Below are 71828 nucleotides of genomic sequence, written 5' to 3'. Positions count from 1 at the left end.
GCCCACACAACAAATCTGGCATTGATCGCTTGCGGTAGACAAATATTTTTGGCTTAGGCTATGAAAGAGGCAAGAGGAAGGGTGTAGAGAAAAGGAGACTTAATAACCAGAAAGCGCATCACTGTAAATCAGAATTCCCATGGAGAAAGCAAACCTAACAGAAAGAAGAAAAAGGAAAGGAAAAAAAAGTATTATTAGTATGTAGAAGTGAATGTGTGTTTGTGAATATAAATCTACGTAAGTGATGAGCATCCCTCAGCTTCTGCCAGTGCAAATTCAGATCGTCAAATTCAAACCCATACAAAGGGAGGCTTCAGTTTTAGCTACTGTTCTTCGTGTGCCAGAGATACCTCTGCCTGCTGCCCAAGACTATCCCTTCCTACCAAACCATGGACATAGATCAACAAGGGAGGCAAGACTGATACATCATTTCACAGGCACTTTATATCCTCACAACAATTTCTGGCTCTGAACAGCTGTCAGACAAGGGACTGATCCTATCTGAGATCTCACCTCTGCGTTAACTGCTTTCCTGCCTTGCTGAAATGAAAATAGGTACTAGGGGTACTAATGTGACCCAGATACAGCATACTCAAGAAAATACTTCTCTGAGTGACTGTCCTGCTACTTGAATGGGAGAAAGGGAGAAGTCAAAAGGAAACATCCTCCTTGTCTACATTAATGCACCTATAAAGATGCTGACACCTGGAGTGATTTGAAGTGAAAGGCTTTAAGGCACAGTCCAGCTCTGTGTGTTACGTGCAAGCTCTGTCACCCTAAATGGGTGACACCTGGCACCACATGGCTCCAGCTGCAGCCACCCAAAGTCTTTCAGAAACTGTTATGCATAGTCTTAGCCTCTAATTCCAGGTCTTGTTCCTCACCCAGCTCATCTGACCACACCTGCTTTCCTCACAGAAGGTCTGAAGGTGAATCCAGAGCTGGACTTGATGCAAATGGTGAAGCAGCATAAATTGCTCGACACCACAGTGCCTCGGCTCCATCATCGGAATTTAATCTCATAACTCATCTCGTAACCTAGATCTTTGTTGAGACTGACTGAGCTGGGCAAAGCAAAACAAAGCAGCATGACCAGCCCCCTTTGACCTGCATGCTCTACAACGCTAAAGGGCAAAAGATATTGAAAATGATAAAACTAACTGGAAACTTGGTCTAAAGTCCTATGTTTCTGAGCTTCAGCCTGTGTCTCTGATGAGCTGTTAAGAGTTTAAGAGCCTTCGAGCACCTTGAGCTTACTGCCTTCCTTAAGCCCCAACCTGTGAGAGGCAAGGGACCTCTCAAAATTATGTATGCCAAAGAAAGCCTGAAACTTGATGACAGCAGTTTATTGGACTCAGGACAACAAGGAGAAGACACGGCTCTGGCTGAAAAGGTCATTAATGCTATTGATCCTGTTATAGGCTGAGGAACCCATAGCAGAATGGGAGGCAAAGACAGAGGCCCAAGGAAAGGCGGAAGGGACAAAACAGGAGTGCAAGCTATTCCTAAACTGCTAATCACTGTGTACATGCACGCCTACGACTTTCATCCCTCAGTCATGATTTTGGTCCACGCTAGCCCTGGATGTGATCTCCAGTCACAGTGTGTGCGTGAAAGGAAAATAATCCTCATTTGATCTGGAAACCTCATATTCCTGATTCTGACTGCTGCTCTGGGACTGCTGAAAGACACAACTCCTTCCAGCCAGGCCAGGTGTTTAAATAGCTCTAACCGGAATTCACTGCCCTGAGTCACAGTTGCTAAACTTGGACATCAGCCAGCGCCCCAGACTATTAACCATTCCAATAACTCCATCAGCATTTTTGTCATCTTCTGGAAAACAGAGGAACTTGAACCGTACAGATAAACAATAGAAACAAAATATGAGAGATGCCTATGATCAGTCCAAATACACAAGCTGTCTGTAGCTATGAGTGCGTCCATCCTTCCCAATAAAAAAGGAGCGAGGGAAGGTAAACCCTGTGGCAAGACATTTATCTTAGCGATAGGCTCCAAAGGAGTTTTCAGGAAAGCAGCACAGTTTGGGAGGCAAATTAACAACCCAGCACAGCTTCCAGGGCTGCTGTCAGTAGCTAGGAGGAGCAGGAACAGAAGGTTATTAGTCTCCACCTAGAAGTCTGCCCCAGAGCCCCGGGCCAAACGCTTCTGCCTACCATCCACTCCCTTAGGTGCGGCCAAACCCACCGGTATCGTCGTGCCCTCGCCAGCTCTGTGCAAGGTTCATGGGCACCGGTGGAGCCCTCTCCCATCATCCTGCTCTCTGCATCGTCAAATAAAGAAAAAACCCCAAGATAAGATAATACTGGCACATTTTTCTTCTGGATTCTCATGTTCCCAAGTAATATCAATTCAGCAGGGCTTTTTTTTGTCATTGTTCACTTTAAGCAAAGAAAAACTGACCCCTTAGGGATTCTGCAAACAAGAGCTGAAGCTAATGGAAAGTAAGAGAGGAAAACTGTTTTGAGGAGCCCAAAGTGTCCCGTATAGAGGACAAGCCAGCCTTCACAGTACAGAGGGAAGATACTGTTTGAGGGAGGTTGCTCAGAGGCCTTGAATGGATTTTTCAGTTACGGTCTCCCTACGTCATCTTAGGTATGTCATCAGCTCCTCTTCGGTCCTGTTTTTCCCCATCTGTTAAACAGGGGTAGCAAAATATCTCATTTCTCCACATCCGTTTTGTCCGGCCAGATCGTTTGCCTGCAGTTCAGGTCTGCTTGCAGTCTTAGTTAAGACTCGAACAGGCCATGGCTTCACAGGAGAGCTGAGTTTAACCCAAGCTGCTTAAGACACCAAGGGAGGCAAACAGAGGTCCCTTCCCATGTTCAGATTCACATTTCTCTTGTTCCCAAGGAGCAGCACCTATGCTAAGCTCCAGCTGTGGTACCATCCAATCCCACTGTGCGATCATTCCCAGGAGAGTGAGGATAGCTTTCTGGAAGCGCTCTCCCTCCACCTCATCGGGGCAGAGGTTTTGGTCTTTGCTTCCTCCACAGGCACCACACCTAAAATATAAATGATATTCCAGAAGGTGGGGGATTTTAGGGTTTTTTTCCCCCCCCATTTTAAACTTTTGCTAGGGTGTGGAAAGTGAATAATCCCAACTGAGCATTCCTTACCCAACAAACTTACAGTTGGCTGCTTAATTAGGTATTTAATAAATAAGACTTAATTATCTCTTAACGAGATTGCTTTATTAATGCCCACGGCCATAGCCCTTTAGGGCTCTTGATCTTGTCAGATCTCAAAAGCTAGGCTGAGTCAACACTTGAATAAACAGCTGCCAATAAAATACCTTGTGCTGCCAGAGGTGGCATTTGAATTTTACTAGATGGTTGCCTTCCCAGGTTAAGCTCTGTACCTTCGCGCAGTGCCAGCTTTGCTCTCACGGGTTTCTTTTCTGCGTGAGATGCAAAGTGGAGAACCGACCACTTTTGACACAGCTCACAGGAGGCAAAGTTTTAGAAGTCTTACTGGCCAGGCCATACTCCAGCTGGAGTAATTATAGTTCCCTTTACTTCAGTTTTCTCCAAGAACCAGTTTTCTCCACTTCTGAAGAGCTGTTGTGCAATGCTGCCATATACTGTTAAGACCTGTCAACATGACAGACTTTTGGCATCTTCTCAGGTACCTGAAGTACCTATAAAACACTCCTTGGCCATCTAGCACTCTTCTTACTATTAATATTAGAAAAGAAGCACGTATGGACAGCTCTCATTTCTATTCTCAAATGTCTGTTTTCAGTTGTAAGCAACTTCATTAAACTTTAACCTTTTCTGGTGGAATTTTGCCCTTCTGGTTTCTGCCTAATATTTTTGGAAAGTTCGGTTCAGCTGTTTTTTTTAGTTTTAAGGCAGTGAGTAGGCAGGGAAAAATACAAGTGTTGCCATGATTTAAAAGTTTAAATATTCTGTCACTTTGTCTTGAGCAATCCCGCACTCCACCAAGAGAAGAGAACTTTTAAAGTTGGCTCAGACACGCACTTCTTAGTTTTCCAGTGAAAACACATCTCAAACTAGCTGCATCACATTAATGCCTACTGAGCTAACCTACCCAGAATCTGCTACTTAAAATCCAGGAACAAATCCAGAGATGAGTCTCTTAGGCAATAACCACTCAATAGGAGCAACGGTGATAGAGGTCATGGCCCTTGAATGCCAGAAAAGACATTTTGCAGAGCCTGTTCTTCAGGTCAAAGGAAGGTGGTTTAAAGGAAACGTTGCATCCAACATCCGAAGAGACTAAGATGGTGCCAGAGAGCAGCCTGTTCCTGATTTTTTTTTTTTGTTGAAAAAGTAAAAAAGCAAGCGACACCCTCCTACCCCCAACAAGTCATGCTGTGAATTATGTACAGAGCACAGAAGTGGAAATAGCTGAATCGGTACCACAGAAGATGCAGCAGCCCCTGGGGAACAAATGCCTGATGAAGTGACACCTCAAACCGGGTCTGTAGCTGACAGAACAGCAACGGGAATCCACAGGTTCATCACAAGACTCTTATCTGGCTAGCAGAAGGAGAGTAGATATTAGAACAAAAAAAGTCTTTTTTTTTTTTTTTTTTTTTTTGCTATGGCTACCCACATCCCAGACAAGGCTAGAAATAGATTTTTACGAAAATCCATGTATTTTAGGACCTTGTACTCAGCAGACCACCTCTGGCCCTTTCCAGGCATGCTGAGCCTTGGTATCATGTTCTCTCTCCTGCGACTTGAAATACCCAGTGATTCTGACATGCAAAACAACTGCAGCCCTGTACACATTTTCTCCTGGTCTGCCACAAAATGAAGGCGTGTTTCCTGGCATGCAGTTTGCTGCCCTTCCAAACCGCCCCAAGCGGTCTGCTCAGCGTTACAGCCAATGCAGGCTGCTGCGGCGCAGCACGCTGAGGAAATGTCCTGGAACAGTTTTATTTGGAGCTGACATCTCTGACGGGGAGCCGATGCCTCATGGAAAGCTTCAAAGCAGAACTGACACTACCTCTAGAAACGGGCAGCTTCTGTTTCTTCCCCCCCGCCTTACCACGGATCCTTCTTCTTGTATAAAAACAGCAGAAGCTGTATTGTCAGAGATGGGGCAAGAAGCAGTAAACTGTAAACCAGAGGCCCAGCCACTTCTCTTGACTTCACCACTCTTCTCCCCTGCCTCCCTAAGTTAGTCGCCACTTCTCTGCATTCACTCTCTTTTCTACCCCAAAGATGTCGAGTCACAGCTCACAAGCTCTTCAAACCATGGGCAGCATCTCCATATATGTATGCTACCAGCCTAATGCAATGGGGAGCACGACTACAATATTTTAAACAATTAAATATCAACTAATAAAAGCCATACTGTGTAGGAGGGGCTGGTCAGCTTCTCTTCTTTTTATGCACTTGAAGGGTAAGTGCTTTGTCGCGCATTCCTGTGTCAGCTACTCCTGAGAGTGCAACATTAAGGAAGCATCTCTTGCTCTTCTGTCCCGAGATCTAAAAGTACCTACAGCCTTTGGGTCACAGCCACAGATGGATGGAGAATGGACCTCACCAGAAAAATGTTCCAGAGTATGAGCAGCAAGGCTGGCTCTTGTAACTTGAATTCACTTGTTGCCCATTCCCAAGCACCCACTCCAGGAAACTATCAGTGCCACTAACACAACGTGTTAGAAGAGTAGAGATCCTAAGTGGCCCTCTGGCCCTGGCTCCAAACCCACCAAGCCAATGGGGTCATCTCCTCTGTCTCCAAGTGGCCTGCGTTCTCTACAGCAGTCATGTCATGATACACGGCACAGCTTACTAGTGACATTTTCAGGCACACCTAAATCTCCTGGGCTGGCAACAATGTCAAGCACCACACATAAGGCAGACGTGCCATCAGGAAATGAGGTTCACCAGTGTGTTTGATTACACTGCGCTGTATCTGGGATGAACAAGGTGCAGCCATTCTCCCCTCAATGCTCTCACCCACCCCACAGCCACTGCTTTGCCAGCTGTCCGGGCCCATATCTCCAGCCAGTCTTACAAGAGGAGAAACTGGTGCTCTTCATCAGCCTGCCCATGCAAGGCTTCCTGAGTGAGTAAACCAAAGTTCAACAGACAGGGTGCTCGATAAGAAACTTCAAGGACTTGTCTCCCCTCCCTCCTGCTCTCTGCTTTTACTGTAGCTTGATCAGCCTGGTCTAGTGGGAGGTGTCCCTGGCCATGGCAGGGGGGTTGGAGCTAGATGATCTTTAAGGTCCCTTCCAACCCGAACCATTCTATGATTCTATGATTTTCTGCCCTTCCCTGACTGGTGAATGCAGCTGTGATAGCCACAGAGCAAGACCAGCTGGCCCAAAAGCAAGCAGCAGCAGCCCCCTCAGCTCACTTTCAGTTCTGCTATCCTGGTCTCTTCTGAACCAAAGGAGAAGCCCTGCCCTGACGCCAGAGCTAGAAAATCGGCATTTCGCCCTCCCTTACACTGCCTGCACACACAGATCACCTGGAGAGCAGCACCAAGGGCGAGCAGCAGCGATGGCCCCACAAGCACTACGCCACCAGCACACACACAGGGAAGAGGAAGTTGTTATCGGGCCCCAGTAACACAAAACAGCTGCTGCCGGGCTAAGGCAGCCACGGCTCACCCCTCCTCGGGGCTGAGCCCGCAGCTGTGCTCGGGAAACCTTCTGCTATGGCTTGTGTGAAAAAGGAGGCACGTCAGGAGGTCCCAGTGAAATCAGCACTCGAAGCCTTCGTTTGCCCAAGCTGTTTCAGCAAATCAGCCCAGAGACCTCATTAGCACGGCTCTTCTCTTAAGACACTCCTTTTTCCCTAGGCTCTGCCGGCTCAAATAGGGGATGCTGCAGCACATCCCCAACACGTGACAGCTGTAGCTAAAACGTATTGGCCAGGTGCTTTGGGAACCTTGGAGATTAAAAAAAAAAAAGAAAAGAAAAAAACAAAGGAAAAAACCACGCAGTCAGCCTTCCAGTGACCTGCCTTGGCAGCTCAGCCCCAACACAACTTGCAGCACAGGTTGCTCCATCTGTGCCACACCTTTGCCCAGCTCCACCAGTGCAATTCAAAGCCAGCTGTTACAGGCAAGGGTCTCTTGTGAAGCCTACACAAGCACAAAATAAGATGGATCTGTACTGGAAAAAGCCTTCGGGAAGGAATAATCCCATACACCAGTACAGGTTAGAGGCTGACCTGCTGGAAAGCAGCTCTGTAGAGAGAGACCTTGGAGTCCGGGTGGACAACAAGTTGACCATGAGCCAGCAATGTGCCCTTGTGGCCAAGAAGGCCAATGGTCTCCTAGGGTGCCTTAAAAAGAGTATGGCCAGCAGGTCAAGGGAGGTCATCCTGCCCCTCTGCCCTGGTGAGGACACATCTGGAGTACTGTGTCCCGTTCTGGGCCCCCCAGTTCAAGAAGGACAGGGAACTACTGGATAAAGTCCAGCGGAGGGCTACAAAGACGATCAAGGGAATAGAACACCTCTCCATTATGAGGAAAGGATGAGAGACCTGCGTCTGTTTAACCTGGAGAAGAGAAGACTGAGAGGGGCTCTCATCAATGCTTATCAATAGCTAAAGGGTGGGTGGCAAGAGGATGGGGTCAGGCTCTTCTCAGTAGTGACAGGACAAGGGACAACAGACACAAGCTGGAACACAGGAAGTTCCATCTCAACATGAGGAAAAATTTCTTTACTTTAAGGGTGCCAGAACACTGGAACAGGCTGCCCAGAGAGGTGGTGGAGTCTCCTTCTCTGGAGATATTCAAAACCCACCTGGATGCGTTCCTCTCCAGCCTGCTCTAGGTGAACCTGCTTTGGCAGGGGGTTGGACTTGATGATCTCTGAAAGTCCCTTCCAACCCCTAAAATTCTGTGATTCAGCAAAGCTGCTTTAAGTAGAGGATGAACAAAAGATAAGGTGAGGTGATTCAAAATCCACCTTCCCTGGTGGTAGTCCTGTCTCCGTGGCCCTGTGACTGTTTACCTGCCAGGAGCTCGAGAACCTCGTGGAAGGACCGATGCCAGCCCTCCTGCAACCTCCTCTCTCCCATGGCACGTTGGTGGCCCAAGCCAAAAGGTTGGACAGAAACTAATTTTCCTGCTGTCAGAGGCTAAAAGCCTCTGTCTAAATACTATAGCAGCAGGTTAACAATGCAGACCGTATCCCCACCCGACCCACGCAGGATCACCAGGCAGGCAGGTCAGCTCCAGCCCAGGTTTCAAGTAAAGAGCACATTGTGGTTAGAACTGTCCCGTCCGCTTTTCTTTTGGGTTTAAAGCTCCTCCACAACGCAGCTGCTTTTAGTGCAGGTTTGTTATTAGTCTCATCTACATTACAACCTCCTCAACTCACTGGAATGACCAAGAAACCCACGGAAAGAGAACAAACAGCACATGGCAGCCCTGCAAAAGGTACATGGTCATTTGGTAAGTGGAGTTTACTTTTAATTAGCTGTGGTAAAGGGGGATTTGTGGCGTAATAAATCTCAGAATAAGGATTAACCACCCTGTGCCACCTTGCTGGTCATTTTTGGCAGGAAAATGGCAAGACATGAACGAATATTAAACCTCACGCTTCAGGGCCAGAGCCAAACAGATCCAGGGATGTGGAGGAGACATCTCACATATGCCTTTTTTCACAGGAGAGGTCCTGCATTTTCCTTTGAAAAGAGCAGTGACATCTATGTTAGCAATAGGTGAAGTACATATACTTCAAAGCTGTTGCGGGAACTGTTGTCCCGCACAGACCAACACACGCACACACAAACGCACACAGTCTGCGGGGTGGGAAGGAGCAGCCACAGCGGGCACCAGGGGATGAGGCAGTCTCACGTTGCCGCTGCAGTGCTCTCTCCCCTAGCAAGAGGCAATTGGAAAGAGCTTTAAAGCTGAGCTAGGAAAAGGACAAGGTAACGAAGCAAACCTTTACACAGTCCCGCGGCCAGAAACTGGCTCCATGACCCTGCTACGTGGATCAGCAGAACCCAGTATTTTCAGCTAGTAACTCAAGTCAACGGGGTAACAACATCTCTGCAGCACTAACATCAGGCATCTGTTCTGGCTTTTAATTCCCTCTGCAGACAGTTCTGTACAAATGCATGTAGAGGTGTACTTCTCTTTCATCTGGCCAGCAATCACGTATACCCAGAAGCATGAAGACTAATAGCTCAGTCCAGTTAAGAAAGGACTATTCTTCATTGGAATGCCTGGTCTTTCTTTTCCTTTGGGATGCACACAGTTTTCTCCAGCTGTGTGATTCCTTCCATTGTTCATCACCTCTTCACAGAAGAGTTCTCAGGTCATCCCATTCAGCCTCAGGATTTTTCCTGTGCTACATTAGCCTGCGATGTTTTGAACTCCTGTAGGGCTGCTACTCCTTCCCTTGGGAGATCATCGCACAGTCTGACAGCTCTCACTAACATTTTCCAGAATTCCCCGCTGGCTAATGAAACTGCAAACATTCAAAGAAAAGGACAGTCTACCAAGTGTGCCGTGCACTCTGATGGCAGAACCAAGAACCAAGGTTCGCAGATGGAAAAAACCACATGGTTTGTCCCAGTGCAAGCCACGTGCATCTGCTGCCCATGTGGAGCCCTCCATCCCTTTCAGCCACTGCTCCCCTTCCTGCTTTGGTTCACATGCATGTGGTTTTCAACTGGTGAGATCATCTTTTGAAAAAGATTTATGTTTGGCTACAAACAGACCCCAGGGCTGCATGCGATCCAGGAGAGGCACGGAGACCATGTTAATGAGGCTCACCATTTCCTTCAAAATGGGATACTCGCTGCATGTCACAAACTGCTGGAGGACCAGATTGCTCTCTCCTGCAGAAGAGTCTCTCCACTTCTCCTTGCAGACTGAAGTAGAAAGGGAAGTGCAAAACTTTCCATAGAAATTCCCAAGGCAGTTCTGGACCACAGGAACCTGCCTGACCCTCTGTGAGATGCTGGGGACTTCAACGCCAGCTGGGGGCCGGGCCTCGGGGAAAACTCCAGTGAAAACTGATCCACGCCAGGGTGACATTTCCAGAGAAGCTAATTTTTTCCAGAAGGTCTTTAGCCCAATACTAAGCACAGTCTAAATACTGAAGACAAGTAGGAGTACGTAAAAAACAATAAATCATCAAAAAGAAAAAAAAAAATTGTCTTCAGCTCTTACAACATCCTTGCAATACACTTCGACCCAGCAAACTGGAGAATGAAATAGAAGAGCTGGCTTTTATCCTACAGGTCAGACGGCCTTTCTGCCTGGAACCTGTAGACATTGGCTTGTAGTGCACGGTGCTGCTGCTGATCTCCCACTGTTGGGAATATTCACTGGGATATGTGCCAGAGGAATCAAGTTAGGTCCATCTTCTACCAGCAACAAGTCCCCATAACTGAGCTGGTCACAAGCAGACAGCACGTGCAGACAGAGCACACATCTCTTCCATTTACCCCATGCACCTCGAATAGCTGTATTAGCACATACCTACTGTCATGGTTTCAGCTGGGATGGGGTTGAATTTCTTGCTGGCAGCTGGTGTAGTGCTGTGTTTTGGATTTGGGATGAGAATAGTGTTGATAGTGCATTGGTGTTTTTAGTCGTTGCTTAGCTCTCAAGGCCTCTTCTGCTCCTCACACCACCCTGCCAGCGAGTAGGCTGGGACTGCACAAGAATTTGGGAGGAGACACAGCCGAGATAGCTGACGCCAACTCACCAAAGGAATATTCCAAACCATATGATGTTATGCTCAACATATAAAGCTGGGGGAAGAAGGAGGAAGGGGGAGGATGTTTGGAGTTATGGCGTTTGCCTTCCCAAGTAACCATTACATGTGATGGAGCTCTGCTTTCCTGGAGATGGCTGAACACCTACCTGCCAGGGAAGTAGTGAATAAATTCCTTGGGGTTTTTTTGTGTGTGTGTGTTGCTTGTGTGTGCGGCTTTTTCTTTTTAGTGATTGCAGATCCCTGCCCGCCTGGCCAAATCCCCTTTATATACTGAGCATGACATCTGTGATACGGACTGTTCCATTGGCCAGCTTGTTCTGTCTACGCTCCCTCTCAGCTTCTATGGGAAGCTAAAAGAAGTCCTTGACTAATATAAACGTCACCTGGCAACAACTAAAACAATATGCATTATCAATGTTCCTTTCACACCAAATCTGAAACACAGCAGCCACTAGAAAGAAAATTAACTCTATCCCAGCTGAAACCAGGACACCTACATAATAGGCTTTACCTAGTTCTGATTAAAGTCATCAGCAAGGATTTCAGCTGCTCTCCAACAATACTGCCCTGTGCACTGACATCAGCAAAGCTTCCTCCCTGAGCAAACTCCTTTCTGGCACTTTACAGGCTTATCTGCTTGCTGGCAACACCTGGATCACACAAGGTACCATACCAAGGATATTCTTGTTATTGCCTGATGCCATGGGGGTGCAGGACCAGCTGGCAGGTAAAAGGTTATTTCAGTTTCCAAAGAGCATGGGGAACTTCTGCCCCATGGTACAGCTTACATGAATCATCGTTCAGCTGCTAACTTCAGCTTAGCTACATTGGCCAAGGATGAGCAAAGTTGCTCAGAAACACGCCTACAGCACGGGGCTGGGTGGGGGGGTGGGGTGGGCCACATGTGAGAAATCACACAGAATGGTTCAGATTAGAAGTGACCTTAAAGATCATCTAGTTCCAACCCCCCTGCCATGGACAGGGACACCTCCCACTAGACCATGTTGCTCAAAGCCCCATCCAGCCTGGCCTTGAACACTTCCAGGGATGGGGCAGCCACAACTTCCCTGGGCAACCTGTTCCAGTGCCTCACCACACTCACAGTAAAGAATTTCTTCCTGATATCTCATCTAAATCTACCCTCTTGCAGTTTGAGGCCGTTACCCTGCGTCCTATCATTACACTTCCTGATAAAGAGTCCCTCCCCATCTTTCCTGTAGGCCCCCTTCAGGTACTGGAAGGCTGCTATAAGGTCTCCCCGGAGCCTTCTCTTCTCCAGGCTGAACAACCCCAACACTCTCAGCCTGTCCTCATAGCAGAGGTGCTCCAGCCCTCCGATCATCTTTGTGGTTCTCACATAACTCTGCGATTTTATGTCCCTGCGTAGAGACTTTGAAAATTCTCACCTTCTAATCTGCAGCAGTGGCTGAAATTTCAGGACCTTAGAGCAGAGTTTATGATTAATTTAACTCTAGAATTTGGTTAAATCTTGACTTTGCTTTTTACCTTTTTTTTTTTTTAAACTAGCCATGAATAGTCACTTCTAAATGTGAGCATTTTCAAGCTGAATAAATCCCTCCTCCTCTCTTCTCCATTCTTTACTGTTATAAGAGTTATGCGGGAAGATTTAACAGCTCACAAGGTTGTGCTCTACAATTTCATCTGCACACAGTAAAGAACAGGAACCACTTGGATAAGTCTACGACCCTCAAACCAGTGTAATTGGTTTCACCTGTCCCAGCTTGAAGGGGTTAAAATATATAGGCACTTTTCATGAAGACAAGTTATTTGTTTGCTTTTTCAAACAGATTGTACAATCCCGTCCAAACAGCTTTAGGCTTTTTAATTGGGACTGGCAGGATGTTGGGCAAGTTCTGCATGCTAGGAAAGGACCTCTCCTTCAAACATACTTCGTAATTCAAACATAACTCCAGCCAAGGCACAAGTTGAATATCACCCAGGGCTAACCAGGAAGCCCCAGATCAGGCAGAGACTTTTTTTTCTCAGACCCTTTGGGGTTTCCCTGCCAGAGGGAGGATGAACAGACAAGCTCCAGAAGAGCTGCCCCGCAGCACAACCTGCTGGCATCTCTCAGCCAAGGCAGGACTGCTCTAAATACGTTACCCAGCCTAGCAGCAGCAGCACAGAAAGAGAAGGTCCAAGGACATGAAATTACAAGGAAGACGACCCAAAATGCTGTAGAGCAAAGACCAGCTTCGCCCACAATAACTAGCTACCCAGCAAGACCAAAAAGTCAAAGCAGACTCCTAACCCTGAACTACGTAGGCCTTCTAGCAGATAGGAATCATTACAGCTCTAAGGCTTCGCTGTTGTTTATCCTGGTTTGTTTGAGAAAAGCACAACCTTACGAGCCCATACTTTGTGCAAGATGAAAGCATTTGCTTTTGAACCCATGGGCCAACTTCAGCCAAGCGCAACAAAGGTAATTAAGTTTTATGAGACTTAGAGGCCGTGGAAAGGAGACAACTAGAGTTGCCCTGGTCAGGGAGATGCTGCAATATGAACTTGCCTTTACTACATACCAGAGAACCCACAGTGGAAAATGCCCTTAGAAATGCTTCAGCAGGGCAGGGCTCAGGTTTCCTTTTTTGATGCCAGAAATGAGCAGCCACTGGACAAATCTAGAGAAACCATCTCCACGATACCTCTGCTTTCAGAGCTCCCTGGGTGTTTTCCGACTACATGCATTTGCTGTTTTAAAGGTCACGCTTAAGACTTCTGTATATGCTCCACAATTCTCCGGACACCACATGGCATATTGCAAACAAATTGGCAGTAAAAAAGTTCTCCATTCCTATTATTCCTTTAAATATTCTAACATTCCATTATTCCCTTTCTTCTCTGCTGTCTAGAACAACATACTTCTAAGACAGGCAATTAAATAAGAGGGAGGTGGCATTTAGAATTAATCTAATCTAAGTTTAATTCCAGGATGTTCCTGTGTTTTATTGAGAAAGAGGCCATGCAACAGGTTGAAACCCAATGTGCGTCAGATATGCTATGCTTCACAGCAGCGGAATGTTGTTTTTGGCAGCCCCTTGGCAGATGTCTTCTAGATAACTTGGTAGGACCCCGTCTATTGTTACATTGTGAGTGCTGCAAGCAAACTTTCAAAGGTGTTGCATTTCCCCACCTAAGGTACTCACTATTAACTATTGCAGCACTACACCATGAAATGGAATGGATTTGCCTCCATTTGAGGCCTCAAAAGCAAAAAAAAAAAAAAAAAAAAAAAGCAAAGCCATTGATTGCAGGAGGCTGGCTGTAGCCCAAACAGGAACAATGGGTCGGAGGTAGAAACAGCCAAGTGTGTTTGCTGCTGGTGACCTTCAACACAAAAAGAGCCAGAAGGGAAGAAATCCTAATTGCTTCAGATTTGCACATCAAGCCACCACTACAGAGGAGCCCTTTAGAGGACTGCATGCGCAATCCATTTTCCACAGTCCCACTGCCCTCCTTCAATGCTCACAAGTAGCTAGATGCAAAACAGAACCAGCAAAGCTGCCAAATCTTTACAATTAGGTTTCAATGTGCAAGCCAGAAAACACACCTTGACTTTCAGAGGCCAGGCTCCAGCTCAGTATATTTATTTTTTAATGCCCAAACTGAGCTAGTATGAGACAAAACCATTGGGGTGCAAAGAAAAACCTACTTGACGTTTCTGCAGCTGGCACTGCACTTTGAGTGCCATTGCAACAGAAGAGGTAATGGTTTTGAACTAAAAGAGGGTAGATCCAGACTAGACAAGGAAGAATTTTTTTTTAATGCTGAGGATGCTGAACCACTGGAAGAGGTTGCCCAGAGAGGTGGTAGATGCCCCATCCCTGGAAACATTCAAGGTCAGGTTGGATGGGGCTCTGAGCAACCTGATGTAGTTGAAGATGTCCCTGCTCTTTGCAGGGGGGTTGGACTAGACAACCTTTAAAGGTCCCTTCAGACCCAAACCATTCTGTGATTCTATGGTAAGCATGAAGGTCTCTGCCTCGTGTGCAGAAATGCACTGAGGCAAGACTCGCTCTGGTGCTCAACCTTACACTAAAAAGCTCAGTTTCTGCTGAGAAAGTAATTCACAGCTGGAAGTGCAGTAACTCAAGAAGAAAAAAGACAGGCTGTGCCAGTACCTGAAGAGGAGACCTGGATGTAAACACACCAGGGCTGTGGGAACTGCAACAAGCTTCTGATGAATACTCGCCTTCCTGTAAGAACCTGTTAAGAAGCCACAAAGATTTTTATGGTGGTAGTTTCTCTTAGCCATGATGTAGTTGTAATATTCTCACTGTATCCATGAGAAACTCCCTAAGACTCTTGTAAATAGAGTTGTAACCCAATTCCAACTCCTGTAATTATATCATAGCCATTTAAATTATCCCCGAAGGGTTGTATTTGTTTTTAATAAACCAATCTTAGAAAGTATCTGTTTTTAGAAAAGAAAACTCTTTTAGAGTTTTGTTTAAGTAATGCCCCCTTTCTCTTACTTCCCTTCCTACTCCCTCCAAGAAATCGGTAGAGGAGTCTAATATATCTTCACAGAAGAGAGTAAAAACCAATGCAACTTCAGAAGCTTCCACTCCACAGAACCTGCTGTCCAGCTTTGGGTCTATGAAGAGATCCATGGAGACCAAAAGGAAAAAGGCCACAGTTAGTGCAAAGTTCATCCAAAGAATTCCCTGTTTCCAGGATAAGCAATTACAAGTCTGACGATCATAGTTTGCCTTTGTGGAAATGGCTCAAGCAACGTAAAAAGCCAACCAAACAAAAAACAACATACAAACAAAAAACCTGCAGAGCACTACCGGAACAGCTGCAACACTGACCCTTTATGCAGGAAGACACGTCCTACGGGCAGGAGTTCACTTATGCAGACATGGATAAGTTACAAAGAAGAGCACTGTTGCCTGGATTCACCTTATCGAAATGTAAGCATTTACCTGAGATGCCTAAATGAGGAGAAAAAGTAGTGAGCTGAATCTGAGGTAACACCCATCTCCTTACTTGGGAGACAGCAGTGAGTCCAGGAGACAGCTCTTATCTCAGTATCTGGAGTAGAGCTGAAAGACCACACGCTTAGGGCTGTGGTTAGTGACTCACCTGCTTAAGTCATGCAATTAAGGTGAAACCTGAGATTCCTATGTAAAGATAAGTCTCTGGACTTAGTGGTTGTAGAGCAGCATCTGCCAACAGCTCAGAACAGTTGTCCCTGAGAGGCGAACGGTACCAAGCACCTCAACGGGGTGCAACTCCACAGCTACGCCGAGGGATGCTCGCAGCACCTTGTTGCATAGATAACTCCATGTGGGCAGCTTCTGGAAGATGGCAGGAATCAGGGTTCAGTTCCCTTCTGACGAGGGGAAACCAGTGAAAAAATAACCTTAAAATACAATAAAATTCAGCTCCTCGAACTTTTTTTTCCCCTCCAGGAAATGTCATGTGAATTTTGTGGCTTAAACTTCAAGCCATCTGAAGAGGGAGAATCCCAAAACTACGCTATCCTTCTACCCTGAGAGATGCTCTTCACTGGCATGCAGATGTGGTCCATGTGCAAGCACTGCAGAATGCAATCTGACACTGACAACCAAGTCACCTCGCTTCCAAAGCAATCTCTCAACGTGCTTGCTGAAATTTTGCTCTCAAAATTTGTATTGTGTAAGATTCAGGAAACTACCTCCCATCCATTTCTTTCAAATGACCCCTTGCCTCTGCTGCTGCCTCTGCTATTTGCGGCTGTTTTCATAGCGCTTTCAGCTTGATGATGAACAAGAAGTCTACAAAGTAGCCTCTTCCAGGGTAAAGACGCCCTCCAAATTCTAAACAGTTGAAGAATTTGGATAAAAAAAAAAACCCAAAGCAAAGCCCAGCAACTCGGATTCTGAAGTTTGACTATTATCAGCCTCAAGATTACATGTAAGCAGGATTAAAGAAGAGCCAGCTAATTCAAAGTGAGAGACAAGCTATTGATCTGCTTAGGAAAAAAAAATACAATGCACCTTGATCCAGCATTTTGCTATTGGTATGTAGGTGTCATTCAAATAAGATGCATTAATCACTGAAGAATACTTGCTGAAAACCAAGTGTTTTCTACTCACTCTCCCAGCTGCAGATCTTAGGAGGTGAGCTACAACTGCATGTGCAACGAGGTTTCCAAATTAACGGCAACTCTGAGCTGGTCCTAAATGCAAAACAAAAACCAAAACAGAGCCTGAGGCTCTACGCGTGAAAGAAAATAAGTAGTAAATGGGTCTGCATACCTGGGAGATTGGCAGCGTACCGCTCCGAAATTACAGAAGCAGTAACCTGGAAGATGATCAGCATCTTCTGAGATATGTCCATACTTCCAGTGAGGTCTTCAAAGCCCCCACACTTGGAATATTGAAATAGAGCTAATTTGCTTAAGCCCCAGAAGCCCACTTGCCTGCTTCTGAACCGGCAGGGACAGGAATGAAGAGAAATGCAACAAGATATGCCCTTCCAGGGCCCTTTTATTAAGTGAATACAAAAATAAGATCATTTAAGTGCAGAGGCTCTTAAACCATCTGCTCCACGGTGAAAAGATATCTTGGGTTAGCAGTAAACAGAGCTTACAATGCCTTGTAAACAGACCTCCTTACAAGCAAGAAGCATACTGAAACATGACACACATTGGATCAGAAGTTCCCTGTTGCAGCAATTCCCCGCGCTTCTCATCCGGCGAATTCAGAGCACTTTGCAAAAGGTGAGAGCATCCTTTGCTCTCTTTTCAGAGGAGCACATGTGAAACAAATGAAACACAAGGAACTTGCGCTGTAAACAGTTGAAAAAGCGCCACAGCATTTTCCGAGCATGATGGCTTACTTCTTGTTAGGTTTTTTTGCAATGAAAAATAATGGCAAAAGCTATCGTGCATTATGGAAGTTTAAAAATTATACTTTCTTTTTTTTTTTTACAGCAACCTGCTGCACAGCTGAATAAAAAATATATATATTTTTTCATAATACAGTACATGGCATTTCTCCTCAATTGCACCAGAAGTAAATTTGGAAGCACTTTCAATTTGTGTTATAGGCAAATAGGAAAAAAAACCAAACCCAAAAACAAGTCAGGCAGGCTGTCAGTCTCCTTTCCATCTCTCTGCCCACTTTTTTTTCCCCACCCTTTCATATCTCCGAGTCCACATACATTCCATTGATAAGGTAATCCACTTGTGTATAGTCCTTCTTCTTGTAGCTCTCGTAGGCCTGCATAAGGAAAAGAACTATAACAGTTATGAAAAAAAACGTACCAACCAGAAGAACTGCAAGAAGCGAACTCTTATCCACCAAGTACTGAGTCAGGGGCTCGGCAGCAATGAGAAGATACTCATTATCCCTGTCCCGAGTTTCTGCAAGGCCCGAAGCTGTTGTTTTGGGTGCATCTGCTGGAGCTGTGGTTGTTGAAAAAGCGTGAGGCGTTGACTTTATCCGATGCGCAGCCGTAGTTACTGCTGTAGAAGCAGTAGTTAAAACCATGGCACGAGTGGAAGCAGTGGAAGACGTTCCTGCATCCTGTGGGATGAGGGTGGTCAATGATGTGTTCAGTGTCTTCTGGCCAGCTCCAATAGTGGTGGGGCTACTAGAGCGAGGAGGGCTGCTGGTGGTGGTGTCTGGGTTAAACCGCTCTGTTTGACGCATTTGAGTATTTGCTTCAGAAATGAGAGTGAGGGGAGCAGAAGAAGAGAGGGACAACACTGAGACAGCGCTATTATTTCCTGATTTTTCAGTGGTGGTCACAAGCTTGGTGACAGGGCTAGACGCGGAAACAGAGATGTTACCATAAGTAGGAGCAGAGGCATTGGATGACATGGCTTCATCAAGGAGACGAGAACGTCCAGGGGCATTTGAGCCATTGGCAGTTGTTTTGTAAGCTGTAGTGAGGACAGTTGCATTTGTAACGTTTGTTGTTACAGCTGTGGCAGTGGTGACCATCCCAGTGGCAGTCGTTGCAGTGGTGGTCGTCGCAGTGATGGTCGTCTCAGTGGCAGTCATTGCAGTGGTGGTCGTCTCAGTGGTTGCATTTGTTGTTACATCTTCACTCTTGTACTCAAGCAAGTGCCTGAAGTGAATCTTGTGAGTCCGAGCAGTTGAGGAAAACAGGTTTTCCATGTTGTGTCGGTCAACCCGTGCATTCACCATCCTCTCCTTTTTCTGTGGATAGCCTTGGTGGTGAAACAGGACTGTTTCCCTTTTCCTTCTGACAATTTCTTCAAAAAGACAAAACCAATGAATTTCATATGAATAAAACTGTCGAGCTCAAATCTGATCTCATACTCACAACATGCAAACCAGAACACGTATTCCGTACACATATCACAAGCGGAATAAATCAGTCCTGAAGTCAATAAGAACATGAAAATTCAGACCCCTGCCTTTATTGCACATAATCCCTTTGGGGTTTGGGTGGGGGTTTTTTTGTTGTTGTTTGGTTTTTTTGCCACAGACCTCTGGCACTTTCTCAACCAGGGAATTAATTCCACAAAAGGGGGGGTAACGAAGTACAGAGCTACAGGGCAGAAGCACATTATCAACAGGAGCAGCGTTGTGAATGCCAGCTCCTGAGAAGACAACTCATGCTTTACGCAGCAGTGACAAAGCCTTCATGCTTAGATTCATAATTTTAATTTCTCAAAACTGAGTGGAAATTTCCACTTTAACCTTCATACTTCAGAAGAATTTCCTTCACAACTAGCGATCTAGATTTACAGTGACATAAATCCCATCTGCTTATCAAAAGTCTGGTTGCTACGTTGCAGAGAAACGTATGCCAACTCAAAAGAACCATGAACAAACTTTCCTTTTTTTAAACTTGGGTACAGTGAACTCTTGAAACATAATTTATAAGATTGATTCCCCCATTACCAACAAGCTCCATTTTGTTATTGTGTGACTTAATTGAAATTGAAGACCCTGGCACTGGGAAGTCACCATGAGCAATTACTGCTAAGGCTGCTCTGATTATAGAAGCAGCCTGCTGCCTCTGGCACAAAATCCTGGCAATCTCAGAAAAAAACAATGCCAAGACATTTTCTTTTCTCTTAAAAAAATATAAATACAACTGTTATGTCTTTATTTTCTGAAGGATAGCGTGTGGAGTGCAAATGGCTTGAATGAATGATGCCTTCAACATGGAGACAAACTGTTACTCAAAGACCCATCATGCACATGTAAATGCCAGAGCCCTTCAGAAGCTAGTAAAACAGTTTTTCCAGTGAACTGACTACCTACAGAATCATCCCACAGGCATTTCACAACCCACCTCCTTCAACTAAAAGCCAGTCAAGGTCTACAAGTAGGCATTTAAGGCAAAAGGACCACGATCCTGTATTTAGCAAGAGTCTCACGTATGGCGTTACCTCCAAGCAGATCTTTGATATCTTCCTCTCCAACATTCTGGCACACGCTCAGCTGGTGACACCACAAAAGGATGCAGTGATTCTGATAGGGCACAGACCAATTACAGCGATGGTTACCTGAAAACAGCAGAGAAAATGGGTCGCTACACACAGTATACTGAACACACTGCTTCATGGCTATAAATAAAGAATTAAAAAAAAAAAAAAAAAGACAGCAAGATAGCTGGAAGGTCTGGCCTTAAAGGATCCTGACTCAGCCCTAGTGGTAGCCCAATGGAGAGCTGTGAATGGAGGCAAGTCTGTGCTAGGGGCAGCAAGCGAACCCCCTTCCTTGCCCACCTCACCTACCCACATGCCTCCATACAACAGGTAAGAGGCTCTGGATGAGGCAGGCCAGCCAATGGATGATGTGGATGATGGTCCAGCTACACCAGAGGAGTTACCAGGACCAGAAAGACCTAACCCTCTGTATAAAAACCACCTCCACAAGGAAGAAGAGACAGGTTATAGATATAGGCAACACCCTTCTGAGGGGAACAGAGGGTCCAATATGGCAGGCAGACTCTCTTCTTAGGGAAGCCTGCTGCCTCCCTGGGGCTCGGGCTCGTGACATCACTAGGAAACTTCCCAGCCTGGTACGGCCCTCAGACTATTATGCACTGCTGCTCTTCCACGTGGGTGGCGACGAAGTAGCAACACATAGCCCAAGGGTCATAAAAGAGACTTCAGGGCCTTGGGACAGTTAGTAAGGGAATCTGGGGCGCGGGTTATCTTTTCTTCTCTCCTTCCAATTGCAGGCAGTGACACTGCAAGAAACAGATGCAGTCAGTCTGTTAACACCTGTCTCTGTGGCTGGTGTCACCACCACACTTTTACGTTTTTTGACAATGGGATGGCCTACACAGCACCAAGCTACCCTCCCATTGGATGAGGTTCATCTTTCTCAAAGGGGAAGAGGGTCTTTGCTCATGAGCTAGCAGGGCGCATTGACTGAGCTTTAAATTAGACTTGATGAGGGAGGGTGGTATTATCAGGCTTGCCTGTGACAAGCCAAGGGACAACACACCAAAGTTAGAGGGATGGGGTGTTAGCAAGGGCCCTCAACCTGTTGCTCCAATATGTGCTGGGTACCCTGCAGCACACTCCAAGTCTTATGGAGACGAGCCAGGGGCTCCTGAGGCAATAGGAGCCAATGGGGAAAACACCTCAAAAGGAAGGCCATCTGGAGAGTACCACAAAGGAATTGTGGCTACTCCAGCCCACAAGTCAGCTTCAACTCAGACCCAGTTTAAATGCCTCTATGAAAACGCATATAGCACGGGGAACAAGAGGAGTTAGAGACGTGCACACGCTTGCAGGGCTATGATCTCATTGGCATCACAAAGACATGGTGGGATGCCTCCTGTGACTGGAGTGTTGGAATGGAAGGATACAGGCTCTTTAGGAAGGACAGGCAGGAGAGATGAGGAGGGGGGGGTTGTTGCTCTCTGTATCAATGACCAGTTGGAGTACATGGAGCTCCACCTGGGGATGGATGAAGAGCTGACCAAGAGCTTATGGGTCAGGATTCAAGGGAATGCAGGGGAGGGTGATGTTACAGTGGGGGTCTGCTACAGGCCATCTGACCAGGATGATGGATGATGCCCTCTAAAACAGACATCAGGTGTGCAGGCCCTGGTCCTCATGGGGGACTTCAACCACCCCAATATCTATTAGAGGGATAACACAGCAGGGCACAAGCAATCCAGGAAGTTCTTGGAATGTGTCAATGACAACTTCCATCTCCTTGTGGTAGAGGAGCCATGCTGGATCTTGTCCTTACCAACAAGGAGGTGCTAGTGGGGAATGTAAAGCTCAAGGCTGCAGTAATCATGAAATGGTAGAGTTCAAGATCCTTAGAGCAGCGAGGACGGTGCACAGCAAGCCCACTACCCTGGACTTCAGGAGAGCAGACTTGGGCCTCTTGAGGGATCTGCTTCGTAGAGTTCCATGGGATAAGGCACTGGAGTGGAAAGGGACCCAAGAAAGCTCGTTAGTATTCAAGGATCACCTCCTCCAAGTCAGGCAAAAAAGCCAGGGGGCCTGCATGGATGAACAAGGAGCTCCTGGACACACTCAAAAGCAAGAGGGAGACCTACAGAGGGTGGAAGCAAGGACTGGTAGCCTGGGAGGAATACAGAGAAGCTGTCTAAACAGCCAGGGACCAGGTTAGGCAAGCTAAAGCCCTGATGGAATTAAATCTGGCCAGGGACATCAAAGGCAATAAGAACAACTTCTGGAAATGTGTCAGCAATAAAAGGAAGACTAGAGAAGATGTAGGCCCTCTCTGGAAGAAAACGGGGGATCCGGTCACCCAGGATATGAAGAAGGCTGAGGTATTCAATGACATTTTTGCCCTCAGTCTTCACCAGCAAAGGCTCTAACCACACCACCCAAGTCACAGAAGATAAAAGGCAGGGGCTGTGAAAATGAAGAACTGCCCGCTGTAGAAGATCAAGTGTGAGACCATCTAAGGAACCTGAAGGTGCACAAGTCCATGGGACCTGATAAAAACCCATCCTCAGGTCCTGAGGGAACTGGCAGATGAAGTTGCTAAGCCACTTTCTGCCATATTTAATAAGTTGTGGCTGTCTGGTGAAGTTCCCACCGACTGGAAAAGGGGAAACATAACCCCCATTTTCAAAAAGGAAAAAAAGGAAGACATGAGGAACTACAGGCCAGCCAGTCTCACCTCTGTGCCTGGCAAAATCATGGAGCAGGTCCTCCTGGAAACTCTGTTAAGGTACCTGGAAAATAAGGAGGTGACTGGTGACAGCCAACATGGCTTCACCAAGGGCAAGTCACACCTGAAAAATTTGTTTCCCTTCTATGGCAGGGTTACAGCACGGTGGATAAGGGGAGAGCAACAGACACCATCTACCTGGATTTGTGCAAAGCATTTGACGTTCTGCACAACATCCTTGTCTCTAAATTGGCAAGACATGGACTTGATGGACGGACCACTCAGTGGATAAGGAACTGGCTGAATGGCTGCACTCAAAGGGTTGTTGTCAATGGCTTGATGTCCAAGCGGAAACCAGTGACAAGTAGCATTCCTCAGGGGTCAGTACTGGGACTGGTGCTGTTTAACATCTTTGTTGGCAACATGGATGGTAGGATTGAGTGCACCCTCAGCAAGTTTGCCAACAACACCAAGCTGTGTGGTACAGCTGACACACTGGAGGGAAGGGCTGCCATTCAGACGGACCTGGACAGGCTTGAGAGGTGGGCCCATGCCAACCTCATGAAGTTCAACCAAGTGCAAGGTCCTGCACCTGGGTCAAGGCAATCCCAAGCACAAATATAGGCTGGGCAGAGAATAGCTTGAGAGCAGCCCTGAGGAGAAGGACTTGGGAGTGTTGTTGGATGAGAAGCTCAACGTGACCCAGCAATGTGCACTTGCAGCCCAGAAGGCCAACCATATCCTGGGCTACATCAAAAAAAAAAAAACATGGATAGTAGGTCAAGGGAAGTGATTCTCCCCCTCTACTCCCACCTGGAGTATGGCGTCCAGCTCTAGGGTACCTAACATAAGACAGACATGGACCTGTTGGAGCAAGTCTAGACGAGGGCCACAAAGACGATCAGAGGGCTGGAGCACCTCTCCTATGAAGACAGGCTGAGAGAGTTGGGGTTGTTCAGCCTGGAGAGGGGAGACCTTATAGCAGCCTTCGATTACTTAAAGGAGGCCTACATGAAAGCCAGAAAGGGACTTTATACAGGGGCGTGTAGTGATAGGACAAGAGGTAATGGCTTCAAACTGGAAGAGTTTAGAATTAGATTAGATATCAGGAAGAAATCTTTCACTATGAGGGTGGTGAGGCACTGGAACAGGTTGCCGAGAGAAGATGAGGATGCCCCGTCCCTGGAGGTGTTCAAGACCAGGCTGGATGGGGCTTTGAGCAACCTGGTCTAGCGGGAGGTGTCCCTGCCCAAGGCAGGGGGGTTGGAACTAGATGATCTTTAAGGTCCCTTCCAAACTAAACCATTCTATGATTAGTGAAAGTAACTGTAAAGCCAACAAAATCAATACAGCAGCTACACCCTACCTACCTGCTTGTCTTCCGGTACCAACATCTCCTAACAGCAGCAATTCACTCACCCTGTCACAGACAAAGAGAGTGCACTACAGTTTGGACCCATCTAAATGCCACCATTCATATAGATGTCTTAATGAGGGAAAAAAAAAAAAGAAAAAAGAAAAAAGAAAAGAAAAGGAAAAAAAGGAAAAAAAAAGGAAAAAAGTGAGACGAAACCAAAGAGAAGACATCCATCTCATCACAGATGGGAGACAGCTCTCATCTGAGTGCTTAGAGTTACAAAAATTTATTCTTCATTGACTGAACAATGATACCATTAGCCATGGGAGCCATCACAGAAATTCTCTTAGTTACTAAGTCAAACCCCAACACAAGCTGAATAGAAACCCACAGTAGGAACTCTCTCTTGGCATCCCTTCAAACTCAGTAACTTCTTTCTGGGCATGTCTACATACATGTAACCAAGCTTCGAGGGAAGGAATGGACCTCCTCAAACTAGTGCTGACGAGACATCTCAAACACTGCACCCGGTTTTGGGCTTCCTAGCATACAATACGGGTATTGACATACTGGAGCAAGTCCCAGAGAGGCTACTAGATGTCTGAGGGGCTGAAGAAGATGATTTACAGGAAATTTCAACATCAAGGGAAAAAATTAGCCTCTACCACAAGGGCACTCAAACACTAGGCTGGGGGCCAGAGAAGATACACTCTCCATCAGGTCTTGAACAGGCACATCTAAGTTGGGTTCGGACCAGAGACCTTCAAAAGGTCCTTTCCTGCCTAAATTATGCTATTATTTTATGTAATATCACAGTAGCATGCAATTAATTTCTGGAACATGTGCTGTAACAAAAAAAACCATAGAAGATAACACAGTGCTCAGTCTGGGATGAAGCAGATCTGTCCCCAACTGACCACCCATCAGAGGATTAAAGGGAACTTAAGTGCATGGTAGGAGAAATTCATTTCTGTGTTTTGTTAGAAGTGTGAGAAAGGGCAAAGAACATGCCTATGTGGTACATACAACTATATTTAAAGCTCTTATCTACAAAGAGAGTTGCCCTCACTGAGGATTAAGGCTATGGAAAGCTTGAACTTTTCATAAAAAAACATTTACATTACCATAGTTATTAAAAGAGCTTGTGAAAGATTTATGAACTTGGAGAAATCCCTCTACCAACAACCACAGTCTGTTTGACAGCCCTAAAGAAAGTAGCAAAGGTGGATTTTCCTGACTTTGGTAAAACGTTAAGAAAGCAACATTCAAAGCCTTTAAAAAACGATACTTAGAAAGCGATAAAATTAAAAGCTTCAACAGTCACACAGAGCAGGAGATACAGCAGCAGCCCTTCAAGAAATTACAATCCACTCCTCAGAAATGAAAGCATTGTTTGGATGTGCCCCGATTCCCAATGCCATCTCCTGTCCCTCACTCAATAAGCCATGCTGGTGAAGAAACACAGACTACCTACTACTGTAAATCGTGCCATTTCTCACTTCTTGGGAAGGGGAAAACAAAAACCCAGTGGCACATCTTGCATTGGCTACCTAAGTCAGTCAGTTCATAAAGGTCAAGAGACTAATGGGGTCAACATAGTTAAAGCAGCCTGGTTTCTGCTGCCATCAGGATGGTATCCAGCTGCTCATGAACCTCCCCAGTTGCTCCCCAGGAGGACCAGATGCTCTGTTGAGCTGGACTCATTAGTACTCCCCTTTGATGCAACTCCAGGTTGAGGCTCCAGCTGATGTGTCCACTGCAAGGTATGTGCCACACAGTGGCTCCTTTTTGCTCACTACCAATGAGGAGACAAAAAAAAAAAAAAGAAAATGAAAGAAAAAAGAAAGAAAAAAATAGAAAGTGGAAGGATAACAAAAGTTCTTCAGAGTTATTCTGAAAGGAAACCATGTAGGCAGAAGCCAAGGTCCTGCCCTACCAAACTGGTTTATTTAATTTTTAAGCCTGCTTTTACTGGAAAGAAATTGCAGATGCCCAAAGGCAAGGAAAAGCCAGATGTATTGTAGAAGCAGGGTGCAGGAATATTTGGTCTTGCAGCCATGTCCTATTTTCCCTTTATTTTCCCCAGAGCATACAAGATAGCCCAGAATTACAGCCCAGTGGCTCTGTTCTCAGAGCCAGACTGCTCAGATGGCCAAGATGTTCCCTGGACTGGTCACCATAGAAGAAACTTGGGAGAGCTCTGAACATGGCTGGAGATGCAAAGGGAAGAGTACAAGCTTATCTTACCTCCCAACACAGGTTCACCGTGCTCACCAGGCATCTGGGAATCCTGGATTGTCAGATCTTTGCTAAGATGGGCACTTTCCCCATCATGTAAATCACTTAACCTAGCACCATCTGGAGACCTGAACCCATCGCATTAGACAACAACCAGAGGTTAGAGTTACTACCCGTGCTGTCAGCCCTAGAGAGTTTTGCTGCTTTTGTTAGCATGCAATTGAAGCGTCAAACTGTCTCATCATATTGGTACAATTGTTTTGTGATATGTTAGTTTGCTAACTACGTAGCCTGGCCTCTGGTGTGGCTATTCGAAGGCAATGCTGGAATAGCGAGATCAGCAACCATTCCCTTTTCTACAGGGCACATCTGAGATGTGAATGTACCGGCAAAAGCAATTCTTTTTGCGATAGCTGCACTACTTCTCTAAGTTGATGATATTATATCAGCAAGGGTATAAACTACATCTACAGAAGAGAACCTAAACAGCTAGGAATGTTATTTTTACACTTCTCCAGGCAATGTAGCTATGAAGACGTCTCCCCATGCAACCTTGGCCTGCAACTATAATATCTTAAAAACACTATAATATCTTAAAAAATAACAATCACTGCTCCTTTACTGACAGTTGCATAGGTGTAACCATTCTGACATCTAAGTCTCAGGCCTCATGCCTGCAATGAAAGAAAGCACAAAAATAAATATACTTGGGAAAGGTGGGAACAGAGAACAAGAGCAGTAAAGCTAATCTTAAAACTTAAAGCTAATAATAAAAACAAAAAAAGACATTTCAGGCCCTTGTCTCCAGATGATCTCTCTGCACGTGGCTATACATTTATGCCAAGAGTTTGTATCTTTTCCATCTCCCTTGACACCAGGTAGTGCAACAGACTGGCCATCAAGTAACAAATAGGAATTAAATTGCTCCAGTGGGTTTGATACAGAACAAAATCCAAAAAGGTTTAGCTTTTGTGTTTAGTTCTGCATGGTTTCCTGAAGATGTAATGGGTCATCTAATTCTAGAGCCTCAACCCCCTCTGCCCAAAGCTAACACTCAACTGGACTTGCTCTGTGCAAAAACCATCAGGAGAGAAAAAGGTGAAGGGTATTAAAAAAAGTGGCTGCAGTCAGTCAACAACAGGGCAAAGCATGCCCTCAGATCACCTCCCAGCCCTGATCATGGAATAACTAAATTCCTTATGTTCCTCCTCTGGAAGAGGCAGCTGATAGCACCTTTTCTACCCTGATCAAGATATCAGGTGGTGAAGATGACACGTGCACAGTGTTTAGAGATTCTCAAGTGGAAGAGACAAACATGCAGTGCTACAAACCCTAAGACAGCACAATCAGTGTGAATGTGTCACCTCTCTAGGGTTTACCAACTTAAAAAGCAGAGGCTGAAACTTTCACAGCTCTGGTGCCTGGGAGACAAACCCACTCACATTTTATGTCCTAAATAAAATGCTTAGTTTATAAAGGTACTTTCCTTCCACTATGAAGGGATGTCTCACGTTTAAAATAAAGGTTTGAAACCACAGGGCATTAAAAAAAGGCATCTTTATGATGTTCCTATCAATCTGTGTCAGACATTCATCCACCTGAGCCAAGGTCTCACCTTCACCACAGCATCACCAGTTGTTTGTAAGTGCTACAATCTCTCACATGTGGCTAGATAAGATAGGGACCTTCATAAGGACAACTCTGAAAGACTCATTAAGAAGTTCAATGCTTTTGAAGACATCTCAGAGGTAGACAGCAGAAGGCTCTCATCTCCCCAGACTTGTTTAACACTCTGCTTGGTTGCAGAATACAACCGGTTTCTTCTAAGGCAGAAAAAACACACATAAATACCAGTGAGTAAAGACCACTCATTCCGGTGCAGCTGTCTACAACAGCACTGTTCACTTGCAAACATCTGGCAGCATGGAATAATCATTCTTCAAGTCAAGTGACCTAACACCGTTTGCACGCTACCAGTGCACACCAAGCGCACATGCATGTTCTTTCTTACAGAAGCTAGCAGGGCCCTGGGAAATGGTTGTTCTGGATTCAATTTAACCAAAGCTGTCATAAGTTTTTTAGCACCACAGGACTGCACAGAGAAGCCGTAACTGTAAATGCCTGTAAACAACTGGAATGAAGAAAGATAGTTGTCAGGGGAGCAGAGGAGACCTTTAAGGAACAGAAAACCCAGCTGGAATTCCAGCTAAGGGACAAGAACCTTACCTGAAGCACCTGGGCTTTGACAAGCCTGCCTGCACTGCTTTTCAGTTGTAAGTCTGTTTATTTGCACTATGTGGACTCCTCTGCCTTTCAGGACAGAAAACCTGTGTTCACATATACAGAAGGAAATCAGCAGGAAGAATACAATGGCAGTCCACATCTTCAGGGTTGGCCTTGCAGGAAGGCTTCTCTTCCCGGGACCAATTCTTTCTTATATCACTTTCAGATCCACTGCAATATACCTATTAAAAAAAAAGAAGAAAAAAAAAAAAGATCAATTTATATCAAAAGAGTGTTCTACTAAACACACTCCTATCAGCAGGAATGGGGAAAAAGAAATACAGAAGGCAGGCAAGCATCATTACACACAACATACAGGTAACAACGCAGAGGCAGGAAAAAAGACCATTCCCAAATTCACTGAGAGGCTCTTTCTTTATAAAGGGTACTTTGTTCTTCTTCCCTCAGGCCCCAACAGTGAGCAGCTCAAGTCAAAAGCCACATGTACAAAGCCACTCAAAGCCCACAGGTGTACGGCAGCAGAGACATGATGCCTTTTCACACACTCTGTAGTGTTGTCCCCAGGCTCAGCAGAACAGTTTGCACCAGCTCGAGCATGCTGATAACACGGGGAACCACAGTCCTGGCCCTGCCTTTACACCAAGTTAGTCAAAACCAAGCATCAACCTTAGTCGATTCCTGCTTTGATTTTCCTGCTCATTGCAAAAAGCTAAAAAAAAAAAAAAAACCCAAACCAAACAACTTTGATTGAAAATAAGCAAAAGCCAATATTTCACCTCTTCCAAGACATTACACAGACACATCACCTGTTACTGAAGAAGATTCACACCCACAGTAAGCTTTCATTTCCCCACATAAAACAATAAATAGGCAATGTCTTTTCTTCATTACCAAAGCACACACAAGAGACTGTCCCACCAATGGATGGGCTCTCATCCTTGAAGTCACTGGAGCAGCTCCCATTGACTTCAGGGCAGCTCATCAGCTTCTACCTGGATTTACTCTGTTGTTTTGAAGACTTTTTAAAGCTTTATATGGGCTTCCAAACAGTTCAGCCTGAACCAGACCGATTGAAAGTCTCCTCCCTAAGTAGTTTTTAAAGGGCAACACTCCTCCTTATCAATGAGGCAAGGTTGAGTCCTCATCCTGCAGTTATGAAGAGAAACGTCATGGCCTTCAGAAAGTGCTGAGATTCAACTTTGCGTGACATCTCAGAGGTGACCGCAGTTGAAGACACAAAAGCAGTTCACACCACAGAATGAGCAGCATGCATGAATGGTATAAATAGCATAATGAAAATCATCCAACATCAGTCATCAGTAACACACGTAACACCCTGATTTAGCCATCCATCCAAGAAGTTTCACCCTGAGCTCTCAACTCCAGTCGCAACCACACTTGTGAATTGAAGAATCTTCGTAAGAGCCTTTTTTTCCCCCTCCAAGAAAGCCCAAGATAACATTTATTAGCTTTGACTCCCACATTGCAACATTTTGATGCTTCATACCATGAAATTTTTGTTTCCAAACTTTCCTCCTTACTGTAGGTCCTAAAGCCCTGAACAGAGTAACAGAGTTTTAGCCTCAAAACCACCTTACCTGAAATATAAACAGCTACCCCAAGCTTTGCAGAGGACACACAACATACAGGACTACCAAAGAGTCAAAGATGGGGACTAAACTCAATGCTAAAATGCAGTGCCTCAAATTCAGCATCCCTAGTCACCCTACAAGTTCCCTAAGGAACTCAAAGCCTCCTTCCTCCCCAAAATAAGAAGGGCGCTTTCAGGCCCTGGGGCAGATAAAGGGAGCATTTCTGACCCTCTACTCTGCTCTTGTAAGACCCTACCTGGAATACTGCGTCCAGCTCTAGGGCACCCAACATAAGAAGGACATGGACCTGTTGGAGCAAGTCCAGAGGAGGGCCATGAAGATGATCAAAGGGCTGGAGCACCTCTGCTATGAAGACAGGCTGAGAGAACTGAGGTTGTTCAGCCTGGAGAAGAGAAGGCTCCAGGGAGACCTTATAGCAGCCTTCCAGTACTTAAAGGCCGCCTACAGGAAAGACAGGGAAGGACTCTTTATCAGGGAGTGTAGCGATAGGACAAGAGGTAACAGTTTTAAACTGAAAGAGGGTAGATTTAGATTAGATATTAGGAAGATGTTCTTTACTGTGAGGGCAGTGAGCCACTAGAACAGGTTGCCCAGGGAAGTTGTGGCTGCCCTATCCCTGGCAGTGTTCAAGGCCAGGCTGGATGGGGCTTTGATCAGCCTGGTCTAGTGGGAGGTGTCCCTGGCCATGGCAGGGGGGTTGGAACTAGATGATCTTTAAGGTCCCTTCCAACCCAAACCATTCTATGATTCTATGATTCCTGACCTTTTATTTATTCTAGTAAAAAGAGTTATTTTGCCTGTTGAAAATAGATGGAGCATTTCTACGTCTTCTGCTCTCCCAGAGGGCAAGGGAGCCTAAAAGGACCGGAGTGTAGGGTACATGAAACGCTGGCCTTAGCTCACGCACTCCTCTGCAGCTTTCTCCCTGAAATAAGTGTGCACAGCACCACACTCGTTTTGCGCGAGCAGGTTTCTCACTGCAGCCAAAAGTTCACGCTTGGGTCATCCCACCTGGCAGCTGGAAATATTTCCATGTCTGACCTGACAGTAGAAGTCTTGGCGGCGAAAGGCAGCTCACCAGCCCCATCTAGTCCTGCGTACCAGAGACTGCGCCTGGTACCCAGCCAGCACCAGCTTCGCTGGGGTCTCCCAGTTTGCGCTGCGCAGGCACAAGGCAGACCGACTTTGCTCCTTCCTTCTCATCACTTGCTCTTCCAAGGGCACGTTAGCAGGGCTTGAAAGAATCGGCGCAGGAGAGGAGACGACCTGTGCGATACACAACTGTAGCCCCCGCAACATGGTACACGGGCATCACCTGCTCCAGGAAAGCAGCCCCACGTTTTCCAAAGGGACTTGGTAATATGAATTTGTGTTATTCAGCCAAGATAACTTCAGTACTTTTCCCACTGCTCTGAATTACAAGGCACTTACACAAATTTGTCTTAAGACTTTAGCACGCTCTTAGCGTACGCAGTAATTTAACCATTGAAAACTCCAGCTGACGAGACTGGAAGCAAGGGGAAAGCAAGGAAATATGTGAAATACTCTGCCCACAAGAGATTTTCCTAGAGCAGACAGATCCCGATTGCTGACAGGCTGCAAAAATTTGCTTTAACCTCTGAATCCTTCAACTTAAAGCAAGTGATTTGGGTTCCCTCATGGACCCTGTAGGTACTTCACCAAGACACTCAGAGTATCATTTGTCAACCTGCACTCCCACCACGTGATACAGAAATAAGGGCACTTTTTGTAAAGTTCACAGGTCACAGGCAGATATTCCGCAAGCAGTATCTAATCCACATAAAAAAAAAGACAAAAATAGATCATTAAGGGTAAATTTTGTATTTTATGTTTTAAAGACAGTCCAGCTTATGTTTGCTGTCCCTTTTCAAGGTAAAAGGCTTACAAGAAGCAATATTTTATAGCCTAAGAAGTGACCCTGAGAATGAATTGGCTGTGCAATAACGTATGCATCTTCTGTTTTAAAGAAAATAGTAAAGAATAACATCAATGAATATGAACAGAGCACTTTCTTACTATAGGTGGGTTTTTTCCTACCTTTACTAACGCTTCTGCAGTTATGCTACCCAACCCCCCAAGAATAAACATCTTCCATTGCATTTTGGAAATGCAGACGTAGCAGCGTTATATCTATCCATAAATACTATAATTATTGTTATAGTTAAAATCTCATTTTTTTAGGACAAATGAAATAATCTTAATTTCAACTGACCCAAGAACTACATATATTTGTATATTTGTAAGATATATATATACTTGTAAGATCAAATTTGATCACACCCAGTGTCTAGAAGCTGTTGCATTAACGTGGCCAGCTGTCCCCTATGCACAGAGATGCTTTGTATCCCCAACCACATTAACCCACCAGAAATCCTTCCCATCACAGCTGACTTTGGTCCCACTTGACTCCAACTGCTGCAGAGGAAAGCAAAATCCCAATAAATGCTTCTCATCTCTTCTGAAGCACCTGGTAGCCTGTCGGGATTAGGCCAGCATCAGTTACGGGGGACACGCTGAGCTCAAACACAAAAGGTTTGTCTCCCCTTTTCCCTCTCACTAAGCACGGTCTCCTCAGGGGACAAATGATAATCCCTCCCCCAAGGCGCTAAATACAAACTTACAAACTTAAAATAATTTTAAATGTTCTTTATCCAATTATAAAAAACCCTTTATGAATTGCAGAGTGAGTGTGTGAAGTAGACAAACACAATACACAGACTGCAAGTACTGCAGACAAGCAAACGTTTCCAAGACCAGCGAGGGGATAACCAGATGCAGTCATACCTTAATGCAGCCCAGACGACGCTTGGCATGCTGTATTCAATATCAACCTCCAGCTAAGTGTTGGGTGGTTGTTTTTTTTTGGCCTCGTCCACCTTAGCACAATCCCATACATCCAGAACAAGAGTCACAATTACTTGCAGGTCACTTTTCCCAACTTAACAACTGCCTTTTATAATTACAAGCAATAAGCTTTATTTCTGCCTTCCCATCACACTTCTAGCCAGTCCCACATGTCTCCGTTTGTACTCTGAGACCCCACCAAGCACCCACCCCACACACCTACAGCCCAGAAAAGCACCAGCTAAAGCTTCTTCTCCAGATCACGTCGCTCCCCAGAAGAAACCATCCTCTGGCTGCTGGAGACAACACGAAGGAAGAGATGAACACTACTGTTCTCATCAGAAGTAATTTTCAGAAATAAGGGCAAAATTCATTCTTTGAGCACTACCTTCTCCATCTGTATGGCATCCCCAGGGAAATTAAAAGCCAAACCAAACCACAAAAGACAGCAACAAATACAATCTGGGAAAGGACTACACTCTGAAAAGTGCAAAGTTTACTTTTACCATCTGTGGCTATAACTCAGCAGGGAACAAGCCCACTGAAAAAACAGAATAACTTTGAATCAACAACTAAATGACTGATGACTCTGCAATGTCTACACCCCCCCAGAGGGCATTGCCTGCTGGGTTTCAGAAGCGTTCCTCCCTTCTTGCTGACCTCCCTGTGCTCAAGACAAGGAATTTGTGCAAAAAAAAAAAAAATAATAAAAAAATTCAAAGCATTATTTCAAAAGACATTGATTAAGGTGATGTTGTAAGAGCAGAGTGAAGCCTTTCAAATATAACCCCCCCTTGCCTCCATGCCCTCCCAGCCAGCCTCAGTCGCTCCTGGTTAAGCAGCTGCAAGGTGCATGCAGGGGCTACACCAAGGCAAAAGGAGAGATGTAGAACCAGACAAAAAAAAACATGGAAAGAAGGACTGTGCATGTTAGAGGTCACAGGTACAAAGTGAGCAAAGCAAACCATTTAGGGCAACGCATGCTCCTTTGAGCTGTCATCAAAGAGCCAGCAGACACTGCCCCAAAACTCATACTTACAAGCATGCATGGACTAGGCATGCAATAAGGTCAAAGAGCTGCAAAGAAATCTTCTATCCTCAGTATAACGACAAAGCAGGGAAAACAAGGGTGGAATACCTTTTGCTGACAACGATGCTACTGTCCCATCAAATTAAGAAGACATAAGGCATGTTTTCAACTCGCCATTTCTGATAATCACTTCATGTGTTGTCAGCTCTGGAAACAAGTTCTATAGTTCACTCTTCAGAAAAACAGAATTAAACCAGATTTTGCTAAGGGGAGACAAGCACATCTCATTTTGTGAATTGAGGCTAGAACGCAGGAGGCAGGGAATCCGTGCTGCAATCTTGAGAAGTATTTGGCTTCCCAAGCTTATCTCCAAGGCTGAAGTTGCACACGTAGAAAGGTCTGGAGATAGAAGGGCCAGCACCAAGGCACATGAGGCTGGCCCACTGTCAGCTGAGCACGACCAGATGAAGTTCTATCATTCTCTGAACAGCAGCTTTAGAGCCATTAAAATCCTTTGGCTCCCAAAGAAGGTTAACGGCAAGTTACAAAGCTGTTTCTACAAAGTGTCACATGCTATCAACAACGAAGAATGACCCCAACAGAGGTTGTGAAGCAGAGAAGCATTAGAGATTACAGGGGAATGCATTACTAGGTCCCCAGTCTCGACACAGTTCCTTTGGCTTCCCTGGATGCCTGCACAGCGTGAAGCATTACCAATACCTTAGAAAACCCAGGATACAATGGTCAAAAGACCATTTGCTGCCCAATACAGGTTCTCCATGCCCTCGCCATTTCCAGTATTAACAAAATGCTCCTCTGGGAGGATGACTGAGGTGGGACACGAACAGTTCCATACTTTCAGAAGGAGTTTTGAAGGAAAATGTACCTAGAAATCACCAAGACTTATCTCATGAGTACATCAGCCAGGCTAGGATGGTGACCAACAAGGTGGATCTGACAAACCCTTGGGGCTGACATGAAGCCAGCAGAGCATTTGAGGCTGATCTGCTGCAACAGTAGGACACAAGTTCCACATGTTCCAAAATGTGATTTGGAGAAGAAACATTGCCAGCCCAGGTCCGGAAGAACATCACTTATATTCCTTCTACCACACCACTTCAGAGCGTAACACCACACAGCTGGCCATGTATTACGGAAGAGCTGGCACATCCCTCCATATTAGCAGGCACACTCCTCACTACAGCAGGCAGAACAGGGTATTGGATGGACATCGGTTTGGTCCGCTGCTGCCTTTTCTGATGTTTCTCCTGATACATGTCCACAAAAAGAGATTTAAAAAAATCCTACAAAGCCAGTAAGTCCACAGAGCCTGCATTACACTGGAACCTGTTAGGAACAACATCCCTAAATATGAACCACCTCCTTCAGTCTGTGGTGTAGTCCCCATCTATGGCTGAACCTCCCATCAATCTGCACGACACACACTCCACAGGAAAGGTGACTGTGGTGCCTCCAGCAGCATCTACAAGCTTCAGGGAATGAGCCAAAAGATGCCAGCAGCTGCAAACGATGAAGTCAAAAGAACAGAGACAGTATCCTTGGCTCAGCGCACCCAACACACCCTCTAGATTCACATTTGACCAACTTAGATGGGAGTTATTAAGCCAGAGAGCAAGGAACAATTCAATGTCACTGAGCAGACAGTCTCTGAGAAGGTTGCTGCATCCTCTGGAAGACTGGTGTGGAAAAAGTGCTTTTTAAAAGAAGTTTGCAGCTGCTAAAGTATTTCTCCAGCTGCTTTCTGCAAGAAATATTACTCTCTGCAAGAAAATCTGTTCTTCTGCTCATAAATGGCCAAACATAATAGACCAGGACTTTCAAGATGCTCTGCATGAATAGAACAAACACCTTAAAGTCTCTTTCTTTCAAAGAGGAGGAATGTCAAGTTTTGCTGAGAAACTCTGTGATCACACTTGGACTTGGCCGACACATGAAACTTCCACAAGTATAAAGCACTTCAGGCCCCATGCTGACCAAGGCACGTTATGTTACACGGGGCCAAGGCCGTGCAAAGCTACGGAGGAACAGCAGCTCTGCCAGGTCACCACCACCACGCTCCCGCAAGAGAAATGGAAAGCCATTTCCAGGCAAGAGGTGGATTAATTGCAGGCTCTGAACAGCAGACCTCGTTCACAGAGATATTAAAGTGCTGTATATCCTTCAGGCTCAAGATTTTCAGCAACTTGCTCAATTTTCCTTTCCCTACCAGGAACCCAGAGAGGAAGAAGGTTTTTAGTGTTTAGACCCCATATTTGACAGTGACACAATCTGAGCCCAGGCTCCTTCCCCGCTTCCAACTTCCCATGGAAGTGATGCAGAGCCACAGATTGACGATCTTTGGTACATTTAGCCACAGTGGGGTTTGTGGGTGGGCTTTTTTGGTTAGTTTTGTTTTGAATATTACCAGCTTTGCCCATCTCCATCTTCCTGTGCTTCAGTTCCCCACCCGTATTCTTCTCTCAGGGCACAAGGCAGACAGCTTATGCATTTCTTACCCCACTAACGAGGGCAGCCCACGCTGGCACCGTTGAGGCTTCATGGCTATCACACTTTGTCTCTGAGAAAATAAATGTTAAAGCCTAAAAGCCCCAAAACAGCATCACCCATCCATCATCCTTTCTCACTCATATTAGTGCCATGTTCTGCAGTTCAGATGGTGAGAAGTACTACTCAGCAGGACGCTTTTCCTGTGAAAAATGGCCACACAGCTATTTCATTTATGAAAACGTGGCTTGTTTTGGAATATGTGAAACAATCCAGTTTTAACATAAAGAAAAATGAAGTGCCAAAGGCTAACTGCATAAAGCTGTGACTGGCCAATAAATCTGTCAACAAAAATACCTCCAAGCAATAAAAAATGTGCACTATGGCTCAACTGCAACCTTCCCTGGTCTGATCCACACCCAAAGCAGCTAGCAGATTTTCAGACATGCAGTGGTCTCATGGGAACAGGAGATCATACGCAGGGTATTTCATACCACGTGTTTCAAATTAAACAGCTTTCAACAAGACCCTCAAAGGAACCATCCCAGTGGGTTCCCACAAGACCTCTGCAGCCACTGAGCTAATACAGAGCACAAGAGAGCAAGAAAAGTAAAAGGCAAGCTCATGGTTTAGGTTTCCGCAAGTGTCTGCCGAAGCAGGTACTCTGCAGCATGGGTGCTTTACGCCTGCTGAGAGACATCACTAGAAGCTAGAACCAGCACAGCGCACACGCAGCACAGGAATAAACTGTGTCTGAGGTGCTATTAAATTCAAAACTGCCAAGTCTGGAGCTAACAGAGACTTAAACAAGCAGTGACTTCAGCCTGAAGGTACAATTAACCAAGTGTTACTTTTTGGAGCAAATAAAACTGCCAATGTGTTAAAGTCTGGTCACCCACCCACCTCCTGCCCTGGGGAATTTTACCGCAGTCAGCAATTTCCTGGCAATACAGGTCAAGTTAACTATCACTGAAGTTGATAGCTGCAATGCTATCTTTCACTCCAGATATTTTTGAGAAATCATTATGCTCCTCTATAGGTTCATGTAGCTGTAATGCTAATTTTAGGCATGCAGAAACAGAAGACACGTCTCCATCCAGAACACAAGGTTCTGCCTCAGGAAGTTAAGCCTGTGCATGGTTTTGAGCAGGGTTACGCACGGCAGCGATGGCACCATATGTTACAAAAGCATCAGGCAATGCTCTGGAGAGCTTAGGAACGGCGAATAAAGATCAGAGAGCCTGGACAGCCAAAATATGGTCCCAGTGCAATGACTGAAGGAGGAACTTCCCCTCAGTGCTAAAAGACCTGGAAGGAAAGAAAGCATTTTTGGCTCTTTCTCCAAGGAAGAAAGGAAGTAGGCAAGGAAGTAGGATCTTTGTGCATATCCTGAAATATGGAAATTAAAAAAACATTAAAAAAAAATAAAGTCACAAGATATGTGCCTCCACTTCCAGTTATCCTCATGAGCAAAACAACCTGAAGGCTTCCAGATTGTCGGAGGTTTCTTCTTTTTAAGCTAACAATTGTAGGTACAAAACAAAAGTAGCTTTATACAGAATGTCTGCCAGGCAAGATGCAGCAAAAAAACCCCAAAAACATTCCAGCTTATCACAACATAATATGATACTGTCAAGCTTTTCACTATATATAATTTGGCTCAAATCAAAAGATCCTTCCCAAACTGTCCAAGCCAGGAAGATGTTTATAGCAATACCAGATGAAGGTTGCTGGCGCATGCCTCCCTGCTTTGTGATTTTGACAGCTTGAAAGATGTGGAAATCACAGGGCAGGGTGGGTGGGGAAGCTTAGCCAAGTCTATTTTTTCCCTAACAAAGAGACCATTGAATGCAGCAGCAGCTCTCTTCACCCTTGCTGGCCTTCCCTCTGGCAGGTTCTTCACAGCCAGTAAGTCTTCAAGTCACGCACCAACCTAAATTTAAACCTCTGGGTCATCAGAACCTAGAGAAAAAACATCCTTCCCTCTCCTTACTCTCATGGATGTCCATGGCTGCCAAGGCAGCATTTGCAGAAGTGCTTCAGTCCAGCTCTTGGGTCTTGTGTCTCCTAGGCAGCAACAGGGCTCCAGTTGTGCTCTCCTACCTTGTTCTAGCTTCCCTCTTTTCAGTTTCAGAGGAACTCATTTAAGTTTTGAGTCCTGATGCTAACTGATTAATAGGCCAAAGTAAAACAAGCTTGGCTTGAGCTCCTCAAACCTTTTTCAGTACAAATGTCTTTATAGAAAGTGCCCCTTATTCGTGCAAGAGGGACTGCACCGTCAGTAGCAGGTTCTTCTGAACCTTTCTGAGCTCGATAGGCAGTGTCTATCCAGTTGATGCTGCTAACGAGGACTCCAAAACTGTTCCATATGGTTACCTGAATACCACGGGCATCTACAGAGAGTCAGCAGAGCAGCTCACCAAGAGCTATTAGAACTACCACAAACATCAGTTTAACTTATACCAAAGATATGAAGTGAAAAAACTGCATGTTTACCCATAATCTCTCTCATGTTCTGTATTTTACTGGACAAATGGCGTTCGAATACAGATATTTTCTGAAGCACTCTTGAATGCCTCCACGCTTACCTCAGTCTTCAATTTTTGCTCAGCAGTACAGCAACAGAATATGGAAAAAAAAACAAAGTTGAAACTTCTCTCTCAACTTGTAACACCTGGGCTCAAAACCAAAGCAAGAAGTTATTCTTACTCCCCCAGAAGTTGTGACCTAAAAGCAGCAGCACAGACTGAACCCATTAGAAACTTCTGGCTACTGATTTTATGCCAAAGATGCTCTGATCTTGTAACGAGGGGAACAGTGAACTAGAAAAGCCAAAATACCAGCAAGAACAGCCCACCCTGGTCCAAAGACGAGCTCAGCGTACATTATCTAGGTCAAGAGACTGCCAGGGGGAGGTTGTCCAAGCATGGACAACAAAAACAAGGATAAGGACAAACATGTGAAAGCCACGCTACAAGTACAGCTCGCTTACCACTAGCAACTCTTACTGCTCGCTTCAATACACTGAATGGTGTTTTGAAGACTTTGGCTCCAACGTAATCCAGTACAAACCTGTCTGATATCATCAGATCACAGCAGAACACCATCATAGGTCAGGAAACAAGAGGTGGAACAGGCTGTGACTGAATGAAATCAGATACAAAACGAAAGACATGCCAAGAATTAATTAATTCACACTTGAATTAACATGCACGTCCTGCCTCCAAATCCAGTTTGCTGCTAGAGTCTCTGCAAGCCTGTAATGACAAAAGGTTATAAATGCAGAAGAGCGAGGACCCAGCGGCCAGCGCTGAGGTATGACATTTCTGCAGCCTCATCCTTTAAAGCAAGTTTAGGATCCTCAGAACTAGACCTCAGACAAAGAAGTCCAGCTTGAAGGTTGGAGAGCCCCATTGACCATAAACTCGTAAGTCCCATAAACACACCCCTGCCTCCTCAGCTGCACTTGCTCCTGTTAGAGACTGCTCAACTACCCACAAAGCAGTGGTAAATCACACCAGTAAACCGCATCAGTTTAGAGCCAGGTACACAAGGCGAACAGGCACCAATTCTGCTTTCCTTGAAAGCTGCAATTTGTAGTAAACAAGAACTGACCAATAAGCAGCACAGCCATCCGTACAGAAAGACAGGAACCTCAGTGTGGCATCATGCATGCTCTGGCATGATAACTGTTAACTATTAGGAAGTGTATTTGCTTCTTAAAATCATCCAGAAACCTGAAAGTTTCCAAAGGAGATCAGAGAAAACTCCAGAGCTATCTTTTAAGTGACTGCATGGGTCAGAAGACCAGCAGTTTCCTCTTCTCTTGAGGTTCCCTCTATATTTCGGGTCAGTTCAGTGGAGAACCAGCATCTCAAGAAAGAAGGGACTTGAGGAAGAAGGGTCCTTTGTGGAAGGCTGTGTCCATCTCAGTAAGATGCTGGAAGAGCAACTTCCCAAGCTGTTTCTGGTAAATCTAATGCCAATGCTCACTTCCAAAAGGCCAAAAATTAAAGAGGCAGAGAAAGTTAGGTCCTGCAGAAAGACTGCAGCTGATGCCAGGTTTTCACCTTCTTCATTAACAATCAGTGGGTATCAGGCTTCAGCAGTACAAAGCTACCAACTTTCAAACATAAGCAAACAAGAAAAAGAAAAACATTTCCACTGGATGTTGGGCAACAACCCTCAGCTCTTTCAGCTCCCCTCTGTAATTCCAGTTTACTTCTCTTTTTTTTTTTTTTTTTTTTTAAAACAAACTCTGAAGCACCGCTTTAAAAGGCGTACTAAATGGGAGGTACCTCTTTAAACGGTACTAAAAAAAAAAAAAAAAAAGGGTGCATTTGCTTTTAATGGAGAAACGACTTGGCACACTCCACCTTATGGAAGAATCAGGTCCAACCAGCACACTGTGCCAGCACTGCTCTGAGACCAGAAGCTGTGACCAAGTTTCACGTCTTACTACGTAGCATGTTTAGCCTGCACCTAAAGCTAGCGATCAGCTGTAGTTATCGTCCACGAAACATTTGCACAACCTGTTCTTGGCTACAGGACATTTATGTATTTAGTGAAAGCATAAGATAACCTGAAAACACAGCTCTAGGCCTGATGACATTTTATCCGACACCTTTTCACCAGCAGGAAGTATATAAATTCTTATCCTAAAGTAAGTAACCGGGAGGACTTTAGAAGGCAGAATGCAGATAACATTCATGGAGAAGAGTTCTCCATCAGAAGAGGCTTTGCTCCAGGTCCAGAGGCCCAGTTCAGAGAGATGATGCCGGAGATACACAGGGAGCATGAGCTTCAGCAGGGCAAGGAGACACCATGTCCCCCAGCAGCTGCATCTCAAACAACGCAAGCACCCACAGGAGGGTTTAACAAAGTTATTATAACAGCTTGCACTTTAAACTCGCTAATTTTCCTGAGAGCCTAGCTGTAACGGAACAGTCAAGTACTTTTAGCGCTCAGTGGAAGGACCTTCACGAGTTTCATTTGCAAGTGTGGAGAAATTAAAGGCTTCCTCTGCCCTAAAAAGCAGCGCTTCTGCTTCCACCAGCAGCCCAACAAAAACCTGCTTCTGTCTCAGCACTCAGCTTCTGGAGCATCTGAGCCACTTTACATTCAATTGCCTGAAATTGTATCATGAGGTAAATCTGCCCAAGCAGAAAACGGAGGAGAAAAAGTGCCCTGCGGCGAGGATTAGATGTTTGCAGCGTGGGCTGGGTTTTTGGGGGTTTGGATTTTTTGTTTTGTTTTGTGTGTGTTTAGTTTGTTAATGACAGCCATCTGAAGAGGAATTATGCATCAAATCTTGCTTAGCAAACCCTCTATCACTGATAGGCCAAGATAGAAAACTCTCCCTTCTCGCATATTAACGTCTACAACATCAACTATCTCTAACCGCTTACACTGCATGCCCACCATTTCAGTCTCTGCTTTTTAAAGGCGCTGCACATTTCCTTCACTTCCCTCTGGCAATAACTTTCCTGAAGACGAGGGAAAAATACTGAAATAAATTTGTACATGTATTTTATTTACAAATTCTCTCCTTCATCCAGACACCCTTTGTGCAGATGAATCGCCATACAAAATCCAGTGTTACTGGTATGCGTTCATTGGATGGCATTCACTGTATCTTGCTCAGAAGCAACTCTAAATGTGAATGCTTGAGCACACCACAGGATATACCCAATGTCGTGGTTGTGGCCAAATCGGCCAATGCCCGGCGACAGATGCTCCCCCCGCAACCTCTCGTACATGGAGAAGAGGAGGAGAGATAAAGAGATTTATGAGTTTAGAAGAAACTAAACTACTTTAATGTAACATTAATAATAAAATAAAAGGGAAAATAATGAAATATATACAGTATATACAAAACCATATTAAGCTCCCAGGATGACATCACCAGCAGGCACTGGGGAAGTCCCAGACTGGACTCAGCGACGGGTGGGAACTGGATTCCAGAGCTGGAGTCAGGAACACACCGATTGGGATCAAAGGCAGATGAACAGACAGGGTCCTCCTTGGATGTCAGCCATTGAAGAAACAGCATCGACCCTTTGATCCCTCAGCTTTTATACTGAGCATGATGCAGATGGGATGGAATACCCTGTTGGTCAATTTTGGGTCACCTGTCCTGTCCGCTCCTCCCTGTAGGTGGGACCCCTCTATCCTTTTCCCTTTACGACCCTCCAACAGGGCAAAAAACAAAATTAGCTGACCTTGGTTGGTGTAACAGTAAGTATAAGCAAGAGCCTCTCTGCATACAATTCCTTGGCACGGACTGTAAACAGTGGTCTTATCACTCGGAGAATGAACTGTTTTCGACACAACATGCTGTTAATTTCTGAGAGTTAGAAGAAGCCTAGTAAGAAATAAAATTACTGAACAGAAAGTTGGTGCTGTTTTACCTCAAACCAGGACACCTAATGAATGCATCACAAATTTGAAGTGTGTATTTTAACTCCAGAAGGAACCTCTGCAGGTGTAGACTCCCTGATTTCAATATGGTTCTGCAAACAAATTTGTCCCAAGACATGCAATAACCTAAGAGCTCATTTAGCGGAAGGGTTTGCAGTTTTCAGTCAACCCCCAGGGGACAACTTGCCCACTTGTTTGCATTACATCTGTTTCCACTTTCAGAGGGGTCAAAGACCAAGTGGAGAACATACCACCCAGAAAGACCTGCTTGCCAAAATCTGCGTGGGCGGGGGGGAACGAAAACTCACAAAACCCCCCACCTCACCAGCATTTTCTGTATATATTTTATTCTAAAACTCTCTTTCATACAGATATTCCTTACGAGGATGGGTCATCAGCACCAGAAAGCCACTTCTGTTACAGCTGTTTATTCGCTAAATGGATTTCATTGCATCAACACATATCCAGCTTCTAGACATTACAAAATTTTCAAAGCCTAAAAATCCTCGCTCCTTTTGCAACGCACAGAAAAGCAACAAATGGGAATCTATGAATACACTGGATCCAGCCAAAAGCTGTTTTCTAAACAGAAAACAAACCCAACTTCCGTGCTTTTCAAGTCAGCTGGTAACAAAAGCCATCTGCATTACAGCTCCATCCAGGCCACATGCTTCTCAAACTCAAGCAGCAAGTGTCCCTGAAGAATGTTATCAGCTGTTTCCATGTCAACATATCTGCCTTGGGCAGCAATTCTTCAAAAACACAAAGCAGATGTTTAACTTTATACGTAAGTCTAGCAGAACTAGTGGAACTTGTGACCTACATAAAATTAAGTTATGCAACCACTGACAGACTCACGACGTTGCATTCCCCTGCTGGCTTCACTGCCCAAAATGTGCCTGCTAGAGCCAGGTGTCCTCTATGTCCCAGATGTTCCTAGTGATGTATTTCAGCCACAGCACATGCCTACTGCAGCCATCTCAGAGACGGTCACTGCAGCCAGAACACATGGATCCTGCCATATCTACAAGACAAACGTAAACCTGTTGGCCAGCCCTTGAAAAACACCATCACAAATGAAGATATAATTGTTCTTGGTGTCAATTACTGCCTTGCTTCCTGGCTTCAGGAAGAATCAACACAGCTTTTGTAGCAGGAAATTATCTTTCATATCTAAAGTTTTTCAGGCTGTTCATTACAGGTGGATTTGTATAAAGGTTTTTAGTGAGGGACCATTTCAAAGTTCTAATGCAAACTAAGATGTTGTTGGCCACGTAGAAAGGCTTTTGCATGGACTGGTAATTGATTAGAATAGGAAACAAAGAGCAGAAAGAAGCTGTAGGTTTTCACAGGGACAAGTGGCCACCAGTGAAGTTCCAGAGATCTGTGCTGGGGCCTCTGCTATTCTACATACGCAAAAGATCTAAGAGAGAGGAACAGTGGGAGCATACTGGCTTTTAACTGAACTGCCAGAGGGTCTTATGATACCAAGTGCTGGAAGATGTCTCTATCCAATACTACTGATCACTGTTGAAGACAATACTGTACTAGACAGACCTCTGCTTCTACCTCATGCAGATAGTCTCATGCACTTAAGGTCCACTAACATAGCGCAATAAGCTGACTGATGAACAAGTCCTTCAGCTCTTACTGACCGAATGTCCACTGCACCATTTTTAATAAAGGCTCAGAAGTAGTGGTGTGTGTGGACATACAGTTCAGATGAGAAAGACCAGAAGCACTTCTAGAGACACGGAAACCTACAAACCATGCAAACGAAGTTTATTTCGCACCAGGTCATTTGGCCAGGGTTATGACTTCCAGTTAGACATTTAAGAAGCTCTCTGCACAATTTTCACAGAATCACAGAATGGTTGAGGTTGGAAGGGATCTCTGGAGGTCATTTGGTCCAATCCCCTTGCTCAAGCAGGGCCACCTATGGCCAGTTGCCCAAGACCATGTCCAGATGGCTTTTAAGTATCTCCAAGGATGGAGACTCCAACACCTTCCCGGGCAACCTGTGCCAAGGCTCAGTCACCCTCACAGTGAGAAAGTGCTTCCTGATGTTCAGAGGGAACCTCTGGTGTTTCAGTTTGTGCCCATTGCCTTTGGTCCTGTCACTGGGCACCACTGAAAAGAGGACTCTTCCTTCACGCGTTTATATACATAGACAAGATCCTCCTGAGCCTTCATTTCTCCAAGCTGAGCCCTCCCAGCTCTCAGCCTTTCCTCATAAGAGAGACTCCCAGAACAGAAGTCACAACACCAACGCAAGAACAGAAGCCTCCACAAATGTAGAAATGAAACAGTTCATATGGGCTACGCTAATGGCCATTTGATACAGCTTAATGCAGTGTCAGGAAAAGCTACCAGTGACCTACCAGTATCTTAAGGGGGCCTACAAGAAAGCTGGTGAGGGACTTTTTAGGATGTTGGGTAATGGTAGGACTAGAGGGAATGGATTAAAACTAGAGATGGGACAATTCAGACTGGATGTTAGGAAGAAGTTCTTGACCATGAGGGTGGTGAGACACTGGAACAGGTTGCCCAGAGAGGTGGTGGAAGCCCCATCCCTGGAAGTTTTTAAGGCCAGGCTGGATGGGGCTCTGAGCAACCTGGTCTAGTGGGAGGTGTCCCTGCCCATGGCAAGGGGGTTGGAACTAGATGATCTTTAAGGTCCCTTCCAACCCTAACAATTCTATGATTCTATGAACTGTCACTTTCAAGGGCATATGCTCCACCTCACTATCAGGTGAGAGGTGGTCTTCAGCCACAGCACTTGCACTTCTTCCTAAAGGAGCTCTGCGTAGTGGTACCACATTGAGACAACACAGGAGGTGCTGCTCTTGCAAACAAAGCCATTTCCAAGCATGGAAAGCATCTGAGATACATCAGGCTCCGCAGTTCTACATCAGCCTAAGCAAACGTTATAAAGACGCTACATCATCCGTATCACAAACCAAGGAAGCTACTGTGACTATCCTTCAAAAGCCTTGCTATAAAAAGGAACTGGAAAGATTAAATAGGTTTTGCACATTTTATAAAGCTCTAGATAATCATAATGCATTAACAAAAAGGACCAAGGACAACAAACACTTGAAGAAGGAGCATGTTTGCTCTTTTCAAAGCTGGCCTCAAGTTTTCACACTCAGACCAGCTGGTCATGCCTACAGTCCCAGCACTTTCTGTCATGCTCATGAAAGAGATATTTTCCAAACTAAATTTTTTTTAAAAAATGGAACCTGGGTACAGAATGTTTTCTTTTAAAGGAGGGAAGCACGTTACTCCTTTTTTTTTTTTAAGCCTCATCAGGTCAAAGAGTGTCAGAAACCCACATGAAGATTCACAGAAATTGCTGTGAAATCCTAGTGACATGACCTTTCAAGATCAGCTAGGATACAAAGAGCTTTGGAAACAGGAAGAAATGATAACTGAAAAGAAATCTGGTCTCAGGAGGAAAAAAACCTTGATCAGCACAGCTGAGAAAGGCAGGGAAAAGGTGTTTATAGCAATACTTATTGTTTATTAAGTTATTAATTAGACTAGCACCCATTTACTGTGGGTAGAGATCTAGGGAGTAAATGCTCTTTGCTTGGACATGGCGAAATTAAACTTATCACTGGGCATTTCTCACCCACCAGAAACTCCCATCCTTAACCCCCCGAATAAGCCAATCTCCTATTTATCTTACGGCAAAAAAATTAGAGAGCTTCTTTTCCACCATACTTTTCTTTTTTAATTAGCTATGGGAACTTAAGTCCAGATGGTACTGCCAACAAAAAGATACGCTGATGATGTAAAGTTTCATCAAAAGGATGATGATGTAAAGGAGCCTTGCTGAGACAAATACACCAGCCCAAGCTTTGTAATATGGGTCAGTCCATAGCATGACAGGGCATCAGTTTGAAAGAGCAGAGCATAGGTGAGATAGACCAACCCTCCATTAACTCAAAGGGTCAAAAGAGAGGCGTGAGAAGACTGAGACGTTTGCATAATGCTGTAGGAGGAACTGGTCAGAGCTGGAAATGAAAATAGAGTCTCTTGAAATCTAGCTTAGTGCATGAGCTACAAGACAGTCTACTTTTGCTATGAAAGCATATATTTAGTAAGAGTGTCATTAAAAGCACCTCAGGAACATCCAGAAATACCTGCTGTGGGGTTTGTCTTTTCTGAAGAAGGGGGAAGAGGAGTCCTCCTATAACATAAATCGCATACAAATCAAAAATAGCCAATAGTAAGATTCAGGGGATGATGTACAGCGAGAAATGAGGAAGCGAAGGGGTAACACAAATGCACAAAGTAGCTTACTCTCCCAATTAATGGCTTGCTTGATCTTAAATGGATCCCCAATATTTGCCTTCAATCAGTTTGCATTCGTAACACTTCCACCTTTGTTCCCTGTTCTTTGATTTATTCCTGCTTCATGAATAGGGATGGCTTTTACCCTCACATGCTTAAGTTCCTGATAACTTCTACAAAATTTCCCTCTAATAATGGACTTGTTTCATAGCAGTTTCAAATTTGTCCAGAGGGAGCAAAAGAAAAAAAAAAATTTAGTGTAGAAGCTTACCAGGCAAACACTTGTAACTGTTTTCTTGCTGTCAGGAATTATTGCACCTTTAGGGGAAGCAAAAGCCAATAAAAGCCTGGGTACAGTAAGACTACAGCTCAAAGCATAGGGAAAAAAAAAGCGTAAAATATTATTGTATGCAACCAGAGAGCCACTTCTCTGAGACTGTCAAAGCATTTTCACAAAGAGAAGGAAGAGTGGAAAGGTTTATCCTGCTTTTTAATACAGAGAAGCCAAAGAAAGATAGAGAAGACGACTCAGCAAAAGAACATGCTTAATCCTATTAAAATTAATGAGATTTCATCCTGGTCTCCACACACAAGTTGTATTGGGAGTTTAACTTAAGTGGATTTAAACCCAGATTTAGTTAAAGTGCGGCAAAGACTCCCCAAGCCAAACAAATATAAATCCAACACAAATATACATGCAAAATTCAATGCAAATTTCATCAAATCACTTTTTTCCCCGACCCTCACACCTTTAGTAAAACAGATCTAAAAGCAGCATACCTTCTCTATCTGAAGTATGCCGCGCAAGTGTTTTGCTGAACAGGCAGTTCTCCAGGCTTGGCACCGAGTCAGCTGGAGCTCAGGGAAGGCAATCCCAACGCCCTCCTGGACAGTCAGGGGCAAGAGGGTCATCCTTAGCAAAAGCAGCGATGGTTGTGAAGAGGACTTGTTGAATGTCTCAATAAATAAAAGAAAAAAATAAATGGCCCTTGCACACGGACAACCTCACCTTCCCTCTCTGTGTATTTAGGGAATAACGAGGTAGCTGTGAGGGCTTGGACACTCCATAGGCACATCTGCAGAGCAGTTTAGTTGTCCTTTAGCGGACACAGCTCAACTGAGACTCCCCAACCAAAGGTGACAGGAGCTGTGGCAACTGATGTACAGAGCTAACCTGGGCGAGCAACTGCAACCCGCTCCGACTGCGCAGACCTGACTTCCTACTCAAATGGAGGACGCAGCTGGTTCCTCAGGCAGGTGCATGATGTACAGATGGACAGTGGGTCCTGCCACATGCATTGGGGGACCGCCCAGCTGGCTGCAAATAAACCAGTACCCAAATCCCTGGCTCTCTGCCCTCCGCTCCTTTCTTCACACCACATTTTCCTACAAGAAAAAAAAACGAACAAACCAACGGGCGCCCAATGCGCTTTCCAAATGGTTGCCAGGTGATCACGTGAACTGGGAGAAAAGGACATGATGGAAAAATCCAGGCTCACACACCGTCATTCCAGAGATCTCACGTTCTGCAAAGTGCATCTGAAGACGAGCTCTCCCACCACGACAACGCAGCCATCGGGGACCGCGTTTCAGTCCTGTCCCGCCCGACGACACGGCACAGCACCAGCGTGGGGTCAGTGCAGTAGCACCCCCACCTCTCAGCACTGAAACCCAAGATCAGACCCTTGAGGCCAAGCCCACAACAGCAAAGAAAAACAAAGCCAGCAAAGGCAATGCAAGACTGCCAGAAGGTTTGGCACCTACGCTGATCGACATTCAAAATTGCCCAGAGGAAACCTCATTTCAGTGATAATCACAATAACAGCAGAGCCATCAGCTAAATGCAGGGGTTCCATGAATACACTTAAAGAACCAAAGCAATGAGGAAGACAGAGAGCACAACAGCAAGCAGCTAGTAGTGCTGCTTTACACGCCAGCGAGGCAAGCGTGTCGTTCCGCTGAGCATTAAAACCCCTTCTGCACTTCTTGCCACTTGCTTTTGTTGGGCAATTTGTTCACAGGAACATGTGGCAATGTCCATGCAGACATTTCTTCAAGAAGGGGGTCCCCGTACATGCCGGAGATACGTTGTCCTTTCCTGGACAGACTGCTGTACCACAGGCACCCTGGGCGCCTTACCTGCATGGTGACCTCCTTGGATTGCCAGCAGTCAAAAGCTGGAGGAGCTGAGAACAACATTTCCAAAATGCACAAGAAAGCGCTCCTGCCTGCACTCATTTTCAGCATTGCTACTGTCCCTGCAGTGCCAGCAGCACCCCTACGCCCCATCTGTCAACTCACAAGCTCCACTGACTCCTCCAAGTCTAAGCTGTTGAACTTCAGCCCAAGGGAGCAGAATAGACAGGAGGAACAAACGCGTTAAGTGCTTGCTACACTCCTGAGAGAAAGGGTTCAATAGCAGTTTACTGCACAGGACTTCTTGGCTTCCCAGTCAACAAAGTCAAAAGCCCTTTAGGAGTCCTTCCCCTGGGTATCACTGACAGGTGGGGTATGATGAAGGGTTACACCTGGAGGACGGGACGCAACTTCCTCGCTGAGCCAGAGCGCACAGTGTCAGATGGCATCCAGCAACAGCGCACGCAGGAAGGATACTGCCCTCCCACTTCTTTTAAGTGTAGGAGGAAAAAAACCACAACGATCATCTAGTTTGGCTCCTGGTGCAGCATAAGCCATGGAGTTTCATCCAGCAATTTCTGTGCTGTGGGGTGGGGGAAGAGGTGGGAAGGGTATCTGTATCATCTACAGCATCATCTACAGCATCATCTACAGCATCATCTACAGCATCATCTACAGCATCATCTACAGCACAAAGAACTTTGTACCAGCTCTGTGTTCGTAGGGATGAACATCTCCTTCAGAAAGGCATACAATCCCAATTTAAATACTTCAAAGGGCAAATGGCCAGCTGGTGTGGATTGTCATCGCTCTGCAAGGGAGCCATACAATGCACAGCAGCTGAGGATCCACACACAAGTGCCAGTGAATTGACAGCTTTTTCCTTTGGCTTTCCCAGTGCGTAATTGCTCTTGGTATTAGGAGCTTGTATCAAACACAAAGCAACAATTAAAGGGCAGGGATAAATCTAACGCAGACATTAGCAGTGCCTCAACATGCTTATATGCGGGGTCCAGCGATGAGAGCAGAAACAGGTCGGAGCAGATGGATGTGAGGATGGCTGTTGAGCACGCGCACGCAGGCAATGTAGAAGATCTCCATATGGAGACGAGGGCTGTGAGAAAATGCATGTGCATGACACCCAGCCACCCGCGCCTCTGCTCTGAGCCATAAGCCCCGCATCACTCAGAACACACACGTCAGTAGGATGGAAGCAGCTGCCGCGATACACCTGCTTCGTGGGTACGCAGCGGAGCAACAACTTCATTTCTCCTACGTCCAGGTCGCCCGCAATTTTTCACCACAAATACACTGGCATAAACTCTTGCTGGACCTGCCTTACGGCGCTTTCAATTTATAAAGCTGTGTTCAAGCGCGGGTGACAATACACAGAACGTATGCTCGGTTAACACTGTGTGTCAGAGCACAGGGAGACATCAGCAGAACTGCATACTAAAAGCTTCATGGATAAGAGCTTTATCCATGCCTTTAAAAAAAACAAACAGAGGCAGCAAACTCTACCCAAACAAATCAATTCTTCACGGTTTCTCCAAGCAAAGTTTTGGACATTTCCAGCATGCTCTGCTTTAAACAAACAGCTCCATTCCTTAATGTCCCTGTGACATTTTCCCGTGAAAATTTAGTCAGTCACGTACAACTGAAAAAGTCAGCTACTACATTTAAAAGTAAGTAGCTACATTACCTAACCCTGTAAACCAGGGTATGCAGCCAGACGTTTTAAATACATTATCAGGCCTTCAGCATGGATGTTCTTCATGACTGACGCTTGAAATTGCGCTCGCAAATTATTCCCATCACCTTTGAAAAGTCTGTGCCAGGAGTCTTCCCTGAGAAGGCAGAGGCTGAAGGTTGCACGGATGTGCCAATTAGAATTTCAATAGCACATAACCAGATGCGAAGTCTGTTTTCTGGCAGATGGTTTTATAAATCCATCAGGGAATTTACAATTAAAACAAAAAATAAAGATGTCTGCACCAACTTGTTAAAGAGGCATGTAGTCTGGAATTTCCCCCAGAAAAGTACTAAAACAATACATGTGTGTATATATACATTAGATATATACATATAAAAACTAGAATCAAGCAGCAAACGTGCGCGGCAAGTGCATTAATCTACTACAGACAGGAAAGCTAATAAAAATGGATAGATTCCTTCTAAACTATCCATTACCGTGTAATGGACTGCATTAACATATATATTAGGGGATGATTATGGTAGGTAAGTAAAATTAATACAAAAATACATGCACTTTTGAGAGAGACACTGCATCAACATGCATCTTACAGCCTGGTTTTCAAAGCTACTGATCAGCCACAAACCCCCTGAGGTCTAAAGGGCACCAAATGCTCACTATCAGGGAGTTTACCTCAGCCAGCAAGGCTGCAACGCAGCTCAAGGCAGGGACAATCAGTATTTCTATGGGTTTGTTCCTCCAGTAAGCAGCCAGTTAACTCACTTTATCAGGAAACAAGCCTTCTGTTGCATGACCAAGCCTGGCAGGGATTCAGTCAGCTAACGTGGAGGACATCGAGGCACCTTGCTTGACAGGATCCTAAGACAGGATTTTTCTTTGCCAAGCCTAGAAGACAAAGTTTGGGAGACAGGAGAGGGGAAAGTTAAGGGATTCGATGAATCTGCCAGAAGAAGATCCACTATGATAGAATATCCCCACAGGATGCCGCATTTGAGAGCTCGGTCAAAGAAGAGTATTTATTCTTCCTACCGCTTACTGGATTCCAGGTGACACCTTGCAAACATTGCCCAGGGGACAGTTAAACCTACTGAAAGCCTTTACTTACGGTACAACAAGATGGCAAATATTTCAGTACGACGTCACACAGAGCCAGGTTCCGTTTAAAAAGGTAATCGCAATGGTACATACTCGACGTTATTTACTCAGACGCAAGATATTTTTACATATCCATATTTTTACACGATGCCGTGCATAAGGGCGATCCGCCACAGACACCACGTTTCTGGGGTGGCCCATAGGGCCTAAAAATGTTACGTTTCGGGCAGTGAATTACTTGCTGAGTCAATGGGCTCTCTTCCCGGCAACGAAAACTGAGTTTCCTCCACTCCCACCTCCCCAAGAACAAAGTCACCTACCGGCAGGGACACGTTGCACTGCAGGGGAGCAAGGGGTGACTGCGGAGCCATCGCCTCCACGACTGCTGGGGGTGGGGGGAGAGGGGCGAGGGAGGGGTGTCCAACTTATTTGCAAATTTATCTGCAAACTTCTGTGTCACTTTATGGGAACGGCTGCGGAGCCCCTGCTCCCCTCCCTCCCAGGCCGCGGTGACCCGTCCCCGTCCCGCCCCGCGGTCCCCAGCGCTTCAAACCGACACCCGCTCCGCGGCCCCACCGCCCCGGAGACCCCCAGCGCCGCCGCTCCCCCGGCGCGGTGCCCCCCACCTCCCCGCTCCTCCAGGCCCAGCCCTCGCACGCCCGCACTCACGACGTGGCGGAGACCGGCGGAGGGCACGGCCACAGGGCAGCGGGGCGGAAGCGGCGCTAACCCCGGCGGCGGAGGCGACAGCCGCGCGCCCGGCGCCAGCGCGGCCCCCTCGGGGAAGGAGCGGAGCCGGGCCGCCCAGCTCCCCGCCACATGCCACCGCCTCGCCCCGCCCCGGGCGCGCCCCCGCCGCCGCTCATTGGTTCTCCCGCCTGAAGCCCCGCCCTCTCCCGACCCTCCTTCCCTTCGGCCACGCCCCCTGCGCCCGCGCCGGGGGCGGGGCGTGCCCGTGCGCAGCAACGCTCTTCACCCCGGAAACAGCCCGGCGCTGGGGGCGTGGCTACCTGCCGCGGAAGTGACGTATGCCGCGGGGGTGGTGTTTGGGGTGGGGTGCTGGGGGAGGAAGGGGCCCGGGGGCGCCGGCGGTGGGGGAGGCCGGGTCGGGTGTTGTCAGCCGGGGGTCGTCAACCCGCCTCCGTGGTGCGAAAGCCGGGCTCGTGTGGCGGCCGGGAGCGCCGGCTCAGTACCGACGGCGGCCGACGGCCTCGGGGCCGCCGCCTGCCCGAGCCCCGGCCTGGGCGGCCCCAACAGCCCCCGTCTCCTCAGAGAGAGCTTTCGCCTCTTCTCTGCGGGCCCGCCGGCCCCTCGCCTGGCACCGAGCGGGCGCTGGCCGTGCTGTCGTTTCTCTACAGTTACACCAAGCTGCGAATGGCACCGGTTGCCGTTACTGTGTATAAGTTCCTCTGAATGTGCACCGCAGCTTAAGCTCCGTGCTTTTTTACAGTTCGGGCTGCAGTACGCCGGTGAGAAGCTGTAGTCAGATGAGGTATTTTCATTCTGAATTTTCCTAAACACGAACTCCAGCGTCCACCATCTTCTCCCAAGTTGCGGCGCAGCAGCCGGAGTGTCTTTTTGGCAAAGCTCAGCGTAATACCAACACGATTTGCCCATGTTCTCTGCAAGCAAACGTCGCAGGATTTTTTGTGAGGAGTAGAGGAACAATGGCTGGATTAGTTGCGTCCAAACTTTCATAATCACCACCAAGGAGGAAAAATTATAAAAATGTTCAGGCTAGCAGCTTCTTGCTACCCTGGACTATGAAAACCACAGATATTCCACCATAATCTAGACATAACTTTTCTCATGAAATCCCTAAACTATGCAAGTCTCTGGTTTACTAGATGTGATAGTCCCCAGGCAACAGCATTGTTCAAGTAGAGAATGCTGCTGAATTAAATATTGAATCAAATAGCAGAAATCGGCTCCTTGCTGATTGTTTTCCTGTTCTTAGTGCTGCTGGCTGTGCCAAAGGTTTGCACATCAGCAGCCCACAGCTGCTTGGAGCAAACCCTAGCAGCAGTGGAGCTTTGAAGCTTTTATATACCATGTTGTGTAGATGTATATACAGGCATATATGTATGTCTGAGCTGCATTCTGAAGCGTGGAGCCGGCTCCATGAAACCACAGAAGGTGCAGGACTTCCTTTAAGCCACGGGTGCCCGTTTTAGAGCAAGCACACTGTCTCCTGAATTCAGCTCCTTTGGGTTGTTTCCAAATGGCCCAAAGAAGCGTCATCAAAAAAAGGATGCAGAAAACAGCATTGTACACACACAGGCACGGTCCATATTGTGGGCTGCTTTACATAGCGATTGTGACATTGCACGGGTGAAGAAGGAGCCCTTGCTACCTCAAATCATGTAAGGATTTCAGCTGCTACTGCTAATCTGTCCGTAGAGGAAAGTGATGCTGAAATCATTCACACATCCCGATGTAATTTTAGAACGCACAAATTTGCTTTTTGAAATTAACGCTGAGGAGGAGGAGTTGATACCCTGTTTGATCTGTTAATTAAAAGCAGACAAAAGTGCAGAGCTGGCCAGCACTCCACATTAAGGACTCAATTTAAAGCACGTCTGTCTGTATATATTGTATAGATTTACCATTCCATCATCATGTAAGATACTGACATCTACTGAAATACTCCCTCCCCTCCTTTCCAGAGAAGGAGGAAGGGAGAAGGAAGCTCTGCAATTTAAGAGAATTAGAAGAGACAGTTGAAGGGTGGCGGAGGACTGCCTGCCGTAGAACGGATTGTCTGGCAGGACCAAGCACAATGATGGAGGAAATAATGTGAAGCTGTTGAGCAAAGCAGGAGGGCACATGGCCCGTAGGGTTGGTGTAGTGGGAAACAATCACATTTCTGGGAAAAACAGGAGAAAAAAGAACGCACATGGAGAAGCCCAGACGTGGAACGGGAAAATACAGGCACTGCAAGAAAGCTGTGATCACACAGAAAAAGAGAACGGGATGTCATGAATGTGCCCTCACTCACCTCTCTCCCTGTGATGCACAGGGAACATCAGTCGGTCAGGCTGTTCCCTTTGAGAATCCCCAAGGACATAATTTTGAAGTGTTTAGAGATCTTTGCAACTTTACATGCCTCGTGTGAAAAGCTGGGGTGCTAAGACATGCTTGCGATAGCAGGTTTTCATAGAATATAAATGAGGGCTAAGCCACCGTCGAGCTTTCAGTTGGTTTGTACTTATTTCAGATTGCCAGGAGAGCAGAGATTATGGGATGTAATGAAATGCTATCAAAGGGGATTGGGCTGGAGATGCAGGAAAGGAGATTTTAGGATATTAGTTTAAACAGAAATGTCTCTAATTCAGTCAAGCTATGTCACAGACATTAACCCATTCAGGGATTTTGCACTGACTGAGCTAGAGACCAAGAGGCAGGTCTGCATTTAAGAAATAACAAATTTCTGTTTTAAGAACAGAGGGTGGTCGGGATAGGGAATATTTGCTCTCCTGGACTATTCAAATAAACTTGACCGGTTGTTCCAAGGCAAAGAACAGCCACACATCTCCTATTATGTCTAAGAAAAGGTGAAACTACATCCCTTAAAACACGTGGAAGGTTGAACCTCCCTGCCCTGCCTTGTAATGGCCCTTTTCATCCAGAGCCAAGAGAGGTTCCCAGCCTGCTTGGGAGAGCTGTTTCCCGAGAAGCATCATCCCTCCAACCCTGCATGTGGTAGGTACAAGCCCCTGTAACAGAGTTTTAACTCGGTGTGGGCCAGATTCACCTCTGGTACAGCTCCAGTCTAATTAAGCCAAGAACCTATTTAGCGTGCTGTCATTTTTTTCCAATAGCCATCTTTTCACAGAGGACATGCCTCTGCCAACTCTCAGGCTGCAATTAGGGAAGAGTCTGGAGAGAACTGTTGACAATATGTTTGCAGAGTACTAAATACCATTGAATATGATCTGCAAATATTTACACTTGGAGGAAGAGATTTGCTCTTTGCATAGTTTGCATGCTGGCATCTGCTAGGCTGAATAAATTACTAATAAAAATCACATTGTGAAAAAAATAGTCCATGCTGATTCTTTGGAGCTATTTTATTAAAGACAATGGTGTGATAAGGAAATACATTCTTTGGGAATTACGTTCTCTCCAAAATTTCAGTGCATTATTGCTCTGTGGAACTGAAGCAGCACACACTGCAGGAATGCAGGGTTTCTGGGCGAGGAACGTGAGGCTGACACCAGGGACATTTTAGTTGGGGAAGGAGAGTCCTTCTCCAGCAGGACCAGTACCTGCAGCCAACTGTACAATGGCTCGCTTTGGGATGGCAGTCTTGAAGGGATTTAGCCACAGTTCCTTTCTGGTCTTGCATCTTTCCCAGCCCTGAATTCAGTCCCACTAAATCACGAGTGTGGCCAACTCTTGTAATTTTGAAACTTTTCCAAGCATTCTAGCTTCCTCAAACAAGATACTGCATGAGAGTCTTGACTATCATTTTAAAATGGCTTTGGTGTATGTGAGGAAAGATCTGGAAATATGAAACAAGTGCCTCTAAAAGTGGAAACGTGGATAAGCATATCTCGATTTCAGTGAGCTGAACTCCTCAAATTTCAGCAAAGGGGTTCCCATCCACTGACAGTAGTCACTTAAAAGTCAAATTTCATAATTAAAAAAACGAAGTGCTCCTTATAAACTTATTTCAAAGCCAAGATTCTCATGTAATATAATAATTGTAGCGACGTGCACCAAATTAAATAATTGGTCACAGGGACAGAGCATCAAATTGACTGCATTTTTAATTATTATAAAGAATTAAATACATGGAAAGAGCTAAAAATTATCTCCTCTGTGCATCCACAGAACATTACAGCCACTGATACAACATTACTCAGGACCCATCAGGATGCTCCGGTTATGTTCAGACTCCTAGAGCTGTCCCACTGGCATCATGTTATTGCAGCTTCATCATGAAAAATGAATATCATGCTCTGTCAGAAATGCTGCCTCTCTGAAACACAAGTTAAAACATACATTAATTCTTCACAGCTAAGAGGCAGCATGAAAAATATTTCTAGCAGTGCATTATCAGACATGTATTGTACCTGACATCATGGCACAATGTGTTGCAATGTCGTGTACTTAAATATCTTTCTCCTTTCCGGCTAGCATTGCCTCCTGGTGCAGCTCTACGCTAGGCTCATCAGCCTTGATGGAGTGGAAGAGAAAGTACAGGCTGAGAGCGGAGTTATCTGGAGTACTGTGTCCAGTTCTGGGCCCCCCAGTTCAAGAAGGACAGGGAACTGCTGGAGAGAGTCCGGTGGAGAGCAACGAAGGTGATCAAGGGGCAACAGCCACAAGCTGGAACACAGGAAGTTCCATCTCAACATGAGTAAAAGCTTCTTTACTTTGAGGGTGCCAGAGCACTGGGACAGGCTGCCCAGAGAGGTGGTAGTGTCTCCTTCTCTGGAGATACTCAAAATTCACCTGGACGCGTTCCTGTGCAGCCTGCTCTGGGTGACCCTGCTCTGGCAGGGGGGTTGCACTAGATGATCTCCGAAGGTCCCTTCCAACCCCTACCATTCTGTGTTTCTGTGTTATGCAAATAGCTACAGCCCCTTCCTTCTGTGTCTGTCTAAGGCCAGAAGGCTGACGGTTCAGTGGATGCCACTGTTAAGGCAGCAAGTAGAGAGAAAACAATGCAAAATTCATTGGCAAATCCACTGCTCGCACACACACGGGCTGGAAAGAGCGAAAAATCAACAGCAACATTTGCAGAGCGTTCAGACAGCCACAGACTGTGCAAGAGGTAGGGCAGAAAGAGGGTGCCAGCAAACTGTTAAAATTGGCCTTTGGGCCATGGCACAAGGCAGAAAGCAGCTCTTGAGAAGTTTCTAACTGCCGTCCCACCATATTACCCTGCTACCACTCTGCAACCTGGAAAATCTCTGAGACGAGTACAAATGCATGGTTCATCCACGGCAGATGTTGTGCCATGTGAAGGCGGGGTGGGAGTGCTGCTGTAGGTCATCTCTGGGCTACAGCTGGCAGCTACATTCCATCGATGTGGCCTGGTATACACTCCAGTAGGCAATGGTGCCATCGTATACCATAAGGATATATTATAAAACCAGAACTGGAGCTTACGATATAAATTCATTTCAACTCCCAAGGGTCCAAATTCAAGCTTCTTGGCTTGGATTTCTCATGACGCAGTGACTCCAACATCACCACAAAGGGGGAGCATATGGTATTTTCTACTTCTGGTTTGTAATGTTCTTGCTGAACAGACGTGGAATGTGTCTGATGGGTACTGTACAAACACACACAACAAGAGCTGGTCCTCACTCCTAAAATGCCATCCTGAAGAAGAGCAGACAAGCTTCTCCTTCACTGATGGGGGTGGAAAAGGAGAAGGAACATGTTTTCAGTACGTTAATTGATGAATTTTTCCTAAGGGAAAGCAAAATGTGCTTTGACTGGTCAATACAACCCGCCTTGTCCACACAAAGATCTCAAGCACGCCTCTCCTGCTGGCATAGGTGTGGCCATACAGGGAAGTAGAAGGGTTGGGACAGATCAGAAGTGCCATGCCAGGGATATGTAACTAAATTCTCATGAGAGCTACTGTTGACCTGTTTTCTGCTGTGCTGTGTTTAGCTCATCCATAAGGATCTCTAACTCACGCCAGAATGCTTTGCACTGGCTACTTCCCTTTTTTGAAGGACAGCCCAAGCTGGTGCAAAGGATGTATTTGGGAACAAGAGGCAATCCCATCAGAAAGTAAAGCTGGAAAAGCAACATAAGCAAGAATCCCAACAGTGGAAAAAAGTGGGTTGCTGAGTGGGGTGGCGGAGAACAGGGAACCGCCATTCAGAAAAGAAAAAAAAAAGTAATAAGAGTAGTCCCTTAGACTACTGGGGGACTACTAGTAGTTGCCTAGAGCTATGCCAGGAGGATTTTAACTTGTGGGATTAAAGAGTGCTTAAAAATAATAACCTGGAACTTGAGCCTGTATCCTTTATGCTGAAATCAGGGTTTGTCCTGCTTGGAGAGATCAGCCACAATAAGGAATCAAGCTCAAACGCTACTTTCCCAATCAAATGGGTGGCAGACTTTGCACCACACCTGATTTTGAGTGCAACGTGTTCAAGTCAAACACCGGGCTTCCTGCTTCAGTCCTCCTCCTCCCTCCCTTCTCACTCCATAAACCAGGACCTTGATCCTATGCCAAGAACACCTGAAGATTACATACAGCTGAAGCTGGAGCTGTCTGAACGCTCTGCAAATGTTGCTGTTGATTTTTCATTTTTTCCAGCCCGTGTGTGTGCGAGCAGTGGATTTGCCAATGAATTTTGCATTGTTTTCTCTCTACTCACTGCCTTAACAGTAGCATCCATTGAGCCATCAGCCTTCTGGCCTGAGACAGGCACAGAAGGAAGGGGCTGTAGCTACTTGCATAACTCAAAGAAACAAAGATTGTCACAGCAATGCCTGGCAGTGTTGATGTCACCCTCGTACTGGTGGCATTTCTGCAATACACCGTTCTGTCCACCCTCTTTCCACTCCGGGGTTTATAGATTCAATATTAAAACGTGAGGTGAACAGAAACCTGCACAAACAAACTCAGCATGGAGCAGATGTGGTTTTGGTTTGCTGTGCTACAAAAAAAAAAAAAAAAAAAAAAAGAAAAGAAAAAAGCTATATATTTTAAAATAAACCATTTTGACTGGATTCAGACAAGTTCTGAGGCACCCCTACGTAGAAAGAGGCACTATATTATTAACAAGCCATCACAGTCTGTACTTGTAGATTTTTTTAAAAAAAGAAAAGTCAACCCAAACAAACCCCATAGCTGTCTAAACAGCAGAAGCACTGACGGAAGAACAGGGTAGCTGCTGTAACGATACAGCATGTGCATGAACACCTACATCTTTTTAAACAGGGGTCCATGCAGTGTCTGCAGAAGCTGGAGGACAGCAATGCATGGTGCCATTCTCATCCTGAGATCAGGTACGGCCAGGGCAAGAGAGGGCAGTTAACCAGTAACACACTTTCTGGTGCTTAGTTTCCTAAATAAAGATCAGTTTAACATTAACTGAGATGATTATGGATTTTTCCCCTTCCATGTCGGGGGCATATCCCAACCACAGGATTCAGAAATTTCCCCGGGGCTGGCAGGGGAAAGGGCAGCAGGACACAGGAGTTGCAGGGGAGGACACTCCAGGTGCCATGTGAGAGTTCCCAGCCTCCACCCAGGAAACCCCAGGATTGCCAAAAGCCTCAAAGTAGGAGTGGGGTGGTGGAAGGAGATCGCCTGAACACCAGTGGGAAGTTGGACAGACTGGAAAGCGGGCTAGAGAAGGAGGTGCATGCAACACGTCCAAGGGTGGCTAAGGGACTGGCTCCCCTTTCCAGAGCCTGCAAGGGTGCAGAGAAGGGTTAAAACTTCTTCTCCTCACTGCTTTCTCTGCTTGATTAACCTATTGCCATTCTGTCAGCCAAAATAAATGTCTTTGATATAAGCCCACCCTCATGCCACTTTCGTGGCAGAGCCAAAGTCACTCTGTAAAGCCCCAAGACCAGCACTCAGCCAGATCCCTTAAGACTCTTCTAGACTTGACCCCATCCCAGAAGCAGAGCAACCACACTCCATTCATGCACGTGCCGCCCTGCACTCCACAAGCACTCTCAGCAGTTTGCTACGGAGTGTTTGCCTTCACACCAGCATCTGCTGGCGGGGAATGTGTCCCACCGCTGGGCAGTAGAGCTGCAGCACTCCGTGTGCTCCACGCTGGGGCTGAGCCTCCCAAACACATGCATACACACATCCACGTGCCCATAGTGGGAAGGTGTGCGCTGGATGCTGGTAGAAACGAGGAACGCAGGGGTAGAGAGGGACTCACCACCATCACCACCACCTCCTCCCGCTGCACCACGACTCCTGCACATCTCGGCAAAGGAGCCACTAATAAACACAAGGCTGTTGGAGGGGACAGCATTAGGTGGGAGCCTGTGGGCAGGGGAGCCTTGCTCATTGCCCCACACACTGTTGCACATTTCTGAGACAAGCTGGGATGTTTTGTACCTGTCCCGTCCCCACTCTGCAAGGTGGTTGCAAAGCCAGCTGAGTTTCGTACTGCAACCTGCGCAGTTTACGAGGTTCCCCAGCCTGGTGGTGTCCTGGGAAATGGACCTCCTTTGATATCTACACCCCCCCAAAGACCACTTCACACAAACGGTGCAGAACAACAGACTGTCTCCAGCTGCCGGTTGTACCCGTGACCTTTCCTCCAACTCCGGTACGTCCATCTGCCCCTTTGCTCCCTGGAGATGCCTTCAAAACTAGCAAATTGCTTGTCAATGGATTTCAAAGTGCTCTTCGAAGTACTTGATCTTACAGCTGTGCTGTGATCTCTGATCATGGCAGTGTCTCTTCTGCCTCTTTCAGGCTGGCAGAAGGTGTGCACTGCCTCCATCCTTACAACTAGGTCATTTAACTCTGATGAAGGTATTTGCTAGAGGAGGCGGGGAAACCAGTAAAGGGAGAAGTAAGAGTGTTCCATTATGGGAGGGGAGGGGAAAGAAGGGTTTAGGCAGGAGCTGGTGAATGGGTCCCTACGAAATATTCTTACACCAAAGTCCACCAGGTCTCATGGGTACTTTGTGTTACTCAAACTAAATATGGGTTTTTTTGCAAGAAGGAAGAAGATAGAGAGAAGAAAAGGATGCAAATAATAATAATAATAATAATCACACTGTACTGTCTGACAACTGTGCCTAAGGGCAGCACAATACTTCCAGGTGGTTCAACTCCTGCAAAAATCCTTACAGGCTACAGGGGAGTATCTACCACCATCAGTCATATGGCATGGGCTAGGTTACTTGGCCATGGACACATTCAATCAAAGTACTTTTTAATGCAACCACGTGGAAGGACAAACACCAAGAAATGAGAGAGTTTCGTCCCAAGAGGTGATGTGGAGGAGGGAAAAGCACAGGCTGCTTCTTGAATAGGGACATGATGAACGTGATAAAACACAAGCTGAACACAAATATATGGAGCCTTGCAAAAGACTTAGCAAAACCCACTAATACAACTTTGGGGTGAGGTAACAGGAGCTCTCTGTTTGTATAGAGGAAAAACTCTATTTTATCGGGTACCAAGAATTAGCTTTGGGCTGGCAGAAGCTATGTAGATTGATCACTCAAGGGAAGAGGAGAGAGGACACATAGCTGACAATTCAAACAAAGCTTCTTTTCTTGCCTTTTACTCTCATGAATGTTCCTCGCTTGGAGGGGAAAAAATACAACTAAGTGACTGGTCTATTTCCCTAGCTCCTTTCTTTGTGCATAATAACCCAGTTCAGCAGCTGTTAGGTCCTTCAGGCCAGTAACCTTAGCCAGACATTTCGCGCCAAGAGAGAAAAAGGAGCAGGTGAGGAGGGAGCAAGTGGCTTGGGAACTCATATCAAAGGTCTGTATATCCTAAAGAGCTGTATATAGAGGGAGCACAGGAAAAGGAACCTGGGAATTATTCAGAGCTGGCAACTGGCAATCAGATATAGAGTTGTGAGTCATATCTGTTATGTTAGGCACCTCTGATACTTTACAAGTATTCTGTCAACAGTGAGAAATGAGAGGACTCAACATCCCTGATATTGCAAAAGCATATAAAAAAATTGCATAATTACATCAGGAGAGAAAAACCCCTAAGCAAACAAATATACTTGCAGGCTTTTTTTGTCTGTCAGTATGAAGCAATATGGCCACGTGCCACTTCTCTGCTTGTTTGATCATCAGAAAGAACCCAACTAGAGCAAGTTTCATCACTCCTGTCCAGAGAAAATGTTCACAGCTCTTGGCATAAAGAACAATGCAAACAAACCACTGACACTGCATGAGGTCCCTAGTTCCCCTTGATCTGAGGCTGGTGCCATGCTATTTGAATTAATAAGGTACTGAGCGCAGACCTTCTAAACTCTGAGTGGTTGCACAACACATTAAGCAACAACATAACACACTGAAAAAATCTGTCATTGCTGGCATATGAGCTGAATAAGGGAGATATATGGCCCTCCACTCATTAATGACTAAGTGCGGCAGCTGTTTTTCACTACGTCGCTCGAGCTATGTCAAACCTTTCGCAGACCAAGCAAGTTAGACAATAATTCACACAGTTCACACAGTTATCCAAAATGCTAAATAAAACTCCCTAGATTTTTAGCAGATCGCAAACCATTTTCAGTAGTTTTTAACATACCTACAGTAACATATGATCTCCGGTTTAATGGAATTGAGAGCAGAAGGGGAAGTGAATGCTGGAGTTCCTGCAAGAGAGGGCTAGCACCCTTCAAAGAAATAACTAAATTTCAGAGATCATATTCATGGATTGCAACCACAGTTTGCAGCCTTCCCTTTGAAAGGGCTAGAGCCTCTAAAAGAGCCAGGGAAGAAACTTGCTCACTGCCACAAAGAAAGGTATTGCTCAGCTCTTGCGCTCCCTGCAGTGATGTACCTCCCCTTTGGTGTTTGCAGGAGCAGCAGATGGGCTTCAGAGATTATCTCAGTTCAGAAGCTCAACCAGATGCTGAAAACTGATCTGGGAAATGGTATAGTTTGTACCCACTACATCAGTTCAGTAGCTGCCAAGACCATCTCCACAGTCGCCCACCCATGAATTGGGTCAGTTATTGGGTCAGGTTACCCAGAGAGGTGGTGGAAGCCCCATCCCTGGAAGTTTTTAAGGCCAGGCTGGATGGGGCTCTGAGGAACCTGATCTAGTGGGAGGTTTCCCTCCCCGTGGCAGGGGGGTTGGAACTAGAGGATCTTTAAGGTCCCTTCCAACCCTAACAATTCTATGATTCAGTGATTGTCATTAGGCATCTCAGGAGGCTGCTGCCTGCTTTCAGCCTCCAGCATGATCACCTGCTGATGTCGCTGCAAAACATGGGGTTATTCGACGTCCTTACTGACTTCTGCTAGCTTGATGTCGACTGCTTGCTGGGTGCCAGGAGACATTACTTATCACATGAGAATTAAAATTGTTATTGGCCATATTTTTTGCAGCTGGGCTTTTTGACTGGTTTCATTTTGCCAAGGGTTTGTGTTGTCGAGCTGCTTAAAAAAGGTTTTGGTCAATGTTAAGTTTCATTTGATCTGGTTGCGCTGCATGCACTGAGGGATAGTTGTCTGAATATGGAGGTGCACGGATGCCATCGGAGCTTGTTCCTCTGGACATACTGGTAATTTTGCTTCGCACATATCTCCATTTCGTCTGCATGCATTGCGGCAGGTCACGTACCTAGTATGAGTGATCACATACACGCACTGTTTATTCCCAGCCCAGGAGGTGGGCTGCAGTCTTAACGCTGGTGGTAGAGCACAGAGGCAAGAAGGCCTTGAGATCAGGGGCTGCTGGCACAGTTTTGGGGAGCTGAGAGGAGCAGCAGCTCTGTCTGTACAAGCATGTCAGGAGGACATTAAGTGGAGCTGTGGCTGGTTGGACCAGCTCCTGCCAGCAAGTTGCAGGAAGACAGAGCGCGGTTGCATTAGTGGTGGTCCAATGGTTTGTTCAGTACCTGTGGGAAGAGGAGACTCCTAGGCTGCATCTGGGGGTGAGAAGATGGGCTGATCTTCTGAAGCAAAAGGAGCACTGTTATTTTATCCACACTGAGAACAACTGCACCACTGCCGCTACCAGCCCTGAAACACGTCTGAACAATGCGAATGGAGAACAGGAGAGTAAGCTAATCAGGGCATTGTTTCATCTCATAGGATATCATGCATCTTAAATAAATTACCATGGCAAGAGCATTTAGACTGTGTCTGCATGCTTCTTGTGCCTCGCTGGTAAAGCAGACACAGACTGACACCGAAGAGGTTCCCACTCCGAGCATTTCTTTTTAATCCTCAGCTACATATTTATTGCTCTGGCTTCCCCATGAAGTGAAGCTTATAGTCCTACCCTCCAGTACAGCTGAGGCCCATGGGACAGAAAGGTTGTGTTCTCTGATGCTGAGTTCCTATGAGCTGAGAAAATAAGAAGGAAGGTTCTTGGCAGTACCCCCGCTGAGGAAGAAGAGGCACAAAGTCTATATCCACTATGAAATGGAAGGGAAGCCACACAAGATGCCTGTTGCTCCAGGAATCACCAGAACCAGACCTCCTACCTAGCTTTTCTTCCACCAGAACCAGCCCTCCTACCTAGCTTTTCTTCTGCCTCATCACAGCACTGCCAGAATAAATACAAACCTCAGGGGAAAACAGCATTTGTTGCTTTATTGAACTGTCTCTGGGGATTGCTGCTGATTTTGCCTTCTCGCATGGCGCTCCATCATTAATCAAGATCACCCTCATCAGAACAGCCAGGAGCCTTGAGGAGGAGGAATTGCAGGAGGGGAACCTTTGGAAATTAACTTAGATGCTTATTTGCAGCATTGTCAACTCTGGCTATTTTGCAGTCATGCAACAGGGCTGTGGGGCTGTGGGTTTCCAGCTTCTTAATAGTGATTTACATACCTGAGGTTTCACCCGCTAGCAATAATACAGATTTAAAGTCCTTAGAATTAGAGAAAAAAGGTTAAAAACCAGTGCATCTTTAGCCTGTAGTAACCAGCAGATAGCTATGTTTTTAGGGGGGGAGAAAAACCCCTTAATATTTCAGGATGCTTAACACTGAACTAGCACATCTGATGCTTATGATCACTCCCTCCAGCCCCCAGCTTTACTCCCCCTTGAGGCATCCAAAGCTTAAAGTCACTTCTTGAATTTCCCGCCAAACTCCCACAGGACTAGTAGAACACCTCCTTCCAACCTCGTTGTCCCACCACCACTGCCTAAGGGCACCAGTCAAGTGACAGCTTGACTGACAGCTTCACCATCGAGTGACAGCTGAGCTAAGCCTCTTATCGCTCTCTCTGGATCCAACAACTTTTGCAGGTTGAGCAGAAGAGAATGAATTGATCTGTAATTAACCCCCCCTCAGTCATCCAAGACCTATATTAGAAAAAATTGGTAGCCACCCCACTCCTTGTCAATTCTTGGGCTCACAGTGTCGTAGCAGGGCTAAAAGCCCCAAATCCAACAGTGAGACAAATTTTGTTGTGCTCTCAGAAAGAATTACTCTGTCCTTGCAGCTTGTGTCCTGATGGTCCCTGGGACTGCTCCACCCCACAGGTGCCCCTGGGGTATGGGTTGTTGCTGAGGGGAGCTAAACCCTTGCTTGAAAGCTGGCAGGAGGAGTGGCTGATTTACCATAGGTCACCCGAGAGGACAGCTCTCCCTCCTCCCCATGGGTTTTGTTTCTGAACCAACAGAAGTCAGGACATATTTCATCAAAACCTGGTGTTTCTTTTTGCTGCTGTTTCTTCCTGACTCTGGCAATCTTCATGCATGGCCATGCATTTCAGATGCGTAATGCGGCATGTCTGTATGCCCTAGAGGTTGCTGGTTCCTGCCAATGCCAATCCATATGGGATTATTCAAGTGTAAAAGAGTCCAAGATTTGACCCCTAGCCTACGAAAATTTCTGTTTCCAAGTGCACTTTTCAAGTATTTTTTCTGATTTGGGGGTGACGGATGGTCTGCCCCCGTGCTCTGACTCCCCAGACATCTAAGGAAACATTAGCAGGTAGATGAGGTTCAGAATTCACCCTTGTAAACCAGCTGACTCAGTGTCAATGCAATAAAACCACATTCCAGCTCAGCTAGCAAGGTCTCTCCCTCAGGGCTGGACCGCAGAGGCTGCCAAAGGGAAACAGAAGGGCTTCAAGGGCTCCAACAACACTGTCAAACTTCAGAGCAAGGGCACGAGCAGATCAGCGGACGTCCTGACTTCACCCTTTGCCAGCCAACCTCTTCCCTCTTTGCTGTTCACTAACGTAGATTTAGCATCAGCTGGCAGAAAAAAATGCGTCGACTATACAATGTCGGAGATTCCTGTATTTCCCATGATCTCAAGCCTGCAGAGTTTTCTCAGGCTTCATCGTTTCCTACTGGAATCACTGCCCTTAGTACCATGGTAAAGATAATGACACTCCCCCTTAAGCTGTGAGTTTTCGTTGATGGCAATAGCCACAGTAATAGACAACTTTGTGGACAGCCTGGGTTGCGGCATTAGCTGCTGGGGTTATGAAGGACAACTGGCTGCTGCAAATCTCTACCTAAAGTGAGAGGTACCTCGTGGGGGAATCGTATGCAGAGTAACATGCAGATTTTTTTTACTGCAGCACCTTGTGCATTCACACATGAGATCTAGGTGGAAAATTATCTCCCTGCCCCCTGGAAAACAACCCGCACCTCCAAACCTGCACAATGCTCTCATTTTACAGTGACTACAGTCAATGGCAAAATATCTTCTTTCCCCTTTAAATGCAATTGCTTGCTGGGAAAGAATAAATAAAACCTTAGCCGGTGTTTATAGATATTAAAAATGAGTTTGCGGGCCAGGTGTCCACCTGTGTCAGTCCGAGACTGATTCGTTGCTGCAGGACCCCACTGGTGGAATTGCAAGCCAGGAGCTGAACAAATCGGACCTCTCCCACTGCACGTCAGCGTGGGTTTGTACAGCTCAAAGCACCAGGCAGCTGCAGATAAAGCCTAAGGTGTGCTGCAGATAGACAGCATCCAGCTGCCACCATCAGGAGTGCTGGGGCAGGATAGGTAGGCGCAGGGTCCACTCAAACCTCAGCCAAACTAGGAGCAGGGAAATCTCTGCCAGGGGCACAAGACGGAGGAAATGAACGAGTCTGCAAGATTTTAGAGACTGTTAGATGGAAATGAGAGGCAGCAGGGGAAAAATGCCAAGCCTTGCATAAGAGCAGTGGCTTGCAAACTGCTGAGGGAGAAGAAGTCTCTAGGAGGATGCGCTAAGTTTTGCTTTTTTGGGGTGGGGGAGAGAGAGACAGAGGGTATTTCTGTCCAGCAAAACCCTGTAAAAGCAGCGATGACTTGGCGGCAAACCAAAAAGGAAGGTTAAGGCAGGAGAGGGCGCCACTGGTTTGCTGGCATCTCCCACCTAATCTGGCAGGCTTTGCTGATCCCTGCTGACACAGGTCAAATCCAAAACTGATTGAACTGTTCCCAAGTGCAGAGGACTTGGGATAAAGTGGACAGCAAAGGGAGATCTGAGCGAGACACGCTGAAACTCCCCTTAAGGAGGGGGAGGCAGGGTGGTAACATCCCCTGTGGGGTGCTGCCCCAAGGATGCATTTCTCCTGGTGCACACCCCAGTACCAGCCTGGCTTCATCCCAGAGCCATCCCACAAAACATGCTCATGGCCCAGGCAGCGTGGAGGCTCTGTGAGTCTCCCGGTGCGTTGGGTCACTCCCTGCTCGCTGCCGGGTCACAAGCTGCAGGGCAATATGTCCCCTGTGCATCCCTCCCTCTCCGCCTTGCTCCTGTCGCTGACGGCAGAGGAATGGCTGCAGGAAGCAAGCCACAGCCTGGGTGTGCGGGGAGTGAGGAGGCAGGATGGTGGGCAGACACACAGGGACTGCGAGTCCCTTTGTGCTGCCACTTCCAGCTCGCCTTGTGACAGCTCGGCTCAAACCTCCGTCGCGCTGATGCAGCTCCCCAGCGTCACGGGCAGGGGAGGAGGAGGGCCCACTGCTGGGGTATCTGCAGCGTGTCCTCTCCTGTCCTGCAGGGACCAAGCTGTGCCCGGCGGAGCAGCCTTCACGCTGTGCATAGGAGGAGCAGTGGAGGCTGCCACTGGAGAGGGAGAGACCCACAGAGGGGTTGGAACGCCCTCATTTGCAAAGACGACGTACAGCTGCTTTTCCTTACTCGGGGTACGCCGAAGAGCTCACTGGCCTCACATCACGCTGGCCCCACTCGCCTATTGGGAAACAGAAGCAAAATTTGGGAGCAAGAACTAGAGTGATCTGGAAGGTGGGGGGGGAGGCACTGCAAGTGATCCCCGAGTCTCCTTGCAAAGCATCACAGGCCGTTTTTGAGAGCCTGCGCTCACCCTCTTGCAAACGCACAGCTGGAGGGCAGCGCTGTAAAGGGGGCTGTGGGGAAGGAAGGGACGGGGTCCAAGCGGGAGGTACACCGAGCGGCTGGGGCTGAGGGTGGCACAAAGCCCATCAGACAGCCAAGCCAGAGGAGTAAAATAGAAGCCTGCAAGGGCACAAGAGCAAATTCTCCTGAGTCCCCAGGGATTTTTCTGCTCCCTGAAGCAAGGCAGAGGGCTTGGCAGAGGCCTCGGGACCAGCCAGAACTCTGGAGAGGACTGAAGGTTCCAGCTATGGATAGTTCCAGCTACTACTAGTAGTTCCAGCCCTGCTTCCAGGGCTTTGGGGGAGAGAATAGAGGGGCTCTCTTCTAAGGAACTGTGCCCCCACCTGCCCACTTCTCTTCACCCACCGCAGGCTGCTGGTGGTCCTCACCATCCGCAAGGCACCCAGGGGCATCCCTAAAGGATGGCTTCTTTGGCTTGCGCTCAATACCAGCATGACCCTCTAGGAACAATGGTGTTGCTGCCTCCGAGAGCAGACGATGACTCCAGGTGAGAGAAAAACAGTGTGACTGCAATATGGCTGTTTCAGAAAGGATATGCCTGGAAATTTTAGAAAGGAAATGCCCTGGCATTGCTTCCCCTTGACAGAAAATGCACCAGCATCTCCCAGCTCCTCTCTGCTTTCTCTCCTCAATACTTGCAGGTGCTGCATCCTTTTGATGCTGCGTTTTTTTCCTTGCTGCTTGGTACCAGCTTCACCTCTTTCCTTGCTACCAAACATTCTTCCAAGAGTGAGGGCATCCAGGTAGCGCCTGGGTGTGTGTCCCAACCAGCACCCCCTCTGCCAGATCACCTGCACGACAGCGGGCAGGAGATCCAGCAGCACAGGGGTTAAGCTGTTCTGCTCATGCTGTGCGGGTCTCTCCCCTCCCATCTTCTCCCATGAAATAATCATCGGGCTTTAGCCTTGCAGGCATCCAGAGCGGGTCCAGCTGCTCTTGTGCAGGCAGTAGTATCTTCTAAGCTGGGGGGGCCTAACTGTCTGAAGGAATCATTTCCAGGGACACACATTCAGAGTTGAAGGGTAAAACTGAAAGGAAAAACAAGCAGAGAGAAAGCAGAGAGGTGCAACTTATCCCAGCAACATTTAACACAGAATCCAAGGTCTCAGTGTTTGTATCTCCCAGTATTTTAGGGAGAGGAGGGATTGTTTTCCAGAGGTCCTGACTTAAAAAAAACCCACCGCAAACACATGAAGAAATACTCATCTTTGTGGAGGAGAGAAGAGCAAGCTGAATGTCACTCCCTGTCTGTTGTGGTTTCAGTTGGGGTAGAGTTAACTTTCTTACTAGCAGCTGGTGTAGTGCTGTGTTTTGGATTTGGAATGAGAAAAACTTTTGATAGCGCACTGGTGTTGTCAGTTGTTGCTGAGCTCTCAAGGCCTCTTCTGCTCCTCACACTGCCCCACCAGCGAGTAGGCTGGAAGGGCACAAGAATTTGGGAGGAGACACAGCCAGGACAGCTGAACCCAACTGACCAAAGGGATATTCCATGCCATATGATGTCACGCTCAGTATATAAAGCTGGGTATAAAGCTGGGGGAAGAAAAAGGAAGGGGGGGGGATGTTCATAGTGATGGTGTTTGTCTTCCCAGGTAACCATTACACATGATGGAGCCCTGCTTTCCTGCAGATGACTGAACACCTGCCTGCCAATGGGAAGCAGTCAATGCATTCCTTGTTTGCTTTGCTTGTGTGCATGGCTTTTGCTTTACTTATGAAACTGTCTTTATCTCAATCCATGAGTTTGTCATCACTTTTACTTTTCCGATTCTGTCCTCAGTCCCAGCTGGGGGGAGTGAGTGAGCGGCTGCATGGTCCTAGTTGCTGGCTGGAGTTAAACCACGACACTGTCTCCAACTGAGTTTCCACAGGCTGGCTCAGGAGATGGGTGGCAGGTAAGAACACGGGCAGACAAAGCGCATTTTTCAGCATCAGGTCACAGCAAGCGATGAGATGCAGTGGGATTTGATCTGCCTTAGCTGGGCTGGCAACCAGCCAGCCCGGGATAAGGCAAAGGAGGCCATGGTCTCACAGCGTTAGTAGCTTTCTTTTGTCTGAAAGAGTCTAGCAGTTGCGAGACTAGAGAGAAGCATCTGTCTGGATACCTTCATCTCTTCCCCTCTACGCCATCAAGTTACCAAAATATGCTTGTTCAAAGGAAAAGAGATGACACAGGGTCTGCTACCAATCCACTGCATGTTTGCTGATGTGTTAGAGCACACAGAGTTTGCAGCCTTCAGCCATTCTGTGCCCATTGACATGAAGTCAGTGGTTCAGACGGCATGGAAGAAATTAGCAGAGATAACTAGCCTCTGTCTCCTCTGACACAAAAGTTCAGAGGGCTCAAATGAAGGCAAGAGGTGGCAGCTTCGAACCGTTCAGGAGGCAGTGGCTTTTCACGTGATGTGTAGTGACGCTGCGGAACTGCCCACAGCAGGATGTGGAGGATGCTGGACGGGAAAGACTGGACAGGTCCAGGGAAGACAAATCCACCAGGACACAGAAGCTGTACTTGG

At 46.3% G+C, this 71828-nt stretch overlaps 1 protein-coding gene across 4 annotated transcripts; it reads right to left on the bottom strand.

Moving 5' to 3' along the window:
- Positions 1-17164: 17164 nt before the first annotated feature.
- Positions 17165-53145, bottom strand: C4H11orf24 (chromosome 4 C11orf24 homolog). 4 transcript variants are annotated; one of them, XM_054200600.1, is made up of 6 exons: positions 52983-53145; positions 51981-52103; positions 51207-51366; positions 28619-28857; positions 20076-20192; positions 17165-18926 (listed from the first exon to the last, which is right to left on the bottom strand). In XM_054200600.1, the coding sequence occupies exons 4-6, from the start codon at positions 28773-28775 to the stop codon at positions 17845-17847; spliced, it is 1356 nt and encodes a 451-aa protein (XP_054056575.1). In that variant the 5' UTR covers positions 28776-28857; positions 51207-51366; positions 51981-52103; positions 52983-53145; the 3' UTR covers positions 17165-17844. The 4 variants fall into 4 exon arrangements, with proteins under 4 accessions (XP_054056575.1, XP_054056576.1, XP_054056574.1 ...); XM_054200601.1 differs by lacking the exon at positions 51207-51366 and adding an exon at positions 48149-48253; XM_054200599.1 differs by lacking the exon at positions 51207-51366.
- Between the last annotated feature and the right edge of the window lie 18683 nt (positions 53146-71828).

Source organism: Rissa tridactyla, chromosome 4, assembly GCF_028500815.1.
Source record: "Rissa tridactyla isolate bRisTri1 chromosome 4, bRisTri1.patW.cur.20221130, whole genome shotgun sequence".
Taxonomy (NCBI): domain Eukaryota; kingdom Metazoa; phylum Chordata; class Aves; order Charadriiformes; family Laridae; genus Rissa; species Rissa tridactyla.
The sequence above is the reverse complement of the archived record's forward strand: the minus strand, read 5'-3'. Positions and strand labels throughout refer to the sequence as shown.

Bases quoted from the DNA above. Each gene is read 5' to 3' on its own strand.
- C4H11orf24 (XM_054200600.1), bottom strand. From the start codon at position 28,775: ATGTGGACTGCCATTGTATTCTTCCTGCTGATTTCCTTCTGTATATGT. The intron at 20,193-28,618 runs GTAAGGTTCTTG...TGCTGTTTTCAG, and splicing joins TCAAAGCCCAGGTGCTTCAG to GTAACCATCGCTGTAATTGG. The intron at 18,927-20,075 runs GTAACGCCATAC...GTCTTTTTGAAG, and splicing joins TATCAAAGATCTGCTTGGAG to AAATTGTCAGAAGGAAAAGG.